Below are 60,626 nucleotides of genomic sequence, written 5' to 3'. Positions count from 1 at the left end.
GATTCAAACACAGGAAATCATCTAACCTTCTTTTTCTTTTATATATATATATATATATACAGTGCGTCCCACAAAAAACGAAGCCGAGATTTATTGGTGATTTATCATATCTTAATCACAAATACAATAGACAAATGACCTACAATTGTAAAGCTTACAATCTCCCCTTATCTGAAATTACTTAGATTATTTCTCATTCACGCATGAGTGAGCAAAAACAATTTGAAGAGGGGATACCAAAGTCATTTGGCAGACTGTATCTGGGTTTCAAAAAGAAAACCACATTTTTAAAAAGTTTAATATCTGCTCTTTAATTTGATACCTCAATTACAGAAAATGTTCAGGAAATAACAAAGTTCTGGTTATTTGAAATAAGGCTTGAATTTCAATAATTTCATAAAATGAAGAGGTTCTACAGGCTAGCGTTCAAACTCACTTCTTGACACTCCGTTTTGTTGACGATCAGCCATGCATTAAGCATGTTAAGTCTTTTGTTAACCATGCGATAGCTTCTGTGGGAAACCGATGAAAACACGTTTATTTAATGAAATTATGGAAATACAAGCATTGTTTCGAGGGAACATAACTTTTTTTACTTCTCGACCATTTTGTCTGATTAAGGTATCAAATACAAGAGCACATATTGAACTTTTTAGGCATGTGATTTTCTTTTTGAAATTCAGATACCCCCCGCCAAATGAGTTTTTTGCATCCTTTCTTCAAATTGTTTTTGCTCACTCATGCGTGAATGAGGAATAATCTAAGTAAAATCAGATGAAAGAGGAGATTCTAAGCTTTACATTGGTAGGTCATTTGTTGATTGTATTTGTGATTAAGTTGTGATAAATCATCGCTTAATCTCGCTTTGGTTTTTTCTGGGACGCACTGTATATATATATGCAGGCTCGCACTAACACACTACCGTCAGTGAATGGGGATGATAGTAAAATGTCAGAAATTGTTAAATCCCCAGAAATGATTGTTATTCCTGTCTAACCATAGTCCTACCTGTAGAATCCCACAGGCAGGATGGTTGCAGTGAGCAAGTGAGTTAAGAGTGACTGAAAGGAGAATGAAACCCTTGAAACTAGCTGAATCCATATCAAAGAGAAAAATCAAAGAAACATATTGTTGAAAGTTTGAGGAAGATTGAATAAATGATAAGAAAGTTATGAGCATTTGAATATTGAGATCACTAGTGCCATGTAGATCCTCCCATCGGCAATGCGACCAAGATCTGTGATATCACACACGTACAACTCCCTCATTACTTTAGTACTTATTTCACTTATATTCTCACTTTTATAGAGTCTATCACAAGGTTATGTGTTTTCTTTATGAGATGACAAGTACAGAGGTTTCACAACATTATATCATTGATGAATCGTTTGTCATATGATTAGAATGAGCAAAAAGATATGTTTTGGGGTATATTTTCAGTGTCCGAATGGGAGAGTTGTACGTGCGTGACATCACAGATCTTGGTCGCATTGCCAATGGGAGGATCTACATAGCATTAGTGATCTCGACATTCAAATGCTCATAACTCTTTTATTGCTAGTCCTATTTTACTCAAAGTTTTGTTGATCTTATTCTTTGATTTTTCTGCTTTCACAAAAGCTAACTTGCTCCAAGAGTTTCATTCTCCTTTAAGTCTTTAGTTAGGAATGACTGGTGAACCTTCTTCTTAGTATCTTACATTAAATAATCATCAATCATTAACATGATCAAATAAATGGTGAATATCATTTACCACAAGGATCACCAGTAATCATGGTCATGCCAGTTGTTGAAGTCACTCTAACTTTTAAACATAGTGAACAGCTTTATGAAACAGGGGCCCGTTTCTCAACACCGTCATAAGTCTAACTTCTTGACTAAATCGGAGATAGTGAGCTACTTGTCCGCTAACCGTTTCACGAAGCCCTCTTTACCAAGATCGGGTACAACAACCTCACTAAATATTTATGACACCTCCGAACCTGTCTTAACTTCTTTCTTAATGACGTAGTGGCATCACGTGGGTAGACTATGACATGCGAAAGTGCCTAGAAATTTTAAAATTATAATCTTACATAATCAATCATAGAGATTGAAATTACATCACAAAACAAGTGGGTTAATGCATTCAATGATAATTGTAATACAAAGAAACTATAAAAACTGTTGGTAAACGCCACAAAACCATTAATTTTGAAATAGTAAAATGATTTAATCGATAAAGATTCTAGTTCTACCACGTCAGGCCATCCATAACAGAACTCGTATTTGTTGTTTTCAGACCCCTATTAACAGTTGGATGAATTCTATCTCTAATTTATGCATATAATTTGTCCAATATCGTATCTTTCGGTATCAATTATTAACAAGTGGAATGCCTCTGGCCGTCTCACCTGCATCACGCGATTCAATATAGCAGCAGTGCTGATTTTGAAAACTACTATAACTCGCACAAGATGTTCAGTGATACTTGGTTACTCTTATTTCCACGTTTTATGAACTAGACCAATACACTTATAGAGATATGATGGCAATTCAACAAATACCCCCAACGTGGCCAAAGTTCTTTGACCTTACATGACCTTTGACCTTGATCATGTGACCTGAAACTCGCACAGGATGTTCAGTGATACTTGATTACTCTTATGTCCAAGTTTTATGAACTAGACCAACACACTTTCAAATTTATGGCTGTAATTCAACAAATACCCCAATTTGGCCAAAGTTCATTGACCCTAAATGACCTTTGACCTTGATCATGTGACCTGAAACTTGCACAGGATGTTCAGTAATACTTGATTACTATTATGTCCAAGTTTCATGAATCAGATCCATAAACTTTTAAGGTTATGATGGTAATTCAACAGATACCCCCAATTCGGCCAAAGTTCATTGACCCTAAATGACCTTTGACCTTGGTCATGTGACGTGAAACTCATGCAAGATGTTCAGTGATACTTGATTGACCTTATGTATAAGTTTCATGAACTAGGTCCATATATTTTCTAAGTTATGATGACATTTCAAAAACTTAACCTTAGGTTAAGATTTTGATGTTGATTCCCCCAACATGGTCTAAGTTCATTGCCCCTAAATGACCTTTGACCTTGGTCATGTGACATGAAACTCAGGCAGGATGTTCAGTAATACTTGATTAACCTTATGGCCAAGTTTCATGAACTAGGTCCATATACTTTCTAAGTTATGCTGTCATTTCAAAAACTTAACCTCAGGTTAAGATTTGGTGTTGACGCCGCCGCCGCCGCCGTCGCCGCCGCCGTCGCCGTCGGAAAAGCGGCGCCTATAGTCTCACTCTGCTATGCAGGTGAGACAAAAATGTTTCGTTAACTATATTTTGATGACGTTTGGAATCGTAATGGTCCGTATAATTATCATCATTTTACAAAGAAAACCGTTATGGTTTACTTTCGTAAACTATTAAAATTGGGTCTCCCGGGGGTACCCATCTCAACGTCCACAAGTGATTTTTTAGTCATGAAATGAATTATTTTCTCTGAAATTGAATGCTCCAGTCTTCATGGTCTAAGTATGTATGATGCATAATTCACCTGTGCTATTATTTTGAAAAGATTTATTTCCCAATTCATCATAATATTTGCAATTTTGTAATAATTTTTCTTTTTGAAAATTATGCTATTTTGTGACTAAGGCTACGTCTCGTCTGCTCTTTTTACCGATAGTATCGATATCAAGGTATTCTAGTTAGGAAGCCTTTCGAGAAACAGGTTTAGTAAGATTGGAACTAACTCCGTGGTTGGTGGATAAAGATATGACTAACTTGTCCATGTGTTGAGAAACGGGCCCCAGGGCCCCAAGACCAGCTGCCCCGGGGGGGCCACTTACATTGACGAGTGGATACCATGCGCGACCAAAAAAACACGTAAAAAGGATGTCTTTTTCACGATAGGGCACGTTACGTACGTAACGTGATAAGGGTGTCAAAAACACAAAAATAATGAAAAAAGGGTGTAAGATTTAGAAAGTGTATTTTTTCTTTGAAATATTTAACATGACGTCAGAGACGTTATTGGGTCGTAGTATCATTTATCTGGGTCGATAGAGGGCGTTGGAAATTTGCCTTGCCAAGATCGACAAAGATTTAAAGTTCAGCCCGTCGTGACTTTACAGTAGAATTCAAGATAATCGGTACAAGTCCAATGTTGTAAGTAAAAGGACCTTTATATTTCCGTAATGTAATGTTTAACTGAATATATGGAACCAAAATTAACTCGAGACGATAATTAATTTGTTGTTAATTTAGCTCATAACTTTGGTGAAAGTGTTTGGAGTTAACGTATAGAATACAGGTGTGATAAACGTATATTGACATTGTACATTAATAGGTAATTGGACATGCACATGAAGAGTGTTGCGTAATAGCATATTGGTACGGTACTGTGTGGTAATCTCGCACACAGTGCATAGTAGGCTATTCATGTTCAGAGTTGTAAACGAAATGGAATGTCAAATAAACAAATGTTGTTCTTTGTTAGCTACATTTGGCTCTAGTTGTTGAAAAGGATACAGTATATGTATGAGTTTGGAAATAAGGCATTAAAGCCAGTTTTTGGTGCATTTTAAAGCCCTGATAATTACAAATAACACATACAGTGAAGGTGAAATGAAAGCCTAGTTATTTGGTTTGAGTAAAGTTATTGCTAGTCAATAATGCCCCAGAGTATATAGTTTAGAGGCAAGGTAATATTTAAGTATCGTAGTTGATATAAAGGACAAATGAGACAAAGTAAAGGTTTTGTTTATTTAACCGCATATAGCAAAGTTTATTCAAGGTCATTTGAATACATTGACAGAATTTGACAGGTAAATTTGTTACAGGAAACCAGAATATTTATTTATGCAAGATTCAAACGTCACAAATAATTTGTGCAATACATAGACTATTTATTTATCTCATGCAAGTACATAAATGTAACTGCATATACAGATGCTTATTATTGTTTGTTTATATTTTTATGCTACAGATTGAACATGCTCGATGGTATGCTCGATGGTATGCTAGATGGTATGCCCAGATTGTATATTTGATGCATCGTATGATAACTGGAAATTCCGCGTCACCGAGTCTTTTGTTTGAGTACTGTCTACTGTCAAGTCACTAGTAGTTATACGTCACATAAAGTTCAATAACATTGTCACCGTAAGAACAGTCGTCACCGTCACCATCAAGAACAGTCGCCATGAGTGGATCATCTGAAAGTATCAAGTCCGAGGACTCGGCCAGCCAAGGTGGTAAGAGTTCAACAGCGTCATCAAGGATAAAGACGAAGGCCAAGAAGGCAGCCCTGGCAGCAGAGCTAGCATCCTTGAGGGAACAGCATGAGTTAGAGCTTCAAGAATTTCATCTACAGCAAAAGAAGGCACAGTTTATGTTAGAAACTAAGCTCAAAGTTGCAGCAGCAGAAGAGGCTGTATATGAACAATTTGATCAGCATCCCAGTCAACTCGACATTAAGATAGAACCCACAAGTGAAGAACTTGGTCAACAGCAGCAGCCCATTCAGCCACAGATTCAGGCCAGCGAGCATGGCAACAATGTACGTCAGGAGAATTTGGAAGACACAATGCCATACCCGCAGCACAACCAAGATTTGTATCAGTATCAGCAAATACAGCATCGTTTGTTGGAAGCAATAAGCCTGTCAAATGTGGAAATCATGAAGTTTAACGGTAACCCTTTACACTATCATGAGTTCATGGCATGTTTTGATAATTTGATAGGCTCGTCTACACTAGACAGAGGGACAAAGCTCATGAAGTTGTATCAGTGCTGTGAAGGGGATGTAAAGAACATCATACAGTGTTGTATGGTAATGGATCCAGTGCTAGGATATCAACGCGCCAGAGAATTACTGAGAGAACGCTTTGGCAGTAGATTTAAGATAGGAGAAGCATGGATTGAACAGATAACTAATGGTTCAGCACTTCATGCAAATGATAGAACTGGACTACGCAAGTTTGCTGACGAATTACAGGTATGTCTTGAGACTCTTAAGGCATTGAATCTGACAAAGGAAATCAGCAGTAACAGAGAGCTGGTCAAACTGGCAGAAAGACTACCATTTCATCTCAAAGCTAGATGGTTGAAAGTAGTGAGAGACATTAGGCAAAGAGGTCGATCTCCAGATATCACTGACATGGTGAAGTTTGTATCTGATGCCGCCGAAGAAGTTAACGATCCAGTCTTCGGTGAGCTGACTGCGACTTCTCCAAGATCAGCATCTAAACCAAGCTTCAACAAGCAACATTCAAAGAGCAGCTACTCTACAGCAGTCACTGATAATTCAAGCTTTCCTAAGCCCAAGAAGTGCTTCAAGTGTTATCAAGACCATACCTTGTTTGGTTGTGACAGCTTTAAGTCCATGACACCTGATGAGAGATTTAAATTTGCACAAGAGAACAGACTATGTTTCAATTGCTTGCAACACGGTCACACCAGCAGAATTTGTAAGTTGAACCGAACATGCTCAGTACCAGGATGTCAGAGAAAACATACAAAGTTTCTCCACTTATTTCGGGAAAGCTTGTCACCTGAAAGAGGTACTCCGCATCAAGAGATAGAGAATCAGCCTCAACCAAATAAACACTTGAGATCTTCTTCCACTCAAACGCCACTTGATGAAATCCAAACAGCTCAGAATAGCTTCATTGATAAATCGGTCACAGGGACCGGTAGGTGTGTACTTCCCATCGTTCCAGTTACGGTAAGGGCTCACAACGAGAGCAAGTCTGTTGAAACTTATGCTCTCCTAGACACTGGTTCTACCAGCACGTTTTGTACAGCAGCCCTATCCAGACAACTTAATGCAGTGGAAAGGAAGCAAAGTCTAAATCTATCAACACTTGGAAGATCTAACAGCACAGTAGATACATCAGTTGTTAGCCTCATAGTAGACACAGGCAAAGATACAGAGATAGTGAAGTTACCATGTGTATATACAAGAGAGTCAATCAACGTCAAAGAATCTCACATTGCCAAGATGGAAGACATCAGAGGATGCAACCACCTAGAAGGAATCAACATTCCTATCGTCACACAACATGAAGTTGGACTTTTGATCGGACAAGATGTGCCTGGAGCATTGATACCTATAGAAATTAGAGCATCCGAGGATGGACCTTATGCTGTAAGAACCAAATTAGGATGGGCAGTAAGTGGTCCTGTCCAGCCCAAGATGCCAGAAGACATACACACAGCTACTACAAGCTTTGTTGGTAGCGACATCAAACTGGAGGATGGCAGACTTCAGAGATTCAGGAAGAATGAAAGCTCAGAAGTTCTTCAGAAGGACAAGGTTTCGTCCGTCAATGTTAGTAATGCGTCAGCTTTCCGGGAGAGTAGTGGTAAAAAGGATGGAGTTCACAACCTATCGCCAACGTCATTTGAGAAGAAAACGCCAAAACTACCAGACGACATTTTGACTGCAGAACAGCGTTTGCAGTCGTCACCCAAGAGATTACTGATAGATGATACACTTCAGAAGAAACACCAAGTGGACGTAGAACATATGCTAAGTAACTACTCTATAATGAAAGTTAATAAGACAGAACAATTAGAAGATATAACCTCATTGTACTTACCTCACCATTTAGTCATAAGTCCACAAGTTATTAGTGATTGTGTGGCAAAGCATAATGAAGAAGCATTACCTGACAAGGTTCCACAGGGGCCGGACCTGGCCAATCTGCCCAGAGTGTCACCTGGTAAACCTTTATTTGGCTACATGTATTTTGGAGTTGACAGTTTCACACCGTACATTGTAAAACAAAGAAATTCAGAAAAGGGATACGGTTGAATCTGTACACGTACATGTTTGGTCATAAAAATTATCTGATACATATGTATTTTGTTAGAGAAAATATTTGAATTTAAGGCACTACAAAGATATATTTCTCATTGTGGTGAAAGTGTAAAAATGTAGCAGTGAGATCCAAAAAGGACCAGTATAGAAATCGTATTTTTGGAAATAGCAGAAAGTTTAAAATTAGTGAGCGAGGTAAAATAGCAGTGTCTAAGCTCCCTCCTCCCTGGTCTAAGTGCATTTAACAAGCAATTTGTGCGGAATATGGATTTGATAAAAGGATAAGGAGTAAATTCATATCTGAGATTTATTTGTCAAATTTGTTTAAAATTGTCTTTATATTGAATTTGCTCTTATAGAACAATACAAGAAGATTAGTGTGGTACCAGGTCGATTGAAAATTGATAATTTGATAGCACAGCAAAGCAGGAATTGCTAATCAAGGAAAAGGAATTTGCATCAGTTATCAAGAATTGTTTTGAAATGCTCAAAGGAATGTTCAAAAATTTGAAACCAATCATTCTCATTGTTTCGAGATGAATGACTGTTAGAGTGGAGGACATTTTCAAGCAGTTTATCACGACGACATTCAGCCAAGCAGCAAATCATTCTTAAAGAATGGAAAGTTTAGAAACATTCAAGACTTAAAACAAGACTATAATGAATCATGAGTTACAACATGAACAGTTTGAAATTGACGAAAACATGAAGAACTTTGAATTTCAAGATGATGGACATAATAAGTTCCGAAATTCATTAAAACGTTTATTAAATTGTGGATTGAAGAAAGACTATATAAAAGGGATATTTCAACTTGATAAGAGACTAGTTAATCTAGTAAATGTATCTCATCCTCAGGTTTCTTTTTGTGTATTTTGTGATCTAAAAGGCATATTTGATGATCACAGTTGATAAAGTATGTTATTCAAACAAGACTATTCTTACAAAGGTGCCAGATTTGATGCAGAGAGTTTGATATTGTCATTGCTGATTAAGAGGAGACAAAAAACATGTTCACTTTTGAGTTTAAACACCGACTCAATTCAAGTGTTTTTGCAAGAAAAGAATAGTTGGAAATATTCAAAGAGTTGTAAGGATTGAAGATACATAACGTTAGATTTATACTTTGTGTATATACTGTATGCTCAGCTAGAATTTGAATTTAATCTGTGAAGACCCAGAAAATGATATGATATTGTGTAATAGGGAACACAATGTTTGTAAAAATAATAGGACATAGATGTTAATTTATGTTTTAAAGGGACAATGTCTTATAGATGATTGCAAGAAAAAAGCAATTCATTATTTTCTTGAGCATAACTGAATGTCTCTAGGTCACAAGCATTTAAAGTTTATATCAAATTATTTTCTAGACTGCCATATTGGAAAGGGTTGTCGATTTCAATTGTTGTCAAAGCCAATTATGTGTACTAAAGCAAATAGTGCATGTTATTATTTATATACAGGTACATGCAATTTAAAGGTATTTGGAGTTCAGTGTATTCTTGTTTACCAGTCAGTTCAAATCTTCTTCTTCTTCTTATGTTGATTTGAGTGGCGATTAGTCATATTTGACTATTGTCGCCATTGACTCTATTAATAAAAAATCTCACTTCTCACATAATGATATTATTACCAATATGATGTATACATATATGAAATATTATTCTTGTGTATCCTTTTAATATGAAAAAGGATAATTATGGTATGTACAAAAGTTTGTCGTAACTCTTGTCAAAATGGCATATAAACAAATCTTCACCAAAAACAAACCGCTATCTTCAGCTCAGTTCCAACTAGTTGCGCTTGCCCTGCCCTTTCAAAGATGCAATCATACCGGTCAGCACGGTACATTGTGCCGATTTTTCGGACATAAATGCCTAGGTCACCCATGCATAGACGAGGGGGCGCTAGTGTACCTGTGCTTACAGATGGGTTAAACATTAAAATAATTTGTTTCTTTTTTTTTTTAAACAACAACAACAACAAGGCGAAAACACTTGTGGGCTTTGTTAGTTATATGTGCAGAACATATCATTTTGTATATTATATCATACATTATATATATATATTTTCTTTTCACATTAGACTTGTACAAGCATATCCTTTCATATTTCTTATAGACAAAACAATATAAGAATAGTAGGTCATCACTCCTTACTAAAACGTTTCGTTCTTGAAACGAAACGTAAAAATGCTTTCTGTATCCCTGGGTCATCTTTTTTTAAATACTCCATTATTTGTCCTGGCTGTGATTCATTCAATTCTACAAGGAGCATTGATCTTTCAATTATATATTTTGGACAATGTAAAAGATAATGTCTGACAGTTTCTACCTCAGGACATCTATCACAAAACCCTGTTGGATGGATCCCTAATCTTAGTAGATCTTGGTTAAGACCAGCGACTCCAAAACGGAGACGATGGAGTACAGTTTCCTGTCTCCCTAGATTACATTTATATGTGGATAACACTGATGGTTGCATTTCTTTCAGTGCTGAGTTAGTTTTATTCCATCTTTCTTGCCAAACTATCTTACAACTTTTTGAAATAAGTTGCATAATTTCTGATAATGTTATTTGATTATGAATTTCAATTTTGTTTGATAAAGCTTTTTTTGCGCAGGAGTCTGCTATTTCATTTCCCATTATTCCACAGTGACCAGGGATCCACTCTAGGTATATATCTAAACCTTTATATTTGAGTCTTGTAGTAATAGTCAGAATTTCTGTGATAATAGGATCGTCTTTCCGATTCTGTAAAGATAAAAGTGCACTTAATGAGTCACTGAAAATAACAACACCTGTATATATATCTAAATATTCTATCCATTCCAGTGCAAGAATAATCGCAATTAATTCCGCCCTATAGGAGGAGGTAAAATTAGATAACCTTTTTCCTTGGTAAAAAGAAAAATAAGGTACATAGAAAGCGGCTGAACTTATCCCCTTTTCAGGAGCTTTGGATCCATCAGTGTATATATGGAGTTGGTGTGACCATTTTGTATGTATCAATTCCAAACTCAGTTGTTGCAATTGTATCGGATGGTCCGATTTCTTAATTTGTGAACTTAATTCAGTAGATATAACTGGTGGACAAAATAACCAAGGGGGAAAGGCTGAAGAAATAATATTTTCAATACTAATTTCTTTTCCTATCTTGGATTGAAGCCTATAACCAAACGGTTTACTAACGTTCTTACCTTTAAGATAATCGAACTGCCAGCATGGTTTGATATGTGTTATTAATGGGTGATTACTATGTCTTTCTATATTTTGTCTATACTTGCTTGATAACATTTGCCTTCTTAAATCTAAAGGGGGTTCTCCCATTTCCACCTGCAGTGAAACTAGCGATGTCAATGGTAGCCCACCAGCACATATTCTAAGTGCTTGATATTGCACCGAGTCTAATAACTTTTTTGTAGTTACTGGAGCACTATCATAAGCTTGACAACCATAATCGAAAATTGATCTAATAATTGCCCTGTAAACCATAAGTAAGGACTTAGATGAACTTCCCCATTTAGTTCCTGTCAGACTTCGCAATATATTTAATTTCCTTTTACTTCTTGAAACTACATTCTCTATATGGGGATGCCAAGACAATTTACTATCAAATATCATCCCTAGAAAACGGTGATTATTTTTATAAGTGAGTATACTTCCTTCCAATTTAACTGTTGGAGGGATAACGTTTGTAAGCTTAGTGAAAAACACCGGAACAGTCTTCTCAATAGAAAATTTGAAACCCCAGTCTTTAAACCAGGTACATAATACATCTAGATAAGTTTGTATCCTTAATCTAATATTCTCTACATTTTTTCCAGAAAACCATATTGCACAATCATCAGCATATATAGATATTGTCACTTCAGGATCAATTGGAATATCTCTCATCATGACATTATATAAAAGGGGACTCAGAACACTCCCCTGGGGGAGTCCATTATGGATTTGGAAAGTTCTGGATTCAGTATTTGTAACTCTTACCTGAAAGGTACGTTCTGTTAGATAATTTTCTAAAAACTGTAACATATTTCCTCCTATACCACATTGAGTGAGTTTGTACAGTAACCCATCAATCCAAAGACTGTCATAAGCCTTTTCGACATCCAAAAATACTGCAAGAGTGTGCTCTCTGCAATTAATAGATTTTTGAATGTCATTTTCTAATAAAACAATACTGTCAGTAGTACTACGACCTTTTCTAAAACCGCTAATGAAATTAGGCAATAAGTTATTTTTATCTATGTACCATTGCAATCTATCTTTTATCATACGCTCTATAACTTTGGCAAAACAAGATGTAAGTGATATTGGTCTGTAGGAGATAACATTTTTTGAGTCCTTACCAGATTTCAAGATTGGCACTAAAATTGAGTGTTTTAGAGGACTCGGGATATCCCCCGAATCCCATATTCTATTAATAATGTTCAACATAATTTCTTTTGTACTTTTTGGCATATTTTCATATACAATGTATGGAATGTTATCTTTTCCCGGAGCAGCAAATTTAGTAGATTTAACTGCTTTCTCAAATTCATTGATCGAGAAAGGTTCATTAAATGATTAAAGGGAAGCAAGATACAGTGTAAATTTTAATCGCGAAAGAAAAAATTGATAAATGCTCCGTTGTGTCTATGCATTTAAGGGGCCGGAGTGTAAGATTTAGAAAGTGTATTTTTTCTTTGAAATATTTAACATGACGTCAGAGACGTTATTGGGTTGTAGTATCATTTATCTGGGTCGATAGAGGGCGTTGGAAATTTGCCTTGCCAAGATCGACAAAGATTTAAAGTTCAGCCCGTCGTGACTTTACAGTAGAATTCAAGATAATCGGTACAAGTCCAATGTTGTAAGTAAAAGGACCTTTATATTTCCGTAATGTAATGTTTAACTGAATATATGGAACCAAAATTAACTCGAGACGATAATTAATTTGTTGTTAATTTAGCTCATAACTTTGGTGAAAGTGTTTGGAGTTAACGTATAGAATACAGGTGTGATAAACGTATATTGACATTGTACATTAATAGGTAATTGGACATGCACATGAAGAGTGTTGCGTAATAGCATATTGGTACGGTACTGTGTGGTAATCTCGCACACAGTGCATAGTAGGCTATTCATGTTCAGAGTTGTAAACGAAATGGAATGTCAAATAAACAAATGTTGTTCTTTGTTAGCTACATTTGGCTCTAGTTGTTGAAAAGGATACAGTATATGTATGAGTTTGGAAATAAGGCATTAAAGCCAGTTTTTGGTGCATTTTAAAGCCCTGATAATTACAAATAACACATACAGTGAAGGTGAAATGAAAGCCTAGTTATTTGGTTTGAGTAAAGTTATTGCTAGTCAATAATGCCCCAGAGTATATAGTTTAGAGGCAAGGTAATATTTAAGTATCGTAGTTGATATAAAGGACAAATGAGACAAAGTAAAGGTTTTGTTTATTTAACCGCATATAGCAAAGTTTATTCAAGGTCATTTGAATACATTGACAGAATTTGACAGGTAAATTTGTTACAGGAAACCAGAATATTTATTTATGCAAGATTCAAACGTCACAAATAATTTGTGCAATACATAGACTATTTATTTATCTCATGCAAGTACATAAATGTAACTGCATATACAGATGCTTATTATTGTTTGTTTATATTTTTATGCTACAGATTGAACATGCTCGATGGTATGCTCGATGGTATGCTCGATGGTATGCTAGATGGTATGCCCAGATTGTATACTTGATGCATCGTATGATAACTGGAAATTCCGCGTCACCGAGTCTTTTGTTTGAGTACTGTCTACTGTCAAGTCACTAGTAGTTATACGTCACAAAGGGTATCTATTTCGCTAGGAAAATTACTTGTTTAGGGTCGAATTTGCGGCGATGATAAAACAAAATTAAAATGTTTTATAAAGGATGTCCTTTTTGCCCCAACACTTCGTGTTTATAGAGTCCGATTTGCGCGAGGTGTAGAAGGTGGGGTCGTACTAAACCAAATAAGGTAAGACGAAGACCGAAGGACCAGTGGCGTACCTAGGATTTTTCACAGGGGGGGCAAAATCAGCCGCCCAAAAAATTGACAAGCCAAAAAAAAAAAAAAAAAAAAAAGTCTTCAATAAAAAATAAAGGTTATTGTACCAGCAAAAATATTGACAAGCAAAAAAAAAAAGGTCTTCAAGGTCTCTGCCCCCCCTGCCCCCCCCCCCCCCCCCCCCGTAGGTACGCAATAAAACATTCCTGTACTTGTTTAGGGGTTCATTTCAGGAAATATTTGCCAAGAGTATCGTTTTATTTCCAATACTTGTTAAGGGTAGGGTTTTAGACGCCAATACTTGTTAAGGGGTGCATTTTCAGAATATGGAAATTACGTGTTTAGGGTGCTTTTCGAGACCCCATGGTCGCGCATGGTATCCACTCGTGAATGGAAGTGGCCCCCCCGGGCCAGCTGCCCGACTGATTTGATGCAGGACTCCGATGTCAATAATATACAAATAATGCATGCAGCCGAGTGCGTTAGTGGAAATGCAGAGCACGCGAGGTTTCTTTAGATAGGAGTCGTGCTGTGCACGAGCCGCTTGCGGCGAGTGCCCAGTGTGCTCCATCTGAAGAAACCGAGCTTTCTCTGCATTTACTTTTACGCACGACAGAGCAAGTGCATTATTTGTTTTATAAAATAGCAACACAGAAACAATTTTAAAAAAAGTTACAGTACAGTTTTGTTGGACTTTACCGCACTGGTTTGCTCGAGAGTGCAATGTCAATTTTCGTTGCACACCTTTTGCACTACCGTGCAGTGCACAAAAAAGTTGGATGTCATGTGACGCGTATTGACCAATCGCGATGCTTGAAATAATACAGCTATTTTATAAAACCAATTGTTTTCACTTTTCACCAAGCAGCACGGCGCATCGCATCGCACAATACATACCGCCGCAGTTTCATTGCCGACCTGCTCAGCTTCGTACATCAATCCCATAGACCTGTGTGTGCTCGATAACATGTTCTCTTTCCGCCTCTCAATTTCCATTTGCTTGCTCTGTAAATCGAATCCATAATCATTATTCGGGTCGTAGTCCGACGAATCTTTTCCAATATCCTCCCAGTCATTCCATGAACTTCCAGCTCCTCCACCTCCTGCTGATTCTTCATCAAAAAATGGATTTTTACCCGACATTTTGCGTAGTTTCCTTGCTTAGCTTTCTCTCCCCGAATGATTATTTATTATTGTAGACTTATTCCAGACTTAAAGAAGAAAGAAGAGATAAGTACCTGAGACAAATAACTTTGTTCATTTGAAATCAACTTTGTAACATTTTCTTTCCTTCAAAAAGATGGATATTTGATCATCCAAATGAATTATTCAATACATCAAATTAACTAAATTACGCATAAAATACACTTAATTGGATGACAAAACCAGGTTATTCTCTATTGAAATGACAGAAGAGAGGCTAGCTTTTGGCGTGTTCAACGTATGCGTACAGAGCGTGAGTCATATATAGTCGCGTCATAGCTAAACAGAAAACGTGACAGAGTAGGATAAAATGGGAAGATTGTGTATTATAAGAGTTCAAGGGGGCAAGGCCATTTTTTTCAGGGGCGTATTGCAGGGGTCAGTGGCCGGGGGGAGGGGAAGAGCCAAAAATTTCCCGCGGGGCCGTAGCCAGGATTTTCTATGAGGGGGTTCCGACTCTTATATAAGGAGTGAACTGTTTATTTTATGATCAGTTCCGTTTTTTCCCGGCGGGACGAATCCAGCTTTCGCGAATAGGGGAAGGGGGGGGGGGGGGATGGCAGAAAAAAATCATCTGCATTTTCCCCGATCGGTCGCTTGGATAAATAATGCAAGGACAAGCTCATTTTTAATATTACGGTATATGTATTTTGAAGAAAAAAAAGTTCAAAGCAATTTTGGTAATGGTGATCAAGATGGGTATATCAAAGTAACGCGGGCGCGAAGCGTGAGCTGAGATTTTTATATAGTATACTCGACCTGAAAACAGGAAGAGGGACCCATAAGGACTGTTTGCAGGGACTCGTGGAGAATGTACATATCTCACCAACCAAAATCATGCGAAAATGATGAATATGTTTGATATTCTGATGTGAAAACTTCACAGTCTAAGCATTTTTTTGTATACCAATAATCAGGATGTTATCTGAAGAAACAATTGATGCGAGCGAGAAGCGCGAGCTGAAATCTGCAATATACTGACCCGAAAACATGAGAAGGGACCTGTCTAGGACTGTTTGCAGTGATCATGCGGAGGATACATATCTTCACCAACCAAATAATGCAAGCGCGAATTAGCTTCAAATTCTAAGCACTTTTTTGTACTAATGATCAGGATGGGTATGCGCGAGCGCAAAGCGCGAGCTGAAATTCTTGATATTTCGTTCTGAAAAAAACTTGACACTTAACGGACGTTTTTAATAAAGAACAAGATATGTATCCAATAAACAATGTGAAACGTGGGCTTTTTTAGGTTTAAGTTAAAAAAAAAAGGACGTTCGATTCATTTTTTGTAATCATGAAAAGGATGGGTTTCTTGCTATAAAAGAAATAGTTCGAGCGTGAAGCGCGAGCTGAAAATTTATGATATTCCAATCTAAAATTTTGACATTATAAGCACGCTTTTACATAAAGAACGAGCTTCGTATCCCAATGAACAAATTAATGCTAGCGTGAAGATCGAGTTAATAAAGTTAAGCACTGTTTAATATCTAGTACCATTGTGAAGAGGATATTTTTAGTTACTATAAATGATGAAAGCGCGAAGCGTTAGCTGAATTTCGGTGAGGGATTTAGATCTAACAACGGGTTATTCTAAGCACCTTTTGTAATTACGAATGAGTATTTGACTAAACAATAATGCGAATGCAAAGCGCTGAAAATTATTGATAGGCTTATACTGATGTGAAAAGTGGACATTTTAATTCAGGAATGTGATACATATCTTGCTAATCAAATAACGGAGCGCATCGAGAGCTGACCATTTTTTTATATTCAGCACTTTTGTAATAATGAACAGGATGTATAATTGCGTAATTGCATATCTCACTGAAACAAAATTATGATACTCGAATCGCCTGCAGAATGTGTGCATATTTGACTTAAAAGCTCTTTTTTGGTGTTGGCATTGGCAGAAATCTGTCCCCAAAGGCAGAGGGGGACCAGGAGCTCGAAACTTTGACAAGCAAAAAAAAAGTTTTTCACTCAAAATTCACTCGATTGTGAATTATGTATTTTTCTCCATCATAAAAGACAAAAAATAGTATTTTATAGGACGTTTGATATTGTGTCCCCCTACTATTTTTGATAGGGGGACGCGTCCCCCTGCATGCCCACCCCCTGGGATTTCAGCCCATGAGTGTTGGCAAGCGGCGGGGTTCCGTGGAACCCAGGTTCCCCCCCCCCGCCCTTGGCTACGGCCCTGTCCTGGTCATAGGAAGGTATGAACAGGGTTTTTTAATGATTATGCGAGCGTTGTAATCGAGGGAGCGTAGCGACTATGAACAGTGAAAATTCTATCTTTAAACTTGGTGATGGCGAGTCCAGTGAGGATGGGGGCGTGGAGGCCCTTGAGTACCGATCATCATTAGGCCTATATAATGCTGATGATAATGCTTTTATTGCCAATAAAGTTTTTATTATTCACTCGAATTTTCGATGGGCCTCCGTCTTAATTCTTCAAGAGTTTACAATGTGGTATCAGATCAATCAGAGAGCGCATCCTCAGACATCAACATCTGTCTGAGGATGCGCTCTCTGATTGATCTGATACCACATTGTAAACTCCTAAATAAATAAATATATATATGTTATAAATTTACATAGACCTGCAAAAGAACTAACAAGGCCTAATGATGATCGGTACTCAGGGGCCCTCACACCCCATCCTCACTGGAAAAGGCCTATAGCTACGCGTCCCTCCAGCTATCACTAAATTTTGTCCCTATATGTTTAAAGTTATAATTTTCACTGTTTAAAGTCGCTACGCTCCCTCGCATAAATAAAACTATATGTTAAGAAATTTGAAATAAAAGCCACCCTACACCTCTGCTTTAACAAAATATCTTGTATTCATATGTTATTTGGGAAGTTCACCCTGCATGGCAAAACGTTAATAGGATTATAAAAAAATTGATTTTGATTTTTACGTCATATGCGAGCAGCTTTTTTACATATCGTATCGTATGATAAAAAAATCAATGAAATTTTCTCAGAAAATTGAAAATAGTTTTTACTGTACCTTTAGTAATTCAATACACAAAACAATTCACACCTGCTCCTAAATAAGAAAATGAAAAATTAGTCATCACGAACTATTATAAAATGAAATTTATGCAATTGGCAGTTTATCATATTATGCTCATTTATGACGTCACAAATCAAAAACTTGAAATTGTAATAACTCTCCTAATCTTCAAAGGATTTTTCTCAAACCTTCACCAATAGTTTCTACACCCTTTTCGTCAGGGTGAAATCCCCTTGAATGCTTCCGATAAAAGTGCTTATTGCTTTCAGAGACAACAAAATATCAACGCCTCGCTCTTGCATTATTTTGTTAAGAGAGATACAATTTATGTCGTGTTCATTTGTTTCTGCAAATATCCCTTTTAGGTCAGTATATCCAAAACATTCAGGACGCGCTTCGCGCTGGCATTATTTCTATACTATCCTACGGAGAATATGTCCCATGTTCACAATTCTCATTTTCACGCTTTGTCAAAAAAAAGGGCGAAAACAAACTGACCGGTGCGGAACATTTCTTATATATTTCTTTTGCATTTTTAGCCAGTTGAAATAAAACAGATACATTAAACATTTTCGTAACAACACTGCCACCCAAAATAGCATTTTAACCCTAGGTAAGCACAGCATTTACCTTTTTTTTTTGTTCCAGCTGGATCTGAGGACATATAATAATAAACAAAAGTTTATTTCAGACATCTACAGCATTTTTTTACTGTTTTTATCATATGACAATAATTAACAGAAGGAAAATCAAGCTTAAAAAGGAAACAGAATAAAAAGGTCAAAGATATTTTGAAATCAATCTTCCTAGCTTAGGCCATGCATGTGTTCTTCATGATTAACGTCTACTTTTATTCATATAACTATTTCCAAGTTCTCCGCAAATAATTTTTCACAAAATTTTCAAAAGTAAGTTTTGCTCACTCAACTTCGAAAAGATTTTTCGACAGCTATATTGTCATTTGCTTAAAGAGATCTTTACCAATGGTTAAATATTATCAGAAAAAAACTTAAGGATATTACAAAAATATATTATTTTACAGGATTATTGATAATTTTTTTGTTGTACGCACTGTATATTAACAAATTTCTGCAAAATGTCATTAACTAAAAACTGGACTAGACTATTTTGTTTGGGACATCATAATGGCCCCTTGAGATCTCTGGCGTCGACCGTGTCGTAGATGGGCAAGCATGTTGTCCCCGACCTTGTCTAGAAATTGTATAATAATGATTTTTTTCAATTAAACTTTTTATGCTAATTTGTGCGCCTTGTGAGACATATCTTTTCGCTGTTTTAACTCCCTACAGAGAGCTCCGATAATGTGAATTATGTTTGGTGTAGAAACCCTCTGTGGTGTCCCTAGAAAATATAACAACATCATCGTTGGAGTTAAGTAAAGTAAAGTAAAGTAAAGTAGAGTAAAGTAAAGTACAGTAAAGTATACTCTTGAAAAAAAAATGCAGATCATTGAATACCTTATGTAGCCAAGATGTGGGAGACTGGAGGGAAAAAAGTCACAAAACATCGTGGCGAAGGGTTTTCACGTTGCAAACATATTGTGCGAGACCGAGAGGGGCTTGGCTTTAGCCTAACGGGTCATAAAACGAATTGGAATAGACCAAGTGAATAATTGCACGAACTTTTTAGACCAAATAAATAGATCATCCTAGTGTCCCTGTATATACAGGGACACTAGATCATCCGATAATAACTCGCCCTCTACTGTTGAACTTTTGCATAATGATCTAATTTACATACAGACGACAACAAGGAGCTCATAACGTCATTCCTTCTCTGCCTACAAGATCCTAATTTTTCTTCACTGAGCTGGTTTTCTTGTTCGGAAATAGAAAAATGAGAAGTATGGTTAGATGAGAGAGGTTGCAAAGAATGCTATACCCAGTTTTCAAGTCTCAAGTGGCTGCAAACAAGGCGTCTGCACGTCGAATTTCAACAGTCGGTCGAGCCGATCCCTGCCTGATTCACGGCGCGTTGAGTTGTTCGTGATCTTGCACTGCACAGCGGAAAACAGCTGAGCTGAGCCCAAACAACAACAAACCGAAGGCCGAATAGGAGTCGGACAAGTCGAGGGTCAGGGATAGCAGCTGGTCCTGGGGCTGGGCTCGGGCTCGAATACAGTCAACAAAATGTCGTACGCCGAAGGTGCAAGACGAGTTCCGCGTGGAGGAAAGACAGTGAGGCCACAGCCTGTCAGGTTTGTGAACAAAACGTCGAGAACCTGGGCTGGGACACTCCTAGACCAAAAGCTTCGGTCTCTGTTATGTTGGTTGTTCAGCTGAACTCCGTTGGCTTCACTCACCAAATACAGAGACCGAAGTTCTAGCGCGATCTGTACAGGGGACTCAATGGCCATATGTTTATGTGTATTAAGTTCGGATAAAACAGGGCAGTGAAGTTGCGCGACAGCCGAGGTAAGTCACTGTTTTTGTTCCTTTTAACTTGATTTTCCCCGTTTTTTGGCAATTAATGCCAAGAGGGAATATTAATTTGCATTTCGGTCGCGTTAATTTTCAAAAGTTTGATTCATTAAAGACAAATATTGAAGAGCCCCGATGGGGGGATTTTGCATTGTAAGTCCCCTAATGGTGGCTGCACGATAGCGAGCCGTCTGTGTATGAGGAGAAATTAAAAAAATAAAAAAATGTTAAAAAACTCCTCGAAACAGACGGCTGCCAGCTGTCTAGGCCACTCCTAGTACCAATGAATGAGGTCCAACATTACATGTATGGACCTCATAGGCGACATCAGTAGTATTTTTGGTTAGAAATCTCTGAGAACAGGATATTTATATATTATATCACAAGTACAAGCTATAGTATATTCCTTTCTCTTATTTAAATTATAATTTTATAGTGTAAATGCATCGTTAGCAACAACAAAAAATGAAAGAAATGAAGGGGAACTTACATTTTCACGGCTTTTTCCTGATTTTCTGGGCAGCTGCTCTTCTCTTCTGACTTGCGATCGAAGCTGATATGAAGATCACGTGATTCGCGTTCTCGTCAGCTGATCGGTTGGTTATTCTTTTTGTCAGACGTTAATAATATATATTTTATAATGCTAGCATTCATCGCTAATTTAGGTGAAAGAGATTGAAGTTAAACAGCGCCAGGTCGGAATCATAATTATTTTGGAAGAGTTTATTTATACACTCGATCTCATACCTGACGTAGACGGCGCTATTCAACAAATGCACAATCTTCAATATAAAAAATAAAACAGAAAGAACGCCTTGAACACAGGCCAAAATGCCTAACGATTTCTCCGCGGCATTAACAACTATCGTAAAGGGCGCTCCATTTATCAATAAAGATGGATGCTAAGCTGTCTATGGCGACAAAATTTGCCGCAAATATTTACGAAGAATTGTGAGAAATGGTCTGAAAATGCAACAAAAGAACCGGTGAGTACCGATTAAACATTATCAATTTATTTAATAGAACATATTTAATGACTAAAATGTAACAATTTCTAGATAATATTGCTTAGTTCTAAGCTAGGGCGGCCCAAATGCGCGTGAGTGGAGTCCCAGTTTATTAGCACGGGTAAGTATTGGGGTGTCGCCTAGAGTGGGCTGGGCCTACCTCAGGCGATGTTCGTGCAGGCTCCACTCCACTTCACTACCGCTACACTACGCTCCACCTACCCGAACATCGGGACAGTGAACTAGATCGGATATTCCGAGTCATAAAAGGTGGGATGGCAATCATGGTTATCGTAAAAATTAAAGAAAAAAAATATTAAGAGGGATATGAATGACTTAATATCTTACTTTACACCCGTATTTCACTCCGTGTCCATCCTCCGGTTATCCTAAAAATTTGTGATTTTGGGCTAGTATCTTTTTCCTCACACGTATTATTCACGGCCGATTTCAAAACATCGCATGCGATCGGGTCGCTGATCGATCGCGATCGCATGCGATGTTTTGAAATCGGCCGTGAATAATACGTCACGTGAAGTGGAGTGGAGCCTGCACGAACATCGCCTGAGGTAGGCTGGGCCTGGCTAGACCTAACCCAGGGACAATGTTACAATTCATAACAAAAATGGCAGATCGAGACGGGGGTAGAAGGAGAGAACTTTTCGTTTTTTGAGGTTCCAGTCTGTGCCCAGATGTCAGGAAACTGCCACTCGTTAGACCTTCATCCATATAATCGTGGTAAGTGCATAATTTCTGTTTTCACAATTCATTTGGAAAAATATTTAGACCATAAATTACCCTAGTCCCGTGAGTATGGTAAAATACACGGTAAGCCCCTGGGCTCCCGCCCGCTGCGCGGGTGGGAGCTCCCTGGATTAGGCTAGACCAAAAGCTTCGGTCATGTCGGTCTCTGTTATGTTGGTTGTTCCACTGAACTACGTTGGCTCCACTCACCAAATACAGAGACCGAAGTTCTAGCGCGATCTGTACAGGGGACTCAATGGCCACATGTTTATGTATTCAAGCTCGGATAAAACGGGGAAGTGAAGTTGCGCGACAGCTGAAGACTGTTTTTCCCCTTTTATTAAGTTTATTTTTTCCCCGATTTGGTGCATTTCAGGCCGAAACAAAATAATAATCTCTATTTTGGTTCAATTCTTTTTCAATATTTTTATGAAATAAAGACAAAAATCGATGTGCCCCGTCGGGGGGATTTTGCATTGTTCACCCCCTAATGGTGGCTGCACGACAGCGAGCCGTCTGTGTACGAGGAGAAATTTAAAAAAAAAAAAATGTTGAAAAACTCTTCAAAACAGACGGCTGCCAGCTGTCTAGGGCCTGGCTAGCCAGGTCCAGGAGGCTTCTAATGTTAGAGTCTTCGAGTTCGAGAGTACTAAATGCTTACTCTCCACAAAGCCAGGAATTCCTTCCTATTCATCTGCACGTACCGCCCAAAAACCTGAAACTTTTGCCCCCTAGTCATTTCTACTTTTCTTCTAAAAGATCTAGCCCTAAATCATGTAAATGGGATATAACTTCATTTTTGACATTTCTACGCTATCGATTTCATTTTAAACAAGAATTCATCAAAAAAATGAGAAAAATATGAAAAGACGGAAGAGACTTGCCCAATGTTTACGCCGCCATCTTGTTTCTTATTGAATATTGTTCTTCCCCAATGTTACGGACACGTAGAAATGTCGGAAATTAAGTTATATCCCATTTACATGATTTAGGGCTAGATCTTTTTTTAGAAGGAAAGTAGAAAGCTCGGGGGCGAAAGTTTCAGGTTTTTGGTCGGTACGTGCAGATGAATAGCAAGGAATTCCTGGCTTCGTGGAGGGTAAGCATACGTTAGTAAATGATTTTTACTCTCTAGAAGCCTCCTGGCTAGCCCTGGCATAATTAGATTATACAGCTGGCAGCCGTCTGCTTCGTCCTTCGATATGTTCGAGGAGTTTTTTAACATTTTTTTAAATTTTTCCTCGTACACAGATGGCTCGCGATCGTGCAGCCGCCATTAGGGGGTTAAAAATGCAAAATCCCCCCGACGAGGCTCACCTACATGTATTTTTGTCTTTATTTCATTAAAATATATGAGAACTGGACCAAAATAAAGATTATTCCGTTTTGACCTGAAATGCACCAAAACGGGAAAAAATAAACTTAACAGGACAAAAATCAGTGACTTACTTCAGCTGTCGCGCAACTTCACTTCCCTGGTTTATCCGAGCTTAATACATAAATATATGGCCATTGAGTCCCTGTACAGATCGAGTTACAACTTCGGTCTCTGTAATTGGTGAGTGGAGCCAACAGAGTTCAGCGAAACAACCAATAAAACAGAGTACGAAGCTTTTGGTCTTAATGTTGTAAATCGGATCAAAAATCAGATCGAAAATCGGATCGGCAGTTAAGCTTCTAAAATCGAAATCGAATCGAAAATCGAATCGGCGATGTTTAAAAACAAAGGAATACATCAAAATGTTGTTCGCGGTCGCGCGCATCTTCCTGACAAAGTCACAAAGACGAATGCATTGGAATGGAAGTCGCCAACATGCGCGATCGTTTGGAACATGTTTTAAAGCCAGGGGTTTTGAGGTGTTATTGCTTTAAAATAAACCGAGTGATTTTTATTAGAAAGATAAACGAAAGACGCATCTTCCGAGCAAAGGCGCAAAGGAAAATAAAATGAAAATATTTCTCATAGATCACAGGTTAATGAACGATCGGCGGGACATCTTTCAGAAGTATTTTTAGGTGCTAGCGATTTAGAATTATTGGAATGATCTCTTACGACGCATCATCTTAAAGTCGCAAGTGCAATTAAAATGAAGTAGACGACGCAAGCACGCACGATGATTTGAAATATGTTATTAAAATGTTTTGGGTAGCTAGCGTTTTCAAATCAATTTGAAGTTCACGGCGGGGTCCGCTATCACCACGAGGTTGAAGAGAAGATTTATATCATTATAAGGGAGGTAAGAGAGTAGCGCAGTGAGCTCCATCGGTAATACGACCTTTCAAAGTTCACGGCGGCATCCGCTATCACCACGAGGTTGAAAATAAAATGTAAATCATCATAAACGATGTAAGAGAGTAACGCAATAAGCTCCGTCAATAGTACAGTCTTTAAAAGTTTCTGGCGGGGTCCGCTATCACCACGAGGTTGAAGAGAAGATTTATATCATTATAAACGATGTAAGAGAGTAGCGCAGTGAGCTCCGTCGGTAATACGACCTTTCAAAGTTCACGGCGGCTTCCGCTATCACCACGAGGTTGAAAATAAAATGAATATCATCATAAATGATGTAAGAGAGTAACGCAATAAGCTCCGTCAATAGTACAGTCTTTAAAAGTTTCTGGCGGGGTCCGCTATCACCACGAGGTTGAAGAGAAGATTTATATCATTATAAACGATGTAAGAGAGTAGCGCAGTGAGCTCTGTCGGTAATACGACCTTTCAAAGTTCACGGCGGCTTCCGCTATCACCACGAGGTTGAAAATAAAATGTAAATCATCATAAACGATGTAAGAGAGTAACGCAATGAGCTCCGTCAATAGTACGACCTTTCAAAGTTCACGGCGGCATCCGCTATCACCACGAGGTTGAAAATAAAATGTATATCATCATAAACGATGTAAGAGAGTAACGCAATAAGCTCCGTCAATAGTACAGTCTTTAAAAGTTTCTGGCGGGGTCCGCTATCACCACGAGGTTGAAGAGAAGATTTATATCATTATAAACGATGTAAGAGAGTAGCGCAGTGAGCTCCGTCGGTAATACGACCTTTCAAAGTTCACGGCGGCTTCCGCTATCACCACGAGGTTGAAAATAAAATGAATATCATCATAAATGATGTAAGAGAGTAACGCAATAAGCTCCGTCAATAGTACAGTCTTTAAAAGTTTCTGGCGGGGTCCGCTATCACCACGAGGTTGAAGAGAAGATTTATATCATTATAAACGATGTAAGAGAGTAGCGCAGTGAGCTCCGTCGGTAATAAGACCTTTCAAAGTTCACGGCGGCTTCCGCTATCACCACGAGGTTGAAAATAAAATGTAAATCATCATAAACGATGTAAGAGAGTAACGCAATGAGCTCCGTCAATAGTACGACCTTTCAAAGTTCACGGCGGCATCCGCTATCACCACGAGGTTGAAAATAAAATGTATATCATAAACGATGTAAGAGAGTAACGCAATAAGCTCCGTCAATAGTACAGTCTTTAAAAGTTTCTGGCGGGGTCCGCTATCACCACGAGGTTGAAGAGAAGATTTATATCATTATAAACGATGTAAGAGAGTAGCGCAGTGAGCTCCGTCGGTAATACGACCTTTCAAAGTTCACGGCGGCTTCCGCTATCACCACGAGGTTGAAAATAAAAAATCAATATCATCATAAATGATGTAAGAGAGTAACGCAATAAGCTCCGTCAATAGTACAGTCTTTAAATGTTTCTGGCGGGGTCCGCTATCACCACGAGGTTGAAGAGAAGATTTATATCATTATAAACGATGTAAGAGAGTAGCGCAGTGAGCTTCGTCGGTAATACGACCTTTCAAAGTTCACGGCGGCTTCCGCTATCACCACGAGGTTGAAAATAAAATGAATATCATCATAAACGATGTAAGAGAGCAACGCAATAAGCTCCGTCAATAGTACAGTCTTTAAAAGTTAATGGCGGGGTCCGCTATCACCACGAGGTTGAAGAGAAGATTTATATCATTATAAAGGGGGTAAGAGAGTAGCGCAGTGAGCTCCGTCGGTAATACGACCTTTCAAAGTTCACGGCGGCATCCGCTATCACCACGAGGTTGAAAATAAAATGTATATAATCATAAACGATGTAAGAGAGTAACGCAGTGAGCTCCGTCGGTAATACGACCTTTCAAAGTTCACGGCGGCATCCGCTATCACCATGAGTTGGAAGAGAAGATATCTATCCCCTTAAACATTGCCATAGATAATACCGCGACTTTCTCCCTGAATAATGCGACCTCTAAATAGCTAGCACCTCAAAAACAATCTTGAAATATGTTCTGAGCGATCACGCACTGTAACCAGATCTACGCCGATTTTTTATTTTCGATTTTTTCCTTCAAGGGGCATGATCGAAGATCGGCAAGTGATTGCCGATTGTGGTGAAATCGAATGGAATCGGTTGCCGATTGCAAAATCGGTTACAAGCTTAGTCTTAATATATATTAGCCATAATTCAAACTTGGGGGATGGGGGGAGTAAGTTACAACTTAACGTTAGAAGTTGTAACATAACTTAAGCTGCCTAAGCTAGATCTAGAATCTAGGCCTAGATCTACTTAATATACTTCTAGACTCTCTAGTATACGGACAATAGGGTGACTGCACACAGAGCTAAAAGTTTTGCCCTTTTCACCGCATTCACACAGCAAAAAATGGTCATGGTTTTGAGGGGAAAATCCAAGTTCAACGCATTTCTGTCATATGGTTATGTTATCCAAATGAGTTTGGTATCAAATTAAAGAGAATAAAATGCTCCAAATTTAACCTACCGGGGTACTTATTTTACATATGTTACTACCATAATGATGTGGCATTAAAAAAGGAAGCTTAAAGTCTGGTATCTTGTGAATGAAGTACCATATTTTTGTAAACTATCAGGTTTTTGTAGTAAATGATAATAATGGCAAATCCAATGGAAATTCTAATTTTTCACCTTTCCTTTAAGATCAAGTGTCAGAATTGATTTCAAATACCCTCCCTCCACTCCAGTAAGCCCAATGCACAAAGAAGCCCTCTTACTGTATGTTTCTTTGTTGATTTTTAACAGTGATAAGTCATACATGGCGTCTGTGGTGGACTTCTTCCACGATGCATATGCGGGCTCAGCCCCTGTAGAGAATGACAAGATCATTTGGGTGAAGTTTGAGAAGCCAGACGTCACTGGTAAGTTAAAAGAATTAGGAAATACATGACCTGTTTTGTGATGTTCCAGATGTTTCTCTCTTTTTTAAATACAACCCCTCTCTCTAAATAAATTTGTATGAGAAAAAGGGTATTTATATCAATTTTAGATTCAAAGTATGATTTCATCCAGTATCATATGAAATCTGTCAGGGCCAAAAACCCAGGAAAACTCATTGCAGATCAAACTACTCCCCAGTTTTGGCCAGTGCTCATGAAAGTTGGCACCAACATTGGTCTTTGGGTAAAATTGGTTGCCAAAAACAAAGGAAAGCTCATTGCTGATTGAACTACTTTCTCAGTTTTTTTTTAGCATTGCTCATGTAATTTGACACAAACATTCATTTTGGGCAAAGACATGCAAGATTCATTTTCCAAATTGTTGGAAACTGCATTGCCATGGTAATGGTCTAGTGATATTTCTAGTTGTTAATGTATTTAGCAGTTATGATAACACCTATATATACCGTTTTGTTGATTTGAAAAAATGCCACTATACATTTCGGAGGGGGGGGGGGGGATGTGGATGTGGGCTGTTTATAAATGTGCATGTATGATTTACACATAGGCCTACTTCTTTACTCTTATGTCGAGTTAGTTGCAATGATGTACATTCTTTTTAAAAAGAGGGCTTGAATTACTGTTATCCAAGGTCATCAAATGCCATGGGTGTGGATGCTCTGTTGACTGGCATCACACCTTCCTCATTGGCCTTGGAGATTTGTTGTGCCCCCCCTTTTTTTGTTAGTTATTCTTATTAGTGCTGTAATATAGTTAATGTACCCTGCTGTGGAAAATTGGTCATGCCCTATAAAATTTCAAAATTTAAGGCCTGTAGTAACATAACTCCACATTATTCTAAAATTGTTCACCTTTTTTAGACCACCCCCTCAATATTGAGAGTTTGTCTTCAATAATATCTTTTATTTTGCAGATAACATGAACCATTCACAAGAGGCTCCAGAATGTCCCCTATTTTTAGTGATTGGTTACACCAATGGAGTACAGATATGGAGCATTTTGGTGAGTAAAAATAATTTTTCTCAATCTTACTGTTTACTGCAGTGTCCAACCTGCTTTACATGTTTGGTTGAGTGACATTTTAAACAATGCATTAGCATCAGTCTTTTGTTGTGAGCAGTGGGTTGGATCAATATTTTCTGTTGTTGGCTAGTTTTAATACTTGTACTTGTTTCTTGTCAATGTAAATTGCCCGTTGTATTGAACTTAAAATGAATTTCACCCTGATGATAAGTTGGTTTAAAAAGAAAAATGTTGGCGAAGGTTGGAAAAAAAGCCTTTTAAAATATAAGAGAACAAATCTCTTTGAAGTTTTGATTTTGTGACTTTATACAAGCAGCTATCCCAAACTGTTAGATGATACCAAACTTGAATGGTTACAGGGATGGTCCAGGCTGGAGATATCAATTAATAGAGTAAAATTCATAGAGCAAAATGCTGAAAATTTGATCAAAATTTGATAACAAATAACAAAGTTATTGAATTTTAAAGATTTGCATTATTCCGGTGAAACAGTTCTAGGCATGTCTTCATGAGTATTCAGTTGTTCTTCTGTACTTTATTATATGAAATTAGGTTTATTCAAAATTGTTCTACCAAGAATTAAAACAATTGGATTGACAACTGATTAAGTGCATTAGTTATTTATTGCCGCAACTTATTTCATCATAATGGAGACACATCATTTACACATGTATGATTTCATGTAATAACATAAGAAAAGGGAAAGTGGGGATATGACATCCTCAGCCCACCTAATGAATATTCATGACAATGTGCATATAACTGTTTTCACAAAATATTGATAAACTTTAAAGGACGAGTCCACCCCAACAAAAAGTTGATTTGAATAAAAAGAGAAAATTCCATCAAACACAACACTGAAAATTTTATCAAAATCCGATGTAAAATAAGAAAGTTATGATATTAAAGTTTCACTTAATTTCACAAAACAGTCATATGCACATCCTGGTTGGTATGCAAATGAGGGAACTGATGACATCACTCACTATTTCTTTTGTATTTTATTGTATGAGATATGAAATATTCTAATTTCTCCTCATTGTCCTTTAGAACAAAGTTTTATTTCCCCCTGAACATGTGAAACTACCTCTGTTAAGCATTTTATGGTTCAGTCAAGTTGGTCCTTATTTTCAAATCAATAAAAATTGAAATATTGTATTATTCAAACAATAAAAAACAAAAGAAATAGTGAGTGAGGGACATCATTGATTCTCTCATTTGCCTGTGACTAAATTATGCATATAACTACATGTATGTTGTGAAAATAAGGAAAACTTCTAAATGTCATAACTTTCTTATTTTACATCCGATTTTGATGAAATTTTCAGCAGTATGCTTGTCTGATTTTTCTCTATTGATTGAAATCAACATTTTTCTGACGTGGACTTTACCTTTAAAATTCAATAACTTTGTTATTTGCTATCCGATTTTGATGAAATTTTCAGCATTTTGCTCTGTGAATTTTACTTTATTTATTTAGATATAAATATTTTCAGCCCGGAGTATCCCTTGCAATAATACATTACTGCATAGGAATCCTGTTTAGTGATTTGGCTTTTGCTCTGTCAAACAAGTCTTCACTCCTCAATAATTTTGATGTTAAGAATAACCTTTAAAAGGTATTCATGATGATTCAATCAGTAAAATAATGCAATCAGCATTGTGTTTTGATCCAGTTCAGTGAGCAGAATTGTAAACATGACCTCGCTAATGCGCTATATTGCACAATCTGGGGCAATGTTATGTAGTTGCTCAAGATTCTGTTCAAAGTCCACATCCTATTTTCCCTGTACTTTGGTTGGTTTATATAGAAGTTCTCATTAATGTAATGCAGTTGAATCCTTTTTATTTTGAATTGTCAATGATATCATGTCACTGTTTTGGTATTACATGTACATACAAACATTTTAATGACAACAACTGAATCAGAGGTGCCAGGTAAAAATGGTAGAGGTAAATAGCAGACAAAATTGGTAGCACTTGGTAAAATGCCAGAACTAAACACAACAGAGGAATAGTAGCAGAGGCAAAATGGCTTATAATTGTTTAACATAAACTTTTTGACTTATGTGATTGGCTCACATGTACACTGAGCCCCACTTCTCCCTAGTCTTGTTTGGTTCCAGACCTTGTCTTTCAGCACTGCAATTTCCTGGCTAGCACCACAATGAGCCAGCTAGCCACGCACTTTTAGTGCAGGACCTGGGTCTGGGCTTACAAAGATTCACAATTGATCCAATCAACCTTAACTATATACATGTATGGAAATCCATCAATGTCATGAGTTTTTCTACTGGAAATGTGCAGAATCAATGTTGTTCGTAAACAAAGGAGAAGCACACTGAATTTTTAAGAAAAGGATGAAGGTACATGTATGAATATACATCATATCTAGAAATATTTTGAAGGAACATGCATTTTAGATGTTGGCGTTGCTGGCTTTCAATAATTGTGGTTGATCGGATCAATCGCAACTCTTTGTAAGACAGGGCCCAGATAGCGCCATAATATTTACCTTGCTAGCCCACTTTGGTAAAGAATATAGACTAAAACCGAAGTGGGCTAAGCTTAACCTCAGGAAATTGGTAGACTAAACAAAATAGTGACAATATCATCAAAATCAGACAAGGAATAACAATGTTATAATGTTTTAAAGATTTGCATTATTTTGGTGAAACAGTTCTATACATTTCTTCATATATATTAAATGAGCAAACATAATTGATGTCATATCCCCACTTGTTCTTTTGTATTTTATTACATGACTTTATATTTATTCAAATTTTGTCCTCCAAGAACTACAAAAATGTGCATAAATATTTATTGCTGCAACTTATTTCATTATACGGTCATACAAAAGTCATACAAACATGTATATGAAATACTTATGAATACAAAATAACATAGGAAAAGGAAAGTCGGGATGTGACATCAGCCCACCTTGTAAATATTCATGTTCATATTCATAGGCAGGGGAATCCATTAACATGATCGGTGGGGGTTTTGTGTGACTGTGATTGGGGGAGCGGTAGGAGGGTTGTGGGTGTTGGAGTGCCGGAAGCTCTGGTGCTGTGGAGATCCTCACATTGCCAGTGGGTACAGGATCTGTGATGAAGCACTCAACATTTACAGCTCTCCACTTTAGGGGAAGCTGTGCATGTGTGGCTTGGGGGGGGGGGTGGTCACATGGGTGGGGAATCTACATGGTATTCTCAATACTTGGATGCTTACAGCTTTCTTGTACATTCTGTCTTTCTTGGACTCATTCTGTCTCTTCAATTTTTTGCTTCGCCTGAGCGAGATCTAGTAATCACTTTTCCTGTTGGTCCGATCCGTTTGTCCGTTAGTCTGTTGGTCTTTTAGTCTGTTCCAAAATGTTAAAGTTTTTGTGCAACTTGCTCTCATTTATTTACTTACAAGTGCAACAGTTACGTTCATATTGGTACACATGATCCTTGGTTAATACCACATGTCGCCTTATGCAAATGATGGGGTCAAAGGTCTTCTAGGGGTCAAAAAGGTCAAATGGTACGAGGTCATGTACATTTTTTGAAGTTTTGGTTAAACTTGCTCTCATTTCTTTATTTCTGCATCAATTTTGATCACACTTGATCCAAATGATCCTTGGGTAATACCACTTGTATGTTGAAGATGATGGGTCAAAGGTAATCTCGGGTTAAAAGGTCGAGTATTTGCTCAACTTGCTCTCATTTCTTTGTTTCTGCATCAATAATGTTCACACTTGTACCACATGTGTATCCATGAGGATGATGGGGACAAAGGTCATCTAGGGGTCAAAAGGTCAAATGAAATGAGGTCATGTCCTTCCATTTACAATTTTTTGTGCAACTTGTTCTCATTGCTTTATTCTGCATTAATTTTAATCACACTTGGTTCAAATGATCAATGAGTAATACCACGTGTGTGTTGTTGAGGATGATGGGGTCAAAGGTCAAAGTTTTTGTTTTCACCTGATTTATTTAAATCTGATGTAAAATCTAAAAAATATGTAATAAGACACATTTTTAGTTTATATCTTCTACACTGGATTGTTTTGGGGGACATGCATTAACATAAAGTAGCAATTAAAGGGATTTAGTGACATGCAATTTTGGTGGATTTACCATGAATAAACGCAGGCTTTAACCTTGTAATGTAAAATTTTTATCTCACCTGCATAGCAGAGCGAGACTATTATAGGCGCCGTCAACATCAAATCTTATTAAACCAAAGGTTAAGTTTTTGAAATGTAATCATACTTAGAAAGTATGTGGGCCTAGTTCATGAAACTTGGACATAAATGGTTATCAAGTATTACTGAACATCCTGCCAGGGTTTGAGGCCATATGACAAGGTCAAGGGTCATTTAGGGTCAATGAACTTAGACCATGTTGGGGGAATCAACATCAAAATCTTTAATAACTGAAGGTTAAGTTTTTGAAATGTCATCATAACTTAGAAAGTATATAAACCTAGTTCATAAAACTTGGGCATAATGGTAATCAAGTATTACATCCTGCCTGAGTTTCAGGTCATATGACCAAGGCCAAAGGTCATTTAGACTTTAGAGTCAATGAACTTTTACTTTGGCCATGTTGGGGGTGTTGATTTCCATCATAACTTTAAAAGTTTATGGATCTGGTTCATGAAACTTGGACAAAGAGTAATCAAGTACATGTATCACTGAACATCCATTGTGAGTTTCAGATCATATGATTAAGGTCAAAGGTCATTTAGGGCCAATGAACTTAGATTATGTTGGGGGAAGCAAAACGAAATCGGTTAAGCTTTTAAATGTCTAACTCTGAAAGTATATGGATCTAGTTCATAAAACTTGGACATACATGTACATGTAAGAGTAATCAAGCATCAGTGAACATCCTGCATGAATTTCAGGTCACATGCCCAAGGTCAATAAAATTTGGCTGTGTTCCGGGTATTTGTTGAATTGCTATAATAATATATGTATCTAGTTCATGAAATGTGGACATGAGGGTTATCATGTATCATTGATCATCTTGCACAAGTCACATGATGAAGGTCAATGTCATTCAGGGTCAATGAACATAGTACTTTATCATCATTGGTGTTTTTGTGAATGATTATTCTATACCGGCAGTCGTTTTCAAAGTCAGCACTGCTGCTATATTGAATCGCGTAATGGAGGCGAGTCTGCTAGAGGAGCTCCACTTGTTATGTGAAGTAAGACAAAATTGAATTGAATTATTACTGGTATTGACATCATCACCATCATTACTGTTATCAATATAATGATCAGGATATCAATAATTAAATGTTAATTATTACTGCAGCCTGGTCTTGAACAGATTAAATTGTAATTGATGGAAAAGATAAAATATGAAGTAGGGCTGTTATCGATAATGTCTTTATCGCTAGTCCTGCCGATAATCGCTTGTTTTTTGCCACTTAGCAATATCGATAAACTTTCTCTCGTTGTCGATAATACCCGCTATTATGTAGGGACACAATGATTTTCCGCGATTTCACTGAATTCATGGAAACGGCCCTTTGGAAGTGGCTTTTCAAATGGAAAATCACGGAAAACATATTTTTCCTCAAACTGCACAGAACAGCAACAGAAATTACTCCAATGCGTATTGATTATGTTCTTTTGTCGATAGTTATCGATATCGGTAAGATATTTTTAGCATGATATCTACAGAGAATTTTCTGAACGATAACAGCCCTAATATGAAGTTCATGGTCTAGTTGAGACCCTATCTTCAGAACTAATAATTTTCTTTTTCAGGTAATGAATGTCTATTTGCCACCCTCTACTCAGGGGGTAGATTACTAGGGTAGAATACAAATTTCAGTTTTAATATTAGTATTAAAGATGCCCAATGCATTTTTTAGCCTCTTTTTGTCTATTTGGGAAAGACAAGGGCAAAAGACATTTTTGTCTAATTGAGATGAAAAGCAAATGAAATTCTGGTATGTGTTTCATAAAGTTGATAGTACCGTATTTACGAGTGACTGTCCAATTAGATTAGTGTCATGAGCATATTTTCTGGTAAATATGTTCATATTCCTTACTTTTTTCTGGGTTTTATTTTAGAATGAATTGTACCCTCCCTTTACTTTAATCAGGCAAATGGAGACGCTGAAGAAGTGCTCTCATTACGGCAAGGTCCTGTGAGGATACTCCGTATTCTACCTACACCTCCACATTCCAAGAATCACCATCAAGACAAGAGACCATTGGTAGCCATCTGTGATGGTGCAAGGTAAGCTCAAGGAATTCCTCATGTTTCCCTGGTGATGTTTCATAAATGGTCTTGCAGAGATGCCAAATTCAAAGACTGTGACGCCCTGCTGATATTCCTCTGTGTATTCACAGGAAACCATGCTGTCCCTGAACTCTACATGACCCATGGTAATAGACTGGGGTTAATGGCTATTGTCTCATCTATAATACAATGTTTCTAGGCTAAATCATTTAGTTGTCACAAAAATATGCATGTTGGAAGGAAGATTACATGGGTCTCCATTTTTTAGGGATAATGTAACACCTGTTGAGGTAGTTTTTAAGGAAGGATACCATCCTAAAATAATGCCAGTGCTTCAAAGAATTACATGTTTATCCCCTTTTGTGGAAAGGGGGGGGGGGGTGGAAAGAGGTAGACATGTCAAATTGGATGACTTTTACATAAATGAGTAAAAGACCTGTTTACATGGTTTTTGTTAAGTACAATGTATTCTTCATTAAATTGACATTGTACTTGACAACCCATAAAATTGTCAGAGGATTACCAGACTTAACAACTACATTACACTATAGGCCTATATCCTACACAAATTCAGGCTTCATTCCAAGTATCATCATCATTCATTCATATCAAGTTATGAATTACCCTCTTAGTATGGTTCCCTCAAGAAAAAAATGATAAGGATTTTATTATCTTGATTGAAAAAAAAAGGGTGATACAGTATTTCATGTATGTTATTCATACAAAATAACTTGTAGTATTTGTACAGTTTTCTTTTGAATTATCATAGTCTGAAAGAATAACGTAGACAGCTATATGTATGATCATCTTATAATCTGGTTGCAAGAAGAAATTGACTATTGCAAACTGTGTGTGGGAGACTGAAAAATGCATTTTAAATGAATTGTATTTATTGTAAGATTCAGCCATTTGCTTTGTCACAAATTTGTCAGATTTGTCACCTTCATCAAGTAAAACCCAGACAGAAATGCTTGCATATACAGTATATTGATTTCTTCTTCCATGCATTTTATACACTGCTGATGTATAGTCTATCCATGTTATTAATACCAGACCAGAAAATATAACCCAGTTGTGAAAGACAAAATTGATAATCCTTAAAGTATTTAAGATTTACCAGGCTCATGAAAGATTAATGATGATTGAACAAGTTATGATTGATCGTATTTCTACAATACATTGAACTGTACTGTACTGTACAGTACAAATATAAAAATAGAGTCACTTGACAGTGTACTTAATTTACATGTACATGTACCAATGATAATTCTGTTTATTTGTTTGAAGACTGAAGATAAAGTATATTGTATGTCATGTGAAAGTTAAGAAGTTAAGTTAAGAACAACCCATCCAAGCCTACATGTATATTTTGGGTGATAATTGTTTTCTTTTTGTTTAAACATGTAGTTCCAGCCAGCCTTTCTGCTCAGTAACTATCCGTTCATTGAAGACAAATGAGCAAGTCCATGCAGTCTCCTTCAAAACCCCAGTGGTTGATATAGTTTGTAACAAGAGGTTAGTCATTCATTTATTTACTTGTGGTGATAGTAATAATAGTATCATTGTTAGTGATGATATTGATGATGATGATGATGATGCTGATGATTCAGTTCATATATTTTCCATAAAAAATTAAAGTAAGCAAATACAACTTTTTCAAATAGAAATCTTAAAGATCGTCAGAGATTTGAAAAAAACAAATTCTATTTAGTTAATTAAATAAATCTATGCCAAAACATACATATGTAATCATGACTCATACTTTTACTAAAGCACACAATCACACCAACACCCACCCATGTAGAACATTGCAACACTTGAATGAAGAGTAAGAATGAAGGGTTAAATAGAAATGAAAAGATAATAATTATAATGATGATGATGGTGATGATGATGATGATAATAGAGAGAGATAAAAAGATAACAAAGATGGTGATAATGGTAGCACTGGTTATGGTTACAATGGTGACAACGGTGGTGGTGATTCGATTGGCGGTGGTGGTTGTGATGATAGTGGTAGTAGTGGTGAAGGTGGTACATGTAGTTGTAATGTTAATGATGAAGATGAATTAATGATCATGATGATGACAAGTGTGATGATGTTGTGATGATGGGGAATTAGGGATAATTACAATATTGATGAAGAAAGCGTGTGATTAAGGTGATGATTGTTCAGTGACAATAGGTATGGTAATGAAGAGGGTGGTGATGGTGATAGTTTCTAATGAGCACATGCTTAATTGATGATGCATGTGTAAGTGTATGTTACACTACTGAAGCCTGAGTTTGGATGCTAATGATAATTTCTTCGTTTGATTTTTTTTCATGATGCTGCTTTTGACAACTATGAAAATTCAGAAATGGAGATGACGTTGATAGAGATTATGTGATCTTTACAGTGTGAGGCATGAACATACACATAATATCACATGACGATTTCTTGTAATTGCATTAACTGTTCCTTAGTCTATGATTTCCAAATAAATGTGCAAACTCTTTTACGCATATTGCTATCGTGATTCATGATCCAGAATGCTATTTTGTTTCTTGTATTAGATGTTCCCAGTATTCAGTATTAAGCTTTTTCTTTCTCTCTATTGCTCTCTATCCATCTGTCTCTCTTGTAGATTAATGATTGTAGCATTGCAAGAGAAGATAGCAGCGTTTGATGCTGCATCATTCAAGCATCGTTTCATTATTACTAGCTGTTACCTAGCAGGTCCCCCCAATGTGAACCCCTTAGCTCTTGGGACGAGGTGGCTAGCCTATGCAGACAAAAAGGTAGGTTTCCTCACCAGGACTCCAGTCAAGCCATATACATTTCATGCTGTATAAGTAGTGTTGGCAGGGAGACAAACCCTTTTCACATGGAATACTTAAGACTGATCTATAAAAAGTAATTAGTATGACTCAAGCCATTGGTTTGATGTCTCTTTAGGGTTTCCACAAAAAGCTGAAATTAGTCAATTCCACAATAATATCTGTATTGCTGTGAATCTTTATTGTTCTTTTCACATCACATGAGAAGTAACATGTACATTGTCATATTAGTTATACCGAAATTTCTTTGATATAAAATGTCTTCTCTGTTTTAATCATTTTGGTGTAATTTATTTTGGTATAATATATTTTCTTACAATATATTGAAAAGAACAAATGAAAAATGCACAAGGATCTATACTGGGTTTTTTTGCCAACTACTTTTAATCATCATTAGCCCTCTTAAAGATATATTGTCTTTATCTTTCTTTCTTTGTCTGTCTCCATCTCTGTTCCTCTGTTCTCTCTCTCTCTCTATGTAGCTAATCCCATCACACCAGTCAGGAGGCGGGGTTTGTAGAGATGCATCCAAGTCATATAAAGCTACAGTTATACATGCTGCTAAGGTAAGCAATCAGATTAATATCAAATGAAAGGGTGTAATATTAGAATACTGGTTTAACTCTGGGATAATATCATCCATGCTCCTACATGAATGGTATAACACAACATAAGTGTAACTATGGTGTAACACTATTCACGCAACTAAGGAATCAATTAACCAGTTAATGAAATGATGAGTCACTTGGCTGGCTAGGTAACCAATCAAATAATTAATCCGTGAAATGGTGTTTCAATTTAGTATTAGCCAATCTGCAAACCAATAAATATCAAAGCACAGATCCATTCTGAGTAATGGAATTCAGCCATTTTTATGTGGATGTGCATGTGTTACACACTTCCACATCTCATGAAAACACAATCTATTATTAAGAACTCTGTTTTCTGTTCTGTTAGAAATTAAATTCATACAGTTAGTGAATTATGAGAGCAAAAACAAGGTATTTCGTACATATAAGTCCACAGGCATAATTTATGGAACATTTTCTTGATAATAAATAATGTAAGTTGGTCAAATGCTCTGAAAAGATCAATTTAGACTTCACTCTCAATGAGAAGTTTTATTAATCAGAGGCCTGATGTTGGAACAGAGTTGCCTTCTTTGTTTCTCTCATTCATTACACTTAGTGATTGGGTAATATTACACTGAATCAATATTTCATAACTCTCCCATAACCTCACAACATTCTTAGGCCACTTTTCCTTTAAGTTTGTAAATAATGTCATGGTACTTTTGGTTTACAACCGTGATTTTTTAAATCTTAACATATGTAAATCAGGGGCGGATCCAGGATTTTCCAAAAGGGGTGGGGGGCACATTTTCCCAAGGAAAATTAGACAAGCAAAAAAAAAAACCCAACCCCCAAAAAAGGGTTTTAACCAAAAATTAATAACCCTCTAAAGGGGGGGGGGGCATGGGCCGGTTTTGCTCCCCCTGGATCCCCCAGTGATGTAAATAAGTTTAAGATAGTTTAATAATGTTGTCCAAATAATGTAGTTTCAATATCCTACTCTAGGCTATTACAAAAGGTATCTCGGTGTTCAGTGAATCCTTGGGGAAATATGCATCTGCCAAGCTGTCCAACTCACCTCCAAGATCACCTGAGAGTCCTGGGGAGAAGACGAGTAGTAGCCCCCCTCACAGGCAGGGCACCCCTGGTGTTGTCACTGTGGTCGATGCATCTTTTTTAGAAGGGGAGGTAGGTTTTAAAATACCCATCTATGTACAGTTTTGATAGTGACAATTCTGTAGTTTGCTAGATAAGATATATCTTTGCTAGATTCGGTCTCATACACAGTGAATATAATGTACGAATGGAAATGTGTAATTTTACCTACTAGTACTTTATGATTATTATTAGATGATTATGACATTGATGACTTTCCTTATTGAGCTCTCCAATCTATCAAGCATGGTGCTAATAATTGGTGATGAATATTTATATTTTATTTATATAATTATCTATACTTATATTTCTTATTCGGGTATGCAATCCGTTCTTTGGACTTCTTGCCTTATCCCTATATCAAATCTAAAAGATAATAAGATTTATTTGGTCAAGCAAACTGAAATTCTTCAGCCACAAAGAAAGAATATGTGTAATAGAGAATACAGTTGTAGAATGTAGAAAATCATCCAGCCCATAGCGATACACTTTGTATGCCATGTCTCTTTATCTTGCATGTTACACATGGAATATGAATAGGAAGGGAAAATATTATGAAAATATCAATAGCAAGTAGTGTTGCTCCTGAACAAAAGCCAATTAACTTCTGCTAGGCTTAATTATTACTCTAAATTTGCAATGCAATGAAAATATGAAAATCACATTTTGATATTCCAAATTTACATTTTGTGGGAATTTTGTCATATTCGGTCTGATGTTTATCCATATTCGATCATTTAAAGTATGAAAATGAATAGAAAATTAACCAGCGTTGCCAATTCGAGATTTAAAAGTATATTAAATTTTAATGTATCAAAGCTGTGTCACATGATAATGATCTTTTAAGTTATTGATAGTTTGATACCCTTTCCTTAACAGTTTAATGTTACAGATGACAGCCCAGGGGATGGAGTTGTAGCTCATTTCCAGGCACATATCAATGAACCTGTCACAGCAATGACCTTTGACCACAGCGGTAGGCTACTGTTCACTGCTGGTGCCCAGGGTCATGTCTTTCACATATTCCGCATTACAAGCCATCCCTGTAGATCAGGCCTAGGGGCTGTGCATCATCTATATATCTTATACAGAGGAGACACCGCTGCAAAGGTAAGCACCTCATGGAAAGTGTAGATCAGTCCAAGCTAATGTGCATTATCTATAACACTGATGCAAATTTAAGCACATGATGAGTGTAGATCAAGCCTTGGTAATGTGCTTCATCTAAAACACTGATGCAAGGTAAGCACCTCATGGAAAGTATACCCAGTACCCGGTAGGATGCAAAAGTTGTATGTTTGAATTTGTCAGCCCCATTATGTGGCTGCAATGAATGCAAGGAAAGCTCCCCAGGGAGTGGAAATTGTGCACTTTTTGTGCAGGATTGCAGTCAGTCCGCAAGCCCTGAAAAAGTAGCTTCTTTTATCCAAGTGATATTCATGACTAGAGGGTTTTTGCATAGTTAATGAGCTTGGTGCGAACCAAAACACCTCTTTTATTTTGGCCATTGCAGCTCTAAATATTGACCAAATTTCATGTTTTTGGTATCTTTGTAAAGAAGAAGAATCATTCTTTCAGGTCATGTGTTTGGATTTTTAAAAGAATGTTGTAATATAGGAAAAACTTTTGATCTAAAACATGAAACAAAATATTTTTTTTCATGCAACAAAAGTTGTTGTTTTCACACTTAATTTCTGTTTGGGCACAAATGATTTTTAGATCATGATAAAGCTGAAGATCTAAGCTTTAATATGATATAATTTTTATAAGAAGATGTATTTTAGATGGGTCAGCAGCCAGCTTTTTATAGGCCAAGTACATTTTGCAGCTCAAAAACAAGAATACTGCGCTCTGATTGGTCATAGACCACACACCCACGCAAATTCCAATGTTTCCCACACTGGGCCTCTGCAAGGTCACACTCACCATGTGGTAATCTCTTCAAATTACCCGCGCCTGTTTGTTTTGAAAACAGTATTCAGCCAATCAGAACTCTGGATTTGATGTTACTCAGAAATTTCAGAAATCTCGTCTTGCATCTTGATGGATAAAGCTGGCTGCTGACCCATCTAAAAGATGCCACATATCAAGAGTGACATTGTAAGAAAGTATAGAGTTTGAGCTTTCTGATGATATAAATAATGTTGGTGCCTAAAACACAAAATGTTGCACAATTTGCAAGTGAAAACAGAGGAAGAAAATTCTGTTTGATGCATCTTTTCAGGTAAAAAATTCACTTATTTATCAAAATATTTCATTCAAAAGAAATGACCAATATAAAAGAGTAACATTTACTCTTGCCCATGGTACAAAAATAATCAATATTACTCAAGGAGAAAGTGGTTAAATTCTTTGAGAAAGAAAGTCTCACAATTCACGAGATTTTGCAGGGACATGAATTCAGCCACGAGAGGACTTGGATAAATCTTGCTCATTTGCTCATTAACACAGGGGCTTGCGGACTGACTGATTGAAATGAATCCAATGACTGGGGTAATAATATGATGTAAAGCGCTTTGAGCCATTATGGGAAAAGCGCTATATAAAAACTAGCTATGTAAGCACCTGATGAAGAGTGTAGATCAGGCCTTGGTGATGTGCTTCATCTAAAACTCTGATGAAGAGCGTAGGTCAAGCCTTGGTGATGTGCTTCATCTAAAACACTGATGCTAGGTAAGCACCTGATGAAGAGCGTAGGTCAAGCCTTGGTGATGTGCTTCATCTAAAACACTGATGCTAGGTAAGCACCCAATTAAGAGTGTAGGTCAAGCCTTGGTGATGTGCTTTATCTAAAACACTGATGCAAGGTAAGCACCTGATGAAGAGTGTAGGTCAAGCCTTGGTGATGTGCTTCATCTAAAACACTGATGCTAGGTAAGCACCCAATTAAGAGTATAGATCAAGTCTTGGTGATGTGCTTTATCTAAAACACTGATGCAAAGTTAGCACATAATGAAGAGTTTAGATTTACTGTTCAGAAACTCAGTACTGCCATATTTTTTTCATCCAGGAGTTGAATGAAAACAAAAAGGGAATATTTATTAATGTCTTATCAGTAATGGATGCATGAGGTTTAACCATCACAAGAAAGATCAATGCTTGGGTACATGACAAATCATGCCATTATTTGCTTTCCATAATTAAAATTGATTTGAATCATGTTTACTTATTCTAAGATGATGCCCATGTGTTTGGGATTATTATAAGCACAACAAAAATGAGACAATGCTGTAAAGATATGCATGTTATGAAAAATATTCAAGTGTTAGAATATGATACAAACTAGTTTCTAGAGCTACAAGTATTCAGTTAATTTTACATGGTGTGGTATTGGAAAAAAATGACCAATATCATATTTAATACTGTAACATAAAATAAATCATATATTTTTTTTTCAATTATTTGATGAGAAAGGTTGAATAATCATGTAGGGTACCAATTTATTTGATTAAAATTAATATCATCAATATCAAATATTTGATGGCACAATGCTATGTCTCACTGAAACAGCATATGTATTTTCCCTTATTGAATAAGTAAAATCATATGATTTATCTTGTTCCCCTGAAAATATGCCACTTAAGAACCTTTATAGATATTTATATTTTTCTAACTTAGTCTTGATCAAGATATTTGTTTTGTTTATTTGTTTCAGGTACAGCATGTATCCTTCACTAATGACAGCCGCTGGGTGGCTGTAAGTACTATGAGGGAGACTACTCATGTATTCCCTATCACTCCTTATGGAGGTAAGAATTATGAAAGGGAGTAGATAGCAGTTTCATATGATCAGGATGCCACATTATAGGCAAAACGGGCAATTCCATGAATTAATCAACCTTTTTTAAAGCCCAACCTCCATGTTTCTTAATTTTTTGTCTTGCCTGCATAGCAGAATGAGACTATGGGCGCTTCTTTTCATGTGGTTCAGGAAGGTCCTGCACATTGAGGGCTGATGTAAATGAATTTCACTGAATGCAATGAAGAATGTGAGAGAACTTAATTATAGAATGTGCTGATCTTATATGAGATTTCAGACTATTCTGTTTAGGGGTCACCTATATTGAAAAAAGGCATTCAGTTTAGACAAGTTTATTTTTTTTAATAGCAAAGAAAATCTACCCAAAGTTCCAATATAGTTTTATTACTAAGCAGTGACAAAAAATAGGATAAGATTTCAGCTTCTATCACATAAGAGATTTTCAAGTTTGAAGTGTTTTGGACTTGGCTTATAACGCCCCTGTGGATATTTTTTTGTAGTGATTTAATTAGAAGTCTATTCTTGGTTTTCTAAGCGTCGACTGCAATTATTTAGACCTCTGGATAACCACATATATGTCATGTTTACCGCATATGCGATACGATTTTGAGATCAACCATGAACAAGCAACAAATAATTTCCTGGTAAAAAAAAAATTTGATCGATAATAATCAAACTTTTAATGCACTCATCATTATTTGAATTCTATTCTCAATCCTGTATTAAAAAAGATGAACAGTTTTCATCACTGTAATTGACTATTACAGGGAGGAAAATGATATTTCAGTAACTTTTATATTGAAGTAAAAAGTAATTTAGGGAGACTAGTGTGCAGCCTACTTGGCTGTTTTGGATATTTAAAGGGCTCCATTACTCTCAGCCCCATGTATTATTTTTTCACTGGACAGTTATAAATAGAGATCCTGTTCTCTCCTTTCCTACCTAGGACATGTATGTGCAAGAACACACACATCTCAGAAAATAGTCAATAAAGAGAGTCGGTTTCACAAGAGCGCTGGTCTTGAGGAGCTAGAGGAGACTGGTAGATGGAGTCCTGTACACGGTCTATCAGAGAGTCCTACATCATCAGGTGAGTACATGTTTCATGTAGCTGTTATTATTTGCTTCTGAAATGCTACTATGTGATTGCTTGATGGCAAATTTATGGTAGAATTGTATTGTCTATCAGGCCTGAGTCATGTTCATTTTGAAAATCGTTTAAACGCTATTAATTAACAGGCATTTAGGGTTAATTGGCAGGGGTAAAAAAAAAAGAAGCTAAAAAAATTGTTGAAATTGCACATATTACATCTTTATATCCATGAAATAGCCATCTATTTTCTATATTTACTTGATCTGGTTTTGAATTTGTTGGAAAGTATCAAGAAAATAAAGAATGTTTACCTCTTTCTCTGAAAGATTGTTTTACACTTGGTCAACACCATGAAAGTCTACACGCAACTACAAAGTGTAGTCCCACATGTAGACTTTCATAGTGTTGAAAATGTATTACTGAAAATGATCGTTGCTTGTTTGATCACTTTCTGTTGATGCACTTGGTCAACACTATAAAAGTCTGCTTGTGGAACTACATATTGTAGTCCCACTTGTAGACTATCATGGTGTTTGCCTAGTGTAACATTATAAATCATCTTTCCGAGTCACGAGAGAGGTGAACATTCTTTATTTTCTTGATAGTTTTCAACTAAATAAAAAATATGGAAAATGGAAACATGTATGGGATGGTTGTCAGATATCACAAATGATGTGGAGGAGCCATGGTGTAGTGGTTCTGACTCTTGCCTTGTAAACAGAGGGTCGTGTGTTCGAATCCCACCACGGTCTGGCGTCCTTTGGCAAGTCGTTAACCCACACTATGCCACTCGAGACCCAGGTGCATGCTAAATGAATACCCGGTAGGATGTGAAAGTCATTGTAGCTTGTCCAGTACTGTGTGCGCCTCACCGGCGACTGACTGGAATACTCCTCAGGGAGTGAAGGATGTGCACACATTGTGTGTGGGAATGACTGATTGAATCCGATGACCGGGGTAATAATATATCTGTAAAGTGCTTAGACATGTCGTTCTGATGTATTAAGCGCTATATGAAAGTGGATTATTATTATTATGTGAAATAGTGACATGAATATCAAGTTTCTAAGTCAATTTGAGGTAAAAAAAAAAAAACCTGTTTTTTTTCCCCCTCTTTTTGAAAAAATTTGTCTTCTTCAAGTCAGCACTGCTGATATATGCATATAGAATCACATTATGCATCCAAGACTGACAAAGGATTTCCTCTAGTTATTTATTTCCCTATTGATTGTTTGTTTTATAGACCTAATCTAAAAATCTCCTATTTTGAAGAAGAAAATAACACCTCATAAAACTTGATGTTTTCTATGTCCACAGGTTTCCATACACCGGATTCTATTGCCTCCATTCCTCACAACAGCACACTGAATGTAGCCATCGGTAACCCTCGTCTACCCCCATACCCCCAAACCATCACCATCTTACCCTTAGAACAAATCAAACTCTCTACCACACTAAGTGTAGTAGCCACTAGCATGGCAGCAAGCACCACCAAGCCAGTGAGAGGTAAGGCACCTACCCAGAGCTCTGGGGCCAGTGAATACTCTGGGCTTGCTACCTGTTTTGCTATATCTAGAGGGCATGTGCAAGGAGCCAATCAGGTGTCTAGAGAAAAAGGTAAATTATTTAGATTGGATGCTATCTATTCATTTAAATTTTCATTCCTCTATTTATATAATTATACTCTTTCAGGTTACTGGATCAAGGTCAAAGGTCATTTCAGATCATTTAATTTGGATAAGAATTGATATTTTGTTCATTCTTTAAAAAAAATGTTGTGTTGATCAAATTTTATGAAACTTTTATGAGTCAGTTACTGGCTATCGCAAATGACATATAATGAATAATGGTTCTTTGTCAAGGTCAAAGGTCATTTGAAGTCAACAAATGTAGGATCTTATTGTCAAATGGATTTTTTTCTCTTTTTGAAAAATAATTTCTTTCAGTTGTTTCCTAAAATGGTACTGCTGCTATATTGAATTGCATAATGCAGGTGAGACTACCAGAAAATTCCACTTGTTTAAATCTCTAATTTGCCATTTTCTTGGAAATGAATATCTTGACACCATAATTGAAGGATTTACACAATATTGTATAGTACATATGCATAGATCATGTATCTATTTATTCATTCATTCATTTATTGATTTATTTTTCATTTATTTATTTTTTGATAATCTATTTTTTTATATATGCCTCACCATGTTCATGCAAATAACCTATGGTCAATATTGGTTTTGCATAGTTATGAGAATCCATATATTTATGTGTAGAAACTGTTGACAGGATTTGTACTGATATATTTTTTTCTCTGTCTGCTTTTCTACCCCTCCCCCTTCTCTCTCTCTTTCTTTCTCTCTCCCTCTTCATGTCTCTATTTCATTTCTTGTCTCTTTCTCCTCGCCCGTGTCTCTTTGTTTCCATCTGTTTTTCATTTTATTATCCTGTCTTTCATTGTCTTTTCTGTCCCCTCTCCTCTTCTCCCTGTGTACTATCTCTGTCCTATCTCTATATGTCACCACCCATTCCTATCTTTATCTCTGCTTGTATTCCATCTCTCTCTCTCTCTCAGATTCTACCAGAGTGTCTCCTATCCCATCCCTCTTCATTATGTCCTGCCATGGGTTCTTGGTGGAATACACCTTAGAGCCAAAGGCTACACTCCCAGCTAGCATCAAGAAAGGCGATGATTCACCTTTAGAACTTGTAGCTAGTATGGTGTCTCAATGGAGATTACAAAGGTAAATCCCTTCCTTCTCTCATATTTAATTGGCATATTCATGATGGTCTTGCCTGCATAGCAGAAGTGAGACTATTGGATTTGCTTTTCTGACACTGGTGATGGTGGTAGCATGTCAACATTGAAATCTTAACCAAGGTTATATCCAGTCTAAAGCCTTGGTTAAGGTGAACTATACTTGAGTATCAAACATTACAATATTATAAAAGTGTAATAGTCATTGAATGCATTTTTTACCCATTAGAATGTATATATGGCATTTTTTCTGGCATTGTCTGGCTGTTTAGATTTTTATTTTGATGATGATTAAAAAAATGAAAATTCATATTTTATTGTTCGAAATAGACATGAAATGAAATACTCTGAAAATTTGCTTTGCCCAATTGATCGTGGGCCCGGCAGCCACTGTGGAGCGCCAGATCAACGAGGCTCTATCCCTTTAATCGTTAAACGCCAAACAGGGTAGCAGCAACTCCCATCTTTTAGCGTCTTTTGGTCTGACGCGGCCGGGGTTTGAACCCCCGACCTCCCGGTTGTGAGATGGACGCTCTACCAACTGAGCCAATCTAGCAGCCTGTCTCAGTAATGTTTCTTGAATTTAAAATAGCTGTTTTAGCGCTTATTTTACATAGTTAGTAATTGGATATTAGAAATCTACTGACAAAGATCATATCCTGAAATTCTCAGCCCATTCTATATGAATTTCATAAGGTATGCAAGACTGCCAGGTTTCATCTTTACATTGTTATAATGAAAAAGACAACATACTCACTAGCTGCTCCTCTATATATTACTTATGACATATAGATATAAGCAGCAGCGAACCATGGTCTCCCTTTCAAGTTATAACTGCTATTTTAATTTGTTTATTCTTTCATTTTCCAAGTACATATAAATAGAGAATAGTATACTCTTTCAGAAAATTCTGGAAATTTCAAAATATGACCATTCTGACCCAGCCACGCATGATGCCCTTCAAATGAATACAACACAGTGTGCTAAAATTGCAAGATTAGATTTGCTATTTCAAGACTGAAAGTCTCTTACTGCCTTAGCGTATTCCCTAAGAAGGTGGAAATTCATGAATTAGTATAGTTATTATTTTTGAATGATTATTCATGTGCCATACTGTTCCATACCGGTACTCTTGTTAAGATAGTTTAGTGTACACATTTTGTAATATTGTTGAAGTATTCAATTTTATTTGTCAAGAATTTGAGTTTTATGTTTCATTCCCTGGAGAAAAAAAACTGCTGAAATTTGTACTCTGCATTTAAAAACCAGTATGATGTTTGGCCATATAGTTTGCTTTCTTTTCTTCTTTATACAGGGGTATCAACTCACCCGAGTGCAACCTAAGAATACCAGGCAATAGTTTAGTACATCTATTCAGTGATGATGTAGACAGGTCAATCATAGCCACACAAGGTAATTAAACATTGACAAATTCTGTTTTACAGGTGTGTATACATACATTTGTAGTTGTGACAACATAAAATGTCATAAAATCTGCAAAGTTCAATATTTCAATGCGATTCAAGAAGTGCTACCATTTGTGTGATCTGTCTCATCATTGCTGCTAATTAATGAATATTTGTCTGAAACATGAATTGGGTAGAATACTGATAGCCACTCTTATTCAAAGAAGGATAGAATTCCAAGTCTGGAAGCTGCTACAGTAAAATTTTTTTTGTTTCGGGCTGATAAGAATTTAAACATGAATGGTAAGACTGCTAGTGTCAGTAATCAAACAGAGATTATGGGATGGCATGTATGTTTTGATAGTATTATTAAGTTCCTCAGCTATTTAATGATAGAGAGATTGTAGATACATTAAAAAACTTTAATTTGGAATGCTTTTGGAAAGATCTAACCAGTGGAATTTCTTATGTCCGAGTGAAGTCTGAATTTAGGATCCAAGGCCAAAATTACCTTGATCATTTACATTGTTGCCTTTCAACAGAACTTCATCCAGATTATCTTCAATGTCAAGTGTTTCCCATGCAAGAATGCCTCAATCAAACTCCATCTATTCTTAGATTTGAACATTCATGCCTATAGTGCCAGATTGCTGATTAACATTAGTTGACACATCTCTGTTATTACCCTCCGATTTAATTTCACCACATTCAAAACAACATGCTTACATCTTTAAAGAGCATAATATTCATAATATAGTATTTCATGAGAATTGTATGTTAAAAATGGAAAATTCACGACACCTTTATTTTATAGAATATGTAAATGTATTTATTTTATTTGATGGGGTGCAATGCAGAACTCTTTTATAAGCTTTTGTGGAAGTACATCATGAAAGTATCTCATTCTTGTAACCTTTGATTCTGTTTGTTTCTCTCTTAGGATCTCTGTACCAGTCACTACCTAGGAATGAATCCTGTGAGAGCCTTACATCAGCTCATAGTAGCTGTCAGGATAGTGACTTTGATGAACCTTGGTTATCACAAGTAAGGCCTGCATATGTATGTTATGTGTGAGAAAGTATAGTGGAATTATAATATCTGAGGTTAGTGTGGCAATTACTGTTCTCTCCAAGCCCTGACGGAGAAAGTGATATTGCCGGACCTTCTGAGGATGAATACTTCCCACTATACTTCTGAAAGAAATACCTAGTATATATTAAAGTTAGGACAGAAGATCTATGTAAATCAAATTCATGAAGAGCCATCCCAATGATCTGACCAAAATCAAGAGCAGCTTGGCTCTAGAGCGATTACGCTAAAGTTAGCCAGTTCTTTGATAGGCTGTGTTCAGCTGCTTCCTGTCTCCAGCTAGCTTCACTCTTGGTGTGGTTACTTGATTATGTGCAGGCTTTAAACCTCAGAAATTTACACTTACCGGTTGCGGTGTGTTCACATTGTAACTTAATTTGCTGAATGAAATCAAGCAACTCAAAAGTCTTGATGATCAGATGAAGGGCAATCATTAATTATGTTAATGACTTATAGCCTCAGAATGGCTTTAAACCTCAGAATTTTCACTTACCAGTTTCGATGTGTTCACATTGTAACTAACTTCGCTGAATGAAATCAAGCAACTCAGAATTCTTGATAATCAGATGAAGGCCATCATTAATTATGTTTTCAGAGAAAGGATCATTATCAATAAGCCTACATAAATCACAAATAATGGTGGTTTTTGTATGTTTTTTCAACTATTGTTTACATATAAATATGAAGGAAAAAAATGCATTTCCAGGAACAGACCTTTTTTATTTATTTTTCTTAAGAATTAAGATATTCTTTTTTGTTTTCATGAGACTAAAAGAAAATTCATTATATGCAGAAGTTGAGAAATGTTTAATTATAATGTAAAATTTTACATCTATGACAGAAATGACTCAAATAAAAAATATGGCAGCAAAAGACATAATTAGTTTGTCACTTTGAAAATGTGAAGAGAATTTAAGTTTTCCATTTTCTGTGGTCACTCATATTGTGACTTGCTTTCATAGCTTTCATAGAAACTGATAGGTTAGGGTAAACAATTTGGGATTAGGGTTAAGATTAGGAAGAGGATTACAATTAGGATCAAGGTAAGAAGTAGTATTAGCTGTGTGTCATTGAGTTAATTCTTAAAATCTGTGAGAGGTCATCTGAAATTCTCGATAAAACTTTCAGCTAGTCTCATCAAAATTACAAACACCCTTGTAACAAGAATATCATATTATTTTCACCTGTCAGAACTGCAGTGCAGAATACAACATCTTTTTTAATTTTGTAGTACTTTGTCTTTTTAAGATGATGCCCAATCACACATATACTACCATGGACCAATATTTCTTCAATATATACCTTCAGCATATAAGTGCCATTTTCTCTGACAAGATGAAGTATTTTATCATTCTTACATGATGTCTGCTGGTAAATGGATGGTTATGTACATCAGGGGCTTGTTTTCACTGCCTTATTTATTTTGAGCCAATCACATGCAAGGATTTTAGTAGGTTATAGAAGTTGCCATTGAAAATCACTGTTTGTTTCATGAAATGATTCCTAGGTTGAGATGGTAACACATGCAGGCCCACACCGTCATCTATGGATGGGACCACAGTTTGTTTTCAAAACAGTCCCTCAACCAAGCAGTACAACAATCTTATCATCAAGTTCGTCTGCCCTTTTGACTGAAGGCTTAGAAACCAACCGGTCTGCCATGGATATGACTGTAGATGACATGGATCTTAGATCACTAAGGTGAGTTTGCTGCTTGATTATTGATTTTCATGATATTCAATTGAATTGATTAGTGGTTATTGTTTATGAAATATTTATGACAAGTACTAACATTTTTAGCACATCTTGATCATTCTGCCTCTCATGGGATGTGCAAAGTTTTTTTTAATGCACTTTCTCATTTTGTCTTGTAAAAAGCAATAATAGATATCTTGCATTGTTGATGTATTTCCTTCCCTTATTTTCATAGTATATTCTACCCCATATGTTGGAAATAAACAAATTTATACATTAGATTATATATGCTTGCTTTTGGTGATTGGGGTAAGGGCTGTGACTATATTGCATAAGAATATTGAATAAGAAAAATATATTGCATAAGATAAAAATGAGGGCGGTCTGATGTTAGTCACAAGCAATGGGTGTAGTTGACACACGATCCATGTTATCCAATTTCAAGCAACTCTCTGTATTTGGTTTATTAATACCCTTTAAAGGATTCAGCCCCTCCGGTCGGATCCACTACCTACCCCTCAAGCTAGGGATGGAAGAGTTCAAAGGTTGTCTAGTTGTGAGGGATCTGCTGGGGCTAGTATAGAGTATGGATCAGGTAAGATCACAATTTTCAAATCATCATAGGAGAAGGAATCCTTGAAAAAACAAGTTGATCGTGTAAAAGAGAGAGAGAGAAAAAAACCAAATCAATGATATTTTTTTTGTTTTTGCTTTTGTCTCACTTGCATTGAAGAGCGAGACTTGATGCACTACTTTTCCGACAGCAGTGGTGGTGTTGTCAACATTGAAATCTTAACCAATGTCAAGTTTTGGAAATTTCATAACTTTAATAGAAAGTATATTGTACCTCATTCATGAAACTTGGACATAAGGTTTATCACGTATCACTGATTATCTTGCATGAGTTTCAGGCCACTTGACCAAGGTCAAAGGTCATTTGGGGTCAATGAACTTTGACCATGTTGGGGGTATTTTTGTAAATGTCAAAACTTAGAGTTTATGGATCTAGTTCATGAAAATTGGACATTAGGTTAATCAAGAATCACTGATTATCCTCCTCCTGGCCTTCTACTAGAAACTGTAGACCAGCCATCAACGACAACTTTTAAAAATGCCCTTACTAAAGACCCAATAATTTACAAAAACTAGACCACACTCTCCGGCATACCTCCAGTTAAAACTCTTCTTGGAGTATTTCGGAGGAACATCATACCAAGTACCAACTCATCTTGCATTAGTTTCAGGTCACATGACCACACTTTGAACGTTCCCAAAATATGTCATGGATGAAGAGTGAGGTGGCTTGCTGCGCACCATGTATGACATCCCTGCACATCCAGGGATGAGAAGCATGCAAGTGAAATTATACTTTCCTAATGAACACTTGCCTTGATTGGTCAAAAATACAGTGCATGTAACAGAAGAAATGATGCATGTCACATGATTGGCTCTCAGCCAGTTATTTGATAAGGATCCCTACATCCATTTTATGATAGTAATTTACCCATTGATTTTTGTTTAGGTACATTTGACCATGCATCAAACCTACTAGAAGTTAGTTGTGGTAGCTGGCCAGAGAGCTACCCTAATCAGCAAAGAAGCACAGAGATGCTTGAGGAACACCTTAAACAGACTATAGCAGAGGCTATGGTGGAATCACCAAGCTCGGAAACAGGTCCATCCAGCAAACTAAAAGGTGAGTAATACTTTCTCTCAAGTTAACATGAGAGAGCTTTGGAAAACATTACACAAGTAGAGGACAGAGTTTAGCCAAACTTGGCAGTTGTTTAACTCAATGATACTCAATGATTTTTTTTTTAATGAAAAGAAGACTGCTTTCATACACGAGGTGGGTGTTTCATAAAGCTGTTCGTAAATTAATAATGACTGGTGAACCTTTCTTATGCACAAAATAATCAACAGTGAACATTTAATGGTGAATATCTTTTACCACAATAAAAGATCACCAGTCGTTCTTAACTAACGGACAGCTGTATGAAACGGCCCCCTGTTTATTTTATAATTTTATTGCCTGTTGTCTTGCATGCAAGTTGAGCATGGAAGTTGCCCCCTGGGTGTGGGAGCAGTGGTTGGCAAGTTGTGTAAAAATAAATTCAACTAAGCTCCCCCCCAAAAAAAAAAATCACAAGTCACTATCATTGATGTAGGGTCAAAGGAGGGGGGAGGGGATGTTGTGCAAGACCCTTCCCCCCACCACCCCCACCCTTTGCTTGGATCCACCCCTGAGCTGCACACATTGGATGGCACTGTACTGGTTGTTATGCAGTATGGTGCAACTATATTAAATGGATGACTAATACTGACACTGTTGTCTTTACAAACCAAGAGGCTATTATATAATGCTTTTTCGTGGGTTACAAATGTCCTTATGCACAACGACGACTGGTGACCCTTTTTTGAAGTACATGAAATACCCACACATTTTCGTTGGTGTTGACTTGGCTTTGAAGAAGGGATCACCTGTCATTTACTATGTCATTGGTAAATTATTAATAGCTTTATGAAACACCCACCAGATGTAAATTCATCAGAATACAGTTGTATGTGAAGAAGTCTGTTTACCTCTGTGTGTTTATAAAAAACTCCCTAATTTTCAATTGTAGTGCATGTTGATGTGTGGTTGATTGATTTGAATAGCTCATCTGTTTACTGGTCTTTAGGTCTTTATGGTGTGAATTTCCCCCATAGGGCATTTTCACCACAGATGGACACAGAGGCAAAAAAATCAAGTTGATATTCATGTCAAATGCTTTATGTTTTTTAATAAAACAAGACCTGAAGTTTCTGAGACAAAATTTTTTTCCGACTCTGGCAGCCATTTTTTATTTCAAAATGGCTGCCAAAGTATGGATACAAATTAGTGTTGAAAATAGTATATTGATACATATTTTGTTTTGACAGATTTTTAAAGAACAGGTTTGATCATGATGTTTTCGCCTGTGATTTAGCTTGCTATTATAACACTTTTTAAAATCCCTCAGAAAGAAACACCAGTAATTCATTCATCTGATAAAAAAACATTGATGAAGTATGTGATATGGTATGTAATGTCAGTTACCGAAAACATGAACTTTTTTTTCTCATTTCCTGGAAAAGAGGATATATTATATGAAACTTGGTAGATTTCCTCTCTAGGTAACACCCCTCCCTTCTACACCAAAATTAAAGATTACCAATCAACAATGAAGCCATAGGGTACCATTAAATATATGTAATGTCAGTTACCAAGTGGAAAATGTAATGTCAGTTACCGAGATGTAATGTCAGTTACCAGCATGGTTGTGGAAAAATTATCATAGTCCCCAAAAGACAAAAACGAATTGTTTAATATTTTGACACATCTTAACCTAGTAACGGAGGTATATTTACATATTCAAATTATTACTCTATCTACTCAGGGACATAAGATATTTCAATTTTAATGAACACCCTGAAATTGCATGTCCTTTTGCGTAATGTCAGTTACCGACACATTTTTGCTTGCTGAGGCGTAAAAAAATGTGGTTACATAGGAAAACTTAGTATCAGAGTATACAGCAAGGTTCACTTTATTAACTCTATCAAAAGCAAACTCCCATCATTTGTTGTTTTAGAGATACACACAATGAAAGGTGTGAAAACATTGTGCCGTGTAATGTCAGTTACCGTGAAAATGCCCCATAGATGTGTGGTTATCAAGGAAGTGGATGTGTGAGCTATGATATTATGGATGTGCTATGTATCACATTTTTATCTATACCAACTTTGTATATCATGTTGGCATGATTTCACATGCAATCTAAAGTACTTTTGTACAGAAGAGTTTTTCATATTGCAGGAAGTGAATTGAAAAAATGCCATTGCTGCTAAACTTTTATGATAGCTCATGCATTGAAAACATTGGTATTTTATTGTGGTATCCACAAAGTCTTGTTTAAATTTCAATAATCTGGAATTATCTGCAAATAGAAATTATAAAGTATGACTTTCAACAACTCCTTTCAAAATAGTTTGATTTTTTAGAATAGAATGATTCTCTTTAAAAAAAGAAGAAGAAAAAAAAAAGAAAGATACATTGTGAGATTGAGGATTTGATTGTGGTTCCACCTTGGAAATTATTACTACTATTCATTCATTCTCCAGTATAGAAAGTTTTACATGTACATTTGTCTATTCAATTTCCCCTTCTAAAGGTATACATACAATTAATGAATGTAACTTATATACCATTCTATGTAAAGTTTGCTTGTATTATACACATATGCTAACCCATATCTAACAGTTGTCCAGCCTAACTTACATGTATTCCACTGTTGATGTCTATTCACCCTCATCTCCTGTTTTATATAGATTGATAAGCTCATTGGAAAGGGACTATTGGGAAAGTTTCTTTAATTTAAAACCCCATTTGGTTTCCTCTGTACTTTTTACTCCCCTTATTTGAGGACCATCATTCATGAATAATATAGGAAGTATAATGAGTCGTAATGGGGATGTGAGGCTGTCTTGTCTTCTTGTCTGTAAGAGAAAGGACCCCTTTAGGAGAGTGAAAGACCACTCATTATACTAGAAGAACAACCTAAAAACAAACGAAAAGCTGGTTTAAACTAGCAATAAGTAAACCTCAAATTTGATGTGAAATCAACCACAGTGGATTTCATGTTACTGCTTTAGGAGATGAATTAATACAAATAAAAAATCCTGCAATATCCAAGTTGAACTTACATACATGTACTTGAAATCAAAAGATAAAATTGTTTGTTTTAACCTTCTTCCTATCACATTTCAAAAATCTTATAAAATGACTCGTATCGTGATTGTAATACCATACTAATTTTTTGTCCTTTCTTTTTTCTCCTTTCTCTCCTTTTCTTTTCTTGTGATAATTGAACTTTCCAATGTGGCTTTGTTTAATTTTGTTTCACTTTTCATGTTCTGTTGTTAATTCCTTATGATATTTCTTTTCTCTAATTTCCTGCACATACTGTTAGCATGATAATTTTTGTTCAAATGTGATTCTGCCATGTGAATTTGTGTCTGGCTTCAAATTTTTTTTGACAATGTGCGTGCCTGTTTCCTGACTGGCCAATTCTGTTTGTGTAATTGCTATCTATGTATACACACTAATCTTGTTTTCATTCGATCATTCATTTACTAACTCATTCATTAATGTGTTCATTCATTCTTTCATTCATTCATACATACATTTGTTCATTTGTTTATTCATTCATCCCTTCCTTCCTTCCTTCCTTCCTTTCCTTTATACTGTCATTCATTCATCCATCCAATCATCCATCCATCAATCATTTATTGAAGCATTCATGTATTACTTCATCCTCTTTATGTCAATCCAATTTTAACCCTAATGCTTCCTCCTCCTTTCATACCATAATTCAAGTGACACCCATTTCTCTATACTTTACTTTGGGGAATTCCCTTATGATCATAATTCTTCACTTTGTTTCTACTCTGTATTCCTCTTCTATTGTGCAAATTTTGTCCTTGCATGTCCTTCCTCCCTAAATACACTTTGTACACTGCATCCCTAAATTCATCCTCTGTATCACTACAACCACTTTAACTGTCTTCTCCCTTGTACGATCTGAAATATGATGTAACGCGTCAATTCCTGTCATGATATATACGTAATGTAACCCTCATGTGAACACACCCCCATGCATCTCACTCCTCAATATTGTATTACATTGCATGCATATGAACACCCCCACGTACATCTTTGTAACCCCTTGACCATCATGTGACCTCTGTGTGACTACACCCACCACTTGTTCCACAGGCACTTCAGCTCCATTCTGAATCCAGCCTCCAACCCCTCTCACCAATATCTCCACTGCTTATCTCGCATCTCTCTTGCCAGGTCACCATCAGCGTCTAAATCCTCCTGAGTTTGTTACCGAGAGCAATGGTGTTCTGAGCTCCAGTGCGGGATCTGCCGACAGTATCCCGCACTCCTTTGAGGCTCGCCTTTCGCCTCAGCACACTATGGATCACATCCTGGTGTTCCCATCTGCAAACAGCAGCTCTCCAGAGTGCAATTGATGTAGATTGGCTGGAGTGTGACTTCCACTCTCATTGGATTTGGACAGCTACAAAACATCAGTGATGAAACATGAAACAGTAATTGATGTAGATGCTGCATCTGATAATCTGCAAGTCACCTGTTTGAGAGTCGTCATGACAAACAGACTGCTTTAGAAGCATCACTACACAGCTACATGTAGCAGTTTACCCCTTTCTGCTAGATTGCTCCTAGCCTGATAAAACTTGATAGCAATTCTTGGCAGATTGTAATACTGTGAACATGACTTCACATCCGGATTTTGATACCCATTCTATGATCTGTAATTACATGTACTTAGTGGTTTTCCCCTCGTGTATAACCATGTATTTGAAAAGCCTTGCCATGCAACATTGCTTATCATCAATGAATATAGCAAATGGTTGTTGATCTTTTGATACATTACATGTTCAGTTTTTAACTTCTCTTTTTGACATTAGTAGGAAAGTTTTAAGGTTTTTTTTTTCTCATGAATAGATTGCTCATACTTCAGGAGCATAAATAAATAAAAAAATACAGTAAAAATGAATAAAATAGTAAATAAATAATGAAAAAAAAGAGCAAAGACCATTTCATCAACCCATCAAATCACTGTAGTTTTAATGATTATTTTTCAGACAAATGCTGACAACGTACACTGGTTGCAACATCAGTTTTTAAGAGAGTTGATCTCACTGAATCCAATAAATGACTTTGGCAATAATCAGTCTAAAATGCACAGTTGGAAGTCTATTAATGGAAAACATTTTCCATTAATAGTGAATTTGTCATTCCACAAATCATCTTCCTGTGTTTACATGCAAAACTGTATTTTATTTGTATCAGTTTATGTTCTTGTGCTTTTTTCATGTAAACTATTTGAATTAGAAGAGCTTTGTTTGCTCAGCTGGTTGAGCAGTGATCTTGCAATTTGGCAACTTCTGATACAAAGTTAATGTCTGAATGTTCCGGTCGATTTAACCCTAATACTCTACTCTTCAAAATTTTTCATGATAAATCTGCTGCACAAAAAAATCTGTGTCGCTCACTGTCATTTTACTTTCACAAAAGTCTCACAAAACTTTTTGAGACCAAATTTGCAACACCCAAATATGCGGATACAATCTTATGCAACATTATAAAAGTGCTTGTCAGACCCAAAATTGCTCAAAAACCCTGATTTTATGTACAAAGTCTGTACAAAATATGTCTTCAGCTAGAATTTATGAGTGATTATTTTTACTTAGAAATTGATTATGGTATCAGAGTTGTTTTTATTTACCATTGTTAGGAATGCTATAAATAATATTTACACAAAAAATAGCATCATAATGCCCCCCCCCCCAGAATGGCAAGAATAAAAATACTCGGGACTATTTTGGTGAAAAGCATTGACGCCCTACCAGATAACATCTGTCTCCTGATAGCTTACTCGCATTCATCCTTTAGCAGCTGTCGGGTAAAAAAAAAAAGAAAATCATTAGAGTATCTTGTGACTTGCCCAACTGTGTTTCAGTAACACTTATCTATACTCTCCGCTGGATATTATTTTTGCATTGTAACCTAATTTTTTCTTTCTACACTGATGCATTTACCAGTTGATCACCAATCAATCACCTTGAATATTCCTATTGCCTGTACTTGAACTTTGATTCTCTCCATAGACCTTATATTAACACTTTATCAATTCTCAGATTAAATTGCAGATAGAAACCAAATTAGTTCCTGAAACACAAGACATCTTTACATGTACAACTGTAATTGATTTGTTGAATTAACCCCCCTTGAGCTTCCGGCCGCTGATCTTGCAAGTACTGCAAAACTTTGCACAATGGTAGAACACGATGGTGTGTACAAGACCATTGTTAATTTAAAAAATGATAATACATTTTATATGAATTAATTGTGCTAATTTATGCATTAATCATGCTTTTTTGGGCTTTAAGCCACTAAATGAAGCTAGAATGCTATTTACATGGGTAAAAATGTGTTATATAGCATTCCTAACAATTATGATAGAATAAACTTAGGTTTGAAAATCAATATTCCATTTTTTTTTATAGGTTTTATGAATACTTTTTTGTTTTGGGTTTTTCTTCCTGCCAAATTGATTGCAATACATTGAAGCATAACTAAGTTAAAATTAATTAATTTGATTTAAAATGATGATGAAATGAAAATGAGTGAAAATATCTTTTTGAATAAGATGAGAAAAGTTCATTTTCATTTGCTTTGTACACAAAACCATGTTTGGGGCAAATTTGGGCAAATTTGGGTCTAATATGCATCTACAAAATATTGTGTAATGTCAGAAATTGCATACCCAGGCATTTTAAATTTGGTTTAATAATAATAATAATATATGGTATTTGTATAGCGCACATGTTAGATTTTCAAGGCACTTCTATATTAACCTGGCTAAGCTAGTCTACCGATTCCGGTGCTCAGAGCTTTTTTTTGTATTGTATTGTATTTATTTCCATTCATAAAAACATGTAAACTACAAACAAATGTTACGTTAGGTATAATTACAAAATAAAATACAAAATGGATACATATGAATGCCTGGATTGCCCACTCAGAGTGATAATTATTATCACTCTGTTCTGACTAGGGGTCCAGAACACAATAAATGATAACACAAACTGTATTTTAAACATCTTAAACAAGCAGAAAAGAACTACATAAAACAAAATATAAAGTAATGAAAACGGACATAAAACATAGAATTTAAAGCTATTTGAGGAATTACTTCCTGACGGTAACCATTTACCTCACTTGGGATGAGTGCATGACATTGTGGATCATTTCTTGCCGAGGGAAATGACGCTATAGCTGGGATCCTAATCCACGAGCCTGTTTCAAAGTCCAGAGACTAATCCACTGGGCCGCAACGTTCCAAAAGATGTGCAAGACTTGAAAGTAAAAAGTCAGTGATCGATGTAGCCAATAATTTTGTCTGGCAGAATGGTCATGGAAAATGTGGGGGGGGGGGTGATTCAATTGCTTTACCATAGGTATGTGATTGAAAGATTAATTTTGACTAAAGCAAATCAATTTATATATTTCTACTGTTATAAGTAGCAAGCCAGCAATCAGTTGCAAATTTCTTACTGTTTCATTATTAAAGACAATGATGTATGTATTCAGAATACAATATGATTGCGAAGAGTTGGGATAACTGGCTTTCTATGATTTAGATTGATCAGATCAATTGAAACTTTTTTTTTTAGATGGGGGCCCTCTTCCCAATTAATGTTCTGATTAGTTTGGTTCCTTTCAAGGAGAACATTCATCATTTGATGGTTGATTCGTTGGTTGACATTGTGTGAATATCAAGAATGTGTATGCCTATTAAGTATTTAACCAAATGGTCAACTTCTCAAAGATCTTGAAGAGGGTCTTGGTTTGAAGGATTAATG

The 60,626-nt window shown here is 36.4% G+C and overlaps 1 protein-coding gene across 1 annotated transcript; it reads left to right on the top strand.

Moving 5' to 3' along the window:
• Positions 1 to 19,850: 19,850 nt before the first annotated feature.
• On the top strand, positions 19,851 to 60,070 carry LOC129253671 (BCAS3 microtubule associated cell migration factor-like). Its single transcript, XM_064107514.1, has 19 exons — positions 19,851 to 20,330; positions 27,373 to 27,488; positions 28,441 to 28,529; positions 34,662 to 34,798; positions 36,209 to 36,316; positions 37,429 to 37,582; positions 38,104 to 38,187; positions 39,199 to 39,381; positions 40,228 to 40,458; positions 43,004 to 43,097; positions 44,055 to 44,198; positions 45,519 to 45,818; positions 46,774 to 46,942; positions 48,272 to 48,369; positions 49,303 to 49,406; positions 50,959 to 51,152; positions 51,629 to 51,741; positions 52,669 to 52,842; positions 57,025 to 60,070. The coding sequence occupies exons 1-19, from the start codon at positions 20,263 to 20,265 to the stop codon at positions 57,204 to 57,206; spliced, it is 2,742 nt and encodes a 913-aa protein (XP_063963584.1). The 5' UTR covers positions 19,851 to 20,262; the 3' UTR covers positions 57,207 to 60,070.
• Positions 60,071 to 60,626: the final 556 nt, after the last annotated feature.

Source organism: Lytechinus pictus, chromosome 2 (assembly GCF_037042905.1).
Source record: "Lytechinus pictus isolate F3 Inbred chromosome 2, Lp3.0, whole genome shotgun sequence".
NCBI classification, from domain to species: domain Eukaryota; kingdom Metazoa; phylum Echinodermata; class Echinoidea; order Temnopleuroida; family Toxopneustidae; genus Lytechinus; species Lytechinus pictus.
Note: the sequence above shows the minus strand (reverse complement) of the source record. Positions and strands in the feature narration are given on the sequence as shown.

Bases quoted from the DNA above. Each gene is read 5' to 3' on its own strand.
- LOC129253671 (XM_064107514.1), top strand. From the start codon at position 20,263: ATGTCGTACGCCGAAGGTGCAAGACGAGTTCCGCGTGGAGGAAAGACA. The intron at 37,583-38,103 runs GTAGGTTTCCTC...CTCTCTATGTAG, and splicing joins TAGCCTATGCAGACAAAAAG to CTAATCCCATCACACCAGTC. The intron at 51,153-51,628 runs GTGAGTTTGCTG...TACCCTTTAAAG, and splicing joins ATGGATCTTAGATCACTAAG to GATTCAGCCCCTCCGGTCGG.